The following is a 72,089-nucleotide window of genomic DNA, read 5'->3' as shown; positions in this document are numbered from 1 at the left end:
GTGTGCCCTGCGATTGGCTGGCAACCAGTTCAGGGTGTCCCCTGCCCACTGCCCGATGATTGCTGGGATGGGCTCCAGCACCCCCGCGACCCTACTGAGGATAAGCGGTGCAGCTAATGAGATTTCTTTCTTTAGCGTGTTGCACGGATCAGTCTGTGCTGTCATGTGAAAAAAGAAACCGAACGCCGAACTGCTTTCGTTTGTCATGCGCTAAATCGCCCTTCGAATGGTTATTAAAGAGTTATTTGAACAGATTATTTTGTAATCTGTTAAAACCATAGTGACGTGTATAAAATCTACCACTAGAGGTCCCTGTTGCATAGAACAGAGCTGAGTGTTTGTATTAGAGTAAATCGCTCTACTTGTGCACTGGGTAACATGAAGTTATCCGTTTTTTGTTTTGGGCTTAAATCAAGTCATAAAACCATGTAAAACACTTACAAACCATTTAAAAATATACAATTGGAATTGAATGTAAAAGTTAATTAACCCTCATGTTGTCTTTGGGTCAAAATCCAGAAAAAACTTTTATTTAAAGGTGAGGTGCGCTATTTGAGGTGTATTTAAGGGTTGAAAGTATAATATTTTCTCTATTAAGTATGTGTTAGAGGTAAGATCTTAAACCCGAACCCTAACCCGATCCGGTTGAGCCTGAAATGTCAATCACTTGTTCCGGCCGATGCTTTTTTGTTGTCGTTTTTTTAATTCACCGCTGCTCTCTTTTTGCTTCTTTTAAATCCAGGCAGGAGAATAAACTCCACATTATACCCCAAATTTGCCAAGTTAGTACGATCCGTGCAATACATACCCGCAATCACTTGTTGCGATTCTAGGGTTGCCGGTGGTATGCCGAGAAATGCATCCCTGCCGAGGTTTGCATCCCCTAGCTACTATAACCACTTTTACCTCGTTTTATCTCACTTTTGTATCACTTTTCGGGAATGTAATGGCGAACATATAACCAAAACCACTTCGTCTTGCATTTGTTGGGAATGTTATACAACTTTAACCATTCCGTCTTTGTATTTGTTGTGAATGTAATCGAATGGTAATGCACACCGTATACAAATCACTTTTGAGCAGGTAACATGTTTTTTTTGCCTTTTTCTATTAAAATCGCTCGTGTTGAAACTGTTATGCACTCTACCATAAAGCTTACGTTAGAGTTCTCAAAAGTGATTCAGCATTTGCTCCTCATCCATCCTCTCCGTTTGTCCAAACCAACCTAGTACTCCACTATCCACGCGCTTGCTCAGTTCCTCTACTAGTCCCGTTCTGTCTCTCACAATTTCATTTCTTATTCTATCCAATCTTGTCACTCCTAACATACTCCTCAAACACTTCATCTCAAAAAAATTTACTTTCCTTCTCAATTCTGCATTCAGGCTCCAAGTCTCTGCACCTTACAACACAGTGGGCACAATCACTCTCTCACAGTCCCCTCTTAACATCTATACTCATACTCTTGTTGCTCATCACTTTCCTCAGAGCACCCAAAACCTTGCTTAAGTGTTCAATATCAAAAATGATACAAAATGAGACAGGCAGGCACGGGAGTCGGATGGGATCGTCCGCTGAGTTCATTTCTTGGCTGGCTCATTCTGTCACGGGGAGACCGGACCAAAACGGAGGCAGGAGGCAGGAAGGGAGAACTCAACTGGGTTGACGATCAAAACTTTTATTTAGCAAAACAAAAGTCGTCCAAAACTCCGGGACAAAACAGAACAAAAACAGGCTTTTACTCAAAACGTGAAAACACAAGTTTCCTCCGAATCAAACAAAACAGGACAGAGCAGAACGGAAAATGCAGACAGATAATGCAAAACAGAAAATGCAATGAGCCAGGACCCACAAAACCCAAAACCCCCCTTAAGAAGCAAACGCGCAAATTAGCCGATCTGCTTCAGCTGTTGCCAAGGGGGCGGGGCCAGCCGGTTGCCACGGCGACCATGCTGAACACGACACTTAAGATTCAAAGACTTTCGCAACCTGTACTCAATAGAGATGAGTGCAAGACCATAAAGTCGGTCTCGGGACATGGTTGACCGGAGCTATGTTTTAATCAACTTTAGCGATGAGAAGCTTTCTCCCAAGAAGCTACCGGTAGGGTTAATAGTAGGCAGAGTGCAATTCTCAGGTTGTTATACAAATCCAGCAGGTCTTCCTTGTAGATGAAATCAAGCATTTCTCTTGGAGAGGATACGTCATCTGGGAATGCCTGTTATGCAGCGCGACCTCCAGATATAACTCGTCAGCATCCAGGTCATTTGTATTTCTCTCCAATGCCCTACATTTCTGCCTAAGTGTGCCTTTTGTATTGCTTGATGAATATCGTCTTTTGAAAAAATAAAACCGTAAAGGTCATAAACTTTCTCCAGTTTCAACGATCATTGAGGCTGGTGAGGGTGGTGTCAACGATGGTCAGAAAGAATTGTCTCTTGAAGTTTTCTTCAGGAGAAGATTGAGTTTCTTCCTGGCCCTCATATGTGAATTGCCTCGTAGTTTTTCTTGTTCTTTTAGTTGGAAAGATCATCTCAATTTCAAGTGCCTTAGTTATTTCCCTGCAATCCGTCTTAGATGCAAGTAGCCCCTTTTCTCTGAAGTTTTCCAAAAACTCTCGGACAGGGGTGGTTTCTCCTTTTAGCGTTTCCAGAGAAACACTAGGGGGCTCTGTACCAGCTTGTTTTTTCGGCTTATTTGGTACAGTATGCTGTACCAAAGTACACAGCACAAAGCGCCATGTCATTAGCTCAGCTCTGATACTCACTGCTGTGGATAGTGTGATGGAATCTCTTTTTGTAACCACATGGGCTTTAAGGGCAGACTGTGCTTTTACAACTTCAGGCAAGTAATCCCCGACAACTTTAATGCTGTCGTCACCTCCCATCTTGTTGTGGACATCGATTTTATTGTCAACTGTGTCAAGTGTTGCTCCAAGACTGCCCAGTCTTGTACAGATGAGCTGAACGGATTATATTGCTGTTGCAGTACCCCATGAAATGGAGGTGACTGAAGACTGAGCAGAATCTGTGTACAGAAGTGTGTTGCTATTGCATGGCAGACACAATGCCCTCTCATTGATTTGTAGGATTCGGATTATGAATAGTAAAATAGGCTATATTAGTTTCATCCATTACATGGGTTTAATATTTCCACATTTTGTAACAATTCTTGAAAAAGACAGTTCAATATTTATTGTAGACTAAACCATTTATAAAGTTTACACAAACGATTTGATGCTACAAAATCTGCACAGCTTGACAATTTATGAACAGATGCACAGATCAAAATGTAATTGCAGCTGTAAAAAAATAAAAACAGACTAGTGGCCTCACTGTCACAGATCAGATTTGCTGATGACAGCTTTCACCTTTCCAAACAACTAACAACGTGCCTTGTTTGAAAACGATAATTACATTTTCTGTTTTGACTATACAGTATTTTAGGTTCTCAATGGCAATCATAAAGCCACAACATTCTGTGTAATCTTGTATTACCCTTAATGGTCTTTTAGTTAAATAAAAGTACTATTGTATTGCAACCTACTTAATAATACAGCAATAGCTTTTCACGTTAGAAAAACCAACCTGAGGAAAGTGTGGTCATGCTATTGCTAGCCTTAGTGAAACTAACTAGCACCATTTCAGAAATGTCTGGCCGTGAAGTAGACGCTGTTGGGCGCTGTTGGACGCTTTGAGACCGCCATATAGACGAGATACAGCAGTGCTTTACTCGCGGTCGGAAATTCACACGCGGTTGGCCGTGCGAAAAAGTTTTGAGCTGCTCAAAACTTTGAGCACGTGTTAACCGCGGTCGGCACACGAGGTAATGACGCGGAAATGACGCGGAACGACGTGCTCTGGCCGCGGCCAGGGCGTGGTTACACATGGGTAGGACGGGAAATTTCAGCGGGTAATCGTGGGTGGAGCATGGTAATAGCATGTTCTGCGCCTGTATCGCGGTGTTATTACGTGAAATTAGCATGTTACGCGTGTGACGGTCAAACGCCTTTCTCCGCGTATATACAGCGCGATTTGCCGAGCACACGTCAGTTGTGCTCGAGACGTCAAGGGGTGGACATGGATCCCCGTCACCGTAGTGACCTCGTCTTAATCCATTTGTATTTCTTGACATTTCTTTTCATTTCATAACAAGATAATAAAATAAAAATGAAAAACTATTACAATAATAACATATTGGCTTCTTCGGTGCCATAGCTTGAAATCTTGATCTTCACGGGACTGTGTCTTGAGCGGTTATGATTTCTACAGCCCGGTGTTATGCCGAGAAATGCATCCCTGCCGAGATTTGCATCCCCTCGCTACTACAACCACTTTTACCTCGTTTTATCTCATTTTTATATCACTTTTAGGGAATGTAATGGCGAACATATAACCAAAACCACTTCGTCTTGCATTTGTTGGGAATGTAATACAACTTAAACCATTCCGTCTTTGGTTTTGTTGTGAACGTAATCGAACGGTAATGCACACCGTATATAAAATAAAGAGCTAATTATAACAATTGGGAGATCCTAGTCTATATAACGCGTTTATTTAAACAATAAAGTGCAATCGTATTCTACAAAATGCGTTTGTTAACGCGGATGAAAAAGTCACCAACGCCAATGCACGCTTCCAACAAAAGCGATCGAAGCAGAATGCGCGTTCACGCGAGGGGGGAGGGGGGATTTTGCGTAGGAGTCGGATTTGGGCACAACACCGGCTCGGGAGCTTTTATACCCGTGGTCCACACGAGAAAATGACGCGGAAATGACGCGAGGAGGAAGCGGAACAGTCGCCGGCGTCTGTTTTGCGGGCATACCACCGATGAACAGCGGGTTGGCCAATTTTGCGCATTTTCCATCGCCGGCAACCACGGGCAAAAAAAAACGCAAAATTTTACCCGCGATACAGACGCAAACGGCTGTGTGACCGGGCCCTAAGAAAAGGCCTGTTTCAAATGTATTAGTACTTGAGGAATAAGCTGACTTTAAGCCATCAGATGGCGGCAAAGAGTAGCAAAGTTTCATGTTGCGGACACCATTTTTAACTTTAAAGGGACAGTGTGTAATATTTAGTGCCCGTTAGTGGTACAAAATATTTCAGCAAAAAAATGGTTTGAACACGAGGAAAAAATACATGAACTATCGTATAAATGTTTTTAAAAAAAAATAATTGGTCAAGAAATTTGTATTTCTTTTCCATAGTGGAATACCTACCGTAAATTCCGGACTATAAGCCGCTACTTTTTTTCCCAAATGTTCAGCCCTGCGGCTTATTCAGTGAAGCGGCCAATTTATGGAATTTTTCTAACGGCCACCAGCAGCGCTGGAGTATAAAAGGTAAAATTAAGACCAGTAGATTATGTGCGCCAAGAAAGACTGCAACCTCTAAATTTAAGCATACATTGCCTGTAGAGTTAAAGTGCGTTCCGATAATGAGGAAAACGCCCTCAATGGCAATAGTTATGGGGAGGAAGTTGAGGACGATCTTCCGTGGTCCTATTTTCTTTATTAATTATCCATTATCCGTAATTGGTAAGTTCATAATATGCTACAAAGCCAAGGAGCCGGGACTCTTACTCTCGGCCAAAAGGCCAAGCTAAGGTCCTAGCCTAAAAGCCTTGCTGCGATCACTGCAAACGCACCGTTCCCGGAGGTACTGCAATACCGGGCCGATGCGTGGAGTGGACAGAGCAAGATTTTACAATTATGGGATGCTTCTTTTTACAGGCAAGTTTGATACATTGTGAGCGTGATCCTACTAGCGTGTTGGTACCTTTCAAAGGCACGGTTTGGGATGAAAGTTATACTATTATTATTAAAGCTTTGAAAACTCTCTCGGTGTACCGTCTTTCTTTGTAAATATGTGTAACCAAGTATAATATGTATTTGCAACTGTATATTTTTGTAATGTATTCATTTTAGAGATTTATTCTGTTATGTGTTCTAGGGACGAATCAAAAAGAAGGAGAAGAGCAAACGCGGGCTGATGGGAATTGAGGTAAAGCTGAGTTACCGGTAGATCTGTCTGTTGTCACAGCAGACAATAGTGTTTATATATTTTTCCCACCCTTAACTTTGGAAATATACATTTTGTTTCCTTGGATTACTTTCAACGGGACCCGGACTTTACAAGTCTGCATCATACGTTAATTACGGGTATTATTTTCCATTTATGACGTCAACTGCGGTTAGGACCTTGACTCGGCCGGGATTTGGAGTGTTTGGGATTGGTCAGTATAGCCTGCTATCGTGTGTGCGTGTCCAGCATTGGGCAGTATCTGTGTATTATTGCGGTTGATGGTGGACGCATCAGGTTAGCACTGCTCGTTCTATGCGTTTATACTGTCATTGGCGTCGGTTTTAAGAGTATTGTTAATTATTAATTTTACAATTCTAACCATTTTAACATAGTTAGAAGTAAAGCAGCCGAGTCCTGCCATGGCCGGGCATTATACCGGCGGGCGGAGACGTAACTGCGTGAGATTCTTGCTCAAAGATGTTGTGGCAATTTCGGAGGGAATGTCAAGGACGGATTTTATTAACAAGTTTGTTGAAAAGATTCTGAAGTTTAAAAAGGAGGAGGTACATGCTGTCATAAAAATGACTTCTGGCAAAGGCTTTGATGTGAGTTTTGAAACGGCAGCTCTTTATCAAGAGTTTTGGAATCGCTTTGAGGGAGTGAGGTCCCAGTTTTCAGGATTTACAGTGGAGAAGCTGACTGATAATACTAACAAGATTGTCGTCGTTAGAATGTTTAGTGAGATGATCAGTGCTGATGACGTCTGTTATTGGTTGAGTAGATACTGCTCAGTAAAAGGCCAGGCTATGAAGGTGAGGTGTGAGAAAGGCTATTGGAATGGTGCCTGGAGGGTACCAGTCCAACTACGGCAAGATCCTCAGGGCTTTCAGGGAATGAAACAAATTCCGTCGACTATATTCCTGGGGGAAAACCGTGGCTTTATCCACTATCAAGGGCAACCGAAACTCTGTCGCAAATGTGGTGAGCATGGGCATCTGGCTGAGGTATGTGATCGAATTTTTTGTGGAAAGTGCAGAACAATTGGACATTCCTTTGAGGAATGTAGCAATAGCAGAAAATGCAATCTCTGTGGAGAAACGAATCACCTCTTTAGAAACTGCCCGAATTCGTTTGCTAACAAATTGAAAGCTAGGAAGGCAGTTAACAAAGACAACAAAGACAATGAAATGATGTCAGACAACATAGATAATGAAATGAATAAATGTCACAAAGACAATGAAGTGAATAAAGATAACAAAGACAATGAAATTAATAAAGTCATGGAAATACAAAATGAAAATGAACAAGAAATTAATGAAGTTATAGAAATACCCAATGAAGATGAACAGGAAATGAATAAAGTTATGGAAATACCCAATGAAATTGATCAAGAAATGCACAAAGAAATTGGACAAGACAAACAAATTGAAAAAACAGATGTACCTACCAAAACCCCTGGAGCAGAGACCAGAGAATCAAAATTGAAACAGGAAGAACCTGGAAATTCTGATTCGATTTCTCATAAAATACCTGAATTTGGACATGACAAACGAATAGAAAAAGCAACTGCCACTCCGAAAACACATATTAATCAGGAAGGGCCTGGAAGAGAGTTCAAATTAGCAAATTTGTTTGCTACGCCATTGGCGGGATTTGGAGAAGTCAAACAAATCGAAAAGGCGAATGACGCTCCAAAAACCCATACGGGCACTGGAAAGAGGAGTAAAAGTAAGACAAAATTGGGAGTGGTGAAAAAACCAGAAACAAAGATAAGAGATTTAGAAGAAAGCCGATTGCCGGTGAATAAGCCCACAAGGGAACTGTATGAAGTTGAGACGGAGGAAGTCGGGGAGGGAAAAAATCTGACCCTTAGTGGGCAAGGAAGTAAGAGACCCTTTGATAGGTCCTCTGGCTCACCCCCTAACCCAGAAAAAAGGGGAAGACCTGGAACCACAGACAGAGAGTCAGAGGGTCCCAGAGTTTTCCCCGGTGAGTCTCAAAATGAGGTACTACTCTTAAGTGATGTGTCTGACACAGGTGACACTCTCGATGATCTCGATGATCACCAAAGAATGGACTCAGATCCCCCGGTTTTGTCTAACTAGTTTAAATACTTTAACAACAATTATGAACATTACATTCTCTACTATCAATGTGAGAAGTGTGAGATCAAAGGTTAAGGCTCACAGTGTTTTATCGTTCTTAAAAACTATCAGAACGGATGTGTTTTTACTACAGGAATGCTGCATCCCCTTTCTAAAAAATTATAAACAGTGGGAAGAGATTTGGCCATATCCGTCATTATGGAGTGGCTCGAATGAAAACCGTAACGAAGGGGTAGCCATTTTAATAAACAACCCTCAACTCATCATAAAGGGGAGTACTGTGATAAGAGACGGACGCGCAATCTTAGCAAGACTTTCTTATATAGGGAATGATTTTAACCTCATTAACATATACGGCCATGCCGACAGACAACTCAGGTACGAACTTTTAGAGGACATCCAGTCGCATATGCTAGGCCATCAACCACTAATCGTGGGAGGAGATTTTAATTGCATCCTAAGTAGGAAGGATAGAAAGAGGAATGATGAGGAGTTTAAAGTAGATAAAACATCAACTTTATTACAAGACATGTGCCGGACATTTAAACTGGTGGACTGTTTCAAATCCATACATCCAGGAGAGGAGGGCTTCACCTGGTTCAGTAGTGACAATGCCAGAGCCTCTCGAATAGACTACATCTTTACGAGGGGTTTAGCACAGAGTGATGCAAGATTAATTCCAGTTTTTTTTTCGGATCACTTGCTACTGTCCTGCTCTTTCTCATTTCCTTCAGGTATGACTGTTGGGAAGGGTTTGTGGAAGTTAAACTGCTCCCTGCTGGAGGATGAGGCTCTAGCCGCACAATACAGGGAGCTGTACAAAGACTGGCAGACCCTTCAAGACTCGTATGATTCACGAGCACAATGGTGGGAAATGACAAAGAAACGAACACAGACCTTTTTTAAAAATGCAGGGAAAAACAAGAAACTCAAAGAGATGAAACGCATGTCGGGACTACAAAGAAGACTCCAACGCTATTTCATCCTAACAGAAAAGGGGATGGACTTTAATGATGAAATCAAAGAGATCAAACAAGAACTAAACGCTTTGGCGGAAATAAAGAGCAAAGGCATCATAATAAGAAGCAGAGAAAGAGAAATAGAAGAAGGGGAAAAATGTACACGCTACTTTTTAAAAAAAATTATGGGCAAAAATGAGGGGATTTTTAAACTTCAAAACGAAAACGGGCAAATAACAAAGGAATGTAGTGAAATAACCAGATTGGTCGAAGACTACTACAAAAAATTATTTGAAAAGAAAGAAACATATGAGAATGAAATGGGGCATGTATTAGATCATATTTCAAGATCAGTGCGTCAAGACCCCTTTTTAACATCAGACTTTACCCAAGACCAACTGAATGATTGCATAAAGACTATGAAAAAAGGCAAATCACCCGGGGAGGACGGACTCAACCTCGAATTTTACCGGACTTTTTGGGATATTTTAGCACCAGATCTGTTAACTGTTTTTAACGAATTTTCCAGTCGAGACCATATGCCAGACAGTTTCAGAATCGGGATAGTTACTCTATTGCACAAAAAAGGAGACAAAATTGACTTAAAAAACTGGCGACCCATAACGCTTTTAAACGTGGACTGTAAAATTTTCAGCAAGCTTCTAGCAACACGAATGTCTGTTGTCTTGGGAGACTTGGTTGATCCAGACCAAACCTGTGCCATTGTGGGAAGGAAGATCAGCGACAGTCTCATGCTGATCCGTGACACCATTTGTTATGCAAGAGACAGAAACATGCGACTAGCGGTCCTAAACCTAGACTTTGAAAAAGCCTTTGATCGAGTCTCGCACCAATACCTCTTCAGGGTATTGCAAAAATGTGGTTTTCCCCAAAAATACATCAATTGGGTAGGACTGCTATACCGAGACATCTACAGCAAATTCATGATTAACGGGAATTTATCGGAAGCAATCGAGATCAACTGCGGTGTACGTCAAGGTTGCCCTATGTCTCCCCTTCTCTATGTTCTTTGCATTGAACCTTTGGCACAAATGTTAAGAAAAGATAGATTTGTCGAAGGCATCAATATCCCAGGAAGTGGGGGACAAATTACCAAGTGTGTTTTGTACATGGATGATTTTAATATTTTGTGTACTGACCGCGCATCTGTTGAAAGAGCCCTTGACTTGACTGACCTGTTTGGGAGGGCGTCTGGGTCAAGGCTAAATAGAGAAAAATCACAAGTGAAGTTTTATGGAATGTGGAAAGAGACAGAAAAGGCAGGACTCCCGCTGACGGTGTTAAAGACAGACCAGAAAATCCTAGGGATAAAATTCAATGTGGATGGAGGAGGCGAGACCAACTGGGATGACGTGACAAGGAAAGTTAAGCAAAAACTTGTTTTTTGGTCACTAAGAAAACTGACAATAGAGGGGAAGGTCCTAATCATCAAAGCGATCATCCTCCCAATGCTTTTGTCAATCAGTTTAATTTTTATGCCTAAAAGAAACGTGCTGTTACAAATGGACCGAGCCATCTTTCGCTTTGTCTGGGGCTCAAAGTGGGAAAGGATAAAAAGAGATACAATGAAAAAGAAAAAGGAAAAAGGGGGGAAAGGAGTGCCTGACCTCCAGCTTTTCCTGGGAAGCAAATATGTCTCTCTCCACTTCCAAAACGCTGTGGGCCCACCCAACAACCCGAAAAGTCAAGCAATGACCCGTTTTTGGATGGGCTCATATTTGCGGAAGCTAAAGCTTGTGCCAGACAATCGTTTGATTCCAGTTTCGTTTAACTTGCCACCAACACATCTCTTTATCCGGGATTTTTTGAAGAAGTTTGATTTGGAAACACAAGAATGTCACACTTTACAAAACCACAGGGCCCTTATTGCTATTGTGCAAGAGCGAGCTACAGTAAGCCCTGTGCGGGGGCTTGCGTTTGGCGAATCCACAACGGTTTGGAGCAACGTCAATCATCCTGCCCTCCCAAACAGACTACGAGACTTGTCATGGATGGTGGCTCATGAAGTTCTCCCAGTCAGAGCTGTAATGCACCACAGAGGAATGTCAACGACTTCGACGTGCCCTCGACCTGGCTGTGGCGCCCAGGAGTCGGTGAGGCACCTTTTTTGTGAGTGCAGCGCTGCCAAGGTCTTGTGGACAATGGCCGAACAACTAGGAAAGTTCCCGGACTTGCCAGCAGGAGAGGTCCCTGATGCACAGTACGTGCTTTACGGGGTGAGTCGGTCGAGGAGGCATCGGAACGACTTTGCCAGGGACTGGCTCACTCTCGCCGCCATCAAGGACGCCATCTGGACCTCCAGAAACCTGCTGGTATGGAGGTGCAGGCAGATCCCCCCCGTGGCTGTGCTCCAAATGGCTGCAGATACCATACAATCTGCGAGCGGCGGGCCTAGGACGCAGCCATAAAGAAGACTCGTCTGTACCCACCCGGAGGGGGGAGCCGGAGCTACACTGTGGGAGTCCCGGCAGCAACGGCCTGGGTTGTGGAACCCAGAAGGGAGAGGACCCACGCAGAATGGAAAGGACCCACACAGAGGACTGGAAGAATGCTGCTTGGGAGGGTGGGATGGCAGAGCTATGCCCTTGCACAATAGTATTGCCTTTTACACGCTGGTTAACTACTGTTAAAAGAAAATAACTCTGAAATTGTTTCATTGATGTTGAAAATGTCAGGAAAAAATGTTAAAACGTCATATCGTCACGTCATATTGTCAAATATGAAAAAAATGTGAATATGCTTGATGGCTGTGTTTTGCTGCTGTTGGTGTCAGTGGATTTGTTCAGACCGAGGACAATCGACTTTGGCCTGGACGGATCTATTGACACTAACAAAGATGTTATATAATGAAATTGTGAATATGTTTGATTTTCGAGAAGGTTTGTTCAAACCTCACTTTGTGTTTGCTGTTAAAAGCGTAATATTGGAATATAATATTGTGAATGTGCTTAATTGCTGTTGAGATTGTCATGATTGTTTTCTGTTTTTAGTGTCAATAAATTTGTTCAAACCAAAAAATTTGGAGAAGACAAACAAATCGAAAAGGCGAATGACTCTCCAAAAACCCATACGGGCACTGGAAAGAGGGGTAAAAGTAAGACAAAATTGGGAGTGGTGAAAAAAACAGAAACAAAGATAAGAGATTTAGAAGAAAGCCGATTGCCGGTGAATAAGCCCACAAGGGAACTGTATGAAGTTGAGACGGAGGAAGTCGGGGAGGGAAAAAATCTGACCCTTTGTGGGCAGGGAAGTAAGAGACCCCTTGATAGGTCCTCTGGCTCACCCCCTAACCCAGAAAAAAGGGGAAGACCTGGAACCACAGACAGAGAGTCAGAGGGTCCCAGAGTTTTCCCCGGTGAGTCTCAAAATGAGGTACTACTCTTAAGTGTTGTGTCTGACACAGGTGACACTCTCGATGATCACCAAAGAATGGACTCAGATCCCCCGGAACTAGTTTACATACTTTAACAACAATTATGAACATTACATTCTCTACTATCAATGTGAGAAGTGTGAGATCAAAGGTTAAGGCTCACAGTGTTTTATCGTTCTTAAAAACTATCAGAACAGATGTGTTTTTACTACAGGAATGCTGCATCCCCTTTCTAAAAAATTATAAACAGTGGGAAGAGATTTGGCCATATCCGTCATTATGGAGTGGCTCGAATGAAAACCGTAACGATGGGGTAGCCATTTTAATAAACAACCCTCAACTCATCATAAAGGGGAGTACTGTGATGAGAGACGGACGCGCAATCTTAGCAAGACTTTCTTATATAGGGAATGATTTTAACCTCATTAACATATACGGCCATGCCGACAGACAACTCAGGTACGAACTTTTAGAGGACATCCAGTCGCATATGCTAGGCCATCAACCACTAATCGTGGGAGGAGATTTTAATTGCATCCTAAGTAGGAAGGATAGAAAGAGGAACGATGAGGAGTTTAAAGTAGATAAAACATCAACTTTATTACAAGACATGTGCCGGACATTTAAACTGGTGGACTGTTTCAAATCCATACATCCAGGAGAGGAGGGCTTCACCTGGTTCAGTAGTGACAATGCCAGAGCCTCTCGAATAGACTACATATTTACGAGGGGTTTAGCACAGAGTGATGCAAGATTAATTCCAGTTTTTTTTTCGGATCACTTGCTACTGTCCTGCTCTTTCTCATTTCCTTCAGGTATGACTGTTGGGAAGGGTTTGTGGAAGTTAAACTGCTCCCTGCTGGAGGATGAGGCTCTAGCCGCACAATACAGGGAGCTGTACAAAGACTGGCAGACCCTTCAAGACTCGTATGATTCACGAGCACAATGGTGGGAAATGACAAAGAAACTAACACAGACCTTTTTTAAAAATGCAGGGAAAAAAAAGAAACTTAAAGAGATGAAACGCATGTCGGGACTACAAAGAAGACTCCAACGCTATTTCATCCTAACAGAAAAGGGGATGGACTTTAATGATGAAATCAAAGAGACCAAACAAGAACTAAACGCTTTGGCGGAAATAAAGAGCAAAGGCATCATAATAAGAAGCAGAGAAAGAGAAATAGAAGAAGGGGAAAAATGTACACGCTATTTTTAAAAAAAAATTATGGGCAAAAATGAGGGGCTTTTTAAACTTCAAAACGAAAACGGGCAAATAACAAAGGAAAGTAGTGAAATAACCAGATTGGTCGAAGACTACTACAAAAAATTATTTGAAAAGAAAGAAACATATGAGAATGAAATGGGGCATGTATTAGATCATATTTCAAGATCAGTGCGTCAAGACCCCTTTTTAACATCGGACTTTACCCAAGACCAACTGAATGATTGCATAAAGACTATGAAAAAAGGCAAATCACCCGGGGAGGACGGACTCAACCTCGAATTTTACCGGACTTTTTGGGATATTTTAGCACCAGATCTGTTAACTGTTTTTAACGAATTTTCCAGTCGAGACCATATGCCAGACAGTTTCAGAATAGGGATAGTTACTCTATTGCACAAAAAAGGAGACAAAATTGACTTAAAAAACTGGCGACCCATAACGCTTTTAAACGTGGACTGTAAAATTTTCAGCAAGCTTCTAGCAACACGAATGTCTGTTGTCTTGGGAGACTTGGTTGATCCAGACCAAACCTGTGCCATTGTGGGAAGGAAGATCAGCGACAGTCTCATGCTGATCCGTGACACCATTTGTTATGCAAGAGACAGAAACATGCGACTAGCGGTCCTAAACCTAGACTTTGAAAAAGCCTTTAAACGAGTCTCGCACCAATACCTCTTCAGGGTATTGCAAAAATGTGGTTTTCCCCAAAAATACATCAAGTGGGTAGGACTGCTATACCGAGACATCTACAGCAAATTCATGATTAACGGGAATTTATCGGAAGCAATCGAGATCAACTGCGGTGTACGTCAAGGTTGTCCTATGTCTCCCCTTCTCTATGTTCTTTGCATTGAACCTTTGGCACAAATGTTAAGAAAAGATAGATTTGTCGAAGGCATCAATATCCCAGGAAGTGGGGGACAAATTACCAAGTGTGTTTTGTACATGGATGATTTTAATATTTTATGTACTGACCGCGCATCTGTTGGAAGAGCCCTTGACTTGACTGACCTGTTTGGGAGGGCGTCTGGGTCAAGGCTAAATAGAGAAAAATCACAAGTGAAGTTTTATGGAATGTGGAAAGAGACAGAAAAGGCAGGACTCCCGCTGACGGTGTTAAAGACAGACCAGAAAATCCTAGGGATAAAATTCAATGCGGATGGAGGAGGCGAGACCAACTGGGATGACGTGACAAGGAAAGTTAAGCAAAAACTTGTTTTTTGGTCACTAAGAAAACTGACAATAGAGGGGAAGGTCCTAATCATCAAAGCGATCATCCTCCCAATGCTTTTGTCAATCAGTTTAATTTTTATGCCTAAAAGAAACGTGCTGTTACAACTGGACCGAGCCATCTTTCGCTTTGTCTTGGGCTCAAAGTGGGAAAGGATAAAAAGAGATACAATGAAAAAGAAAAAGGAAAAAGGGGGGAAAGGAGTGCCTGACCTCCAGCTTTTCCTGGGAAGCAAATATGTCTCTCTCCACTTCCAAAACGCTGTGGGCCCACCCAACAACCCGAAAAGTCAAGCAATGACCCGGTTTTGGATGGGCTCATATTTACGGAAGCTAAAACTTGTACCAAACAATCGTTTGATTCCAGTTTCATTTAACTTGCCACCAACACATCTCTTTATTCGGGATTTTTTGAAGAAGTTTGATTTGGAAACACAAGAATGTCACACTTTACAAAACCACAGGGCCCTTATTGCTATTGTGCAAGAGCGAGCTACAGTAAGCCCTGTGCGGGGGCTTGCGTTTGGCGAATCCACAACGGTTTGGAGCAACGTCAATCATCCTGCCCTCCCAAACAGACTACGAGACTTGTCATGGATGGTGGCTCATGAAGTTCTCCCAGTCAGAGCCGTAATGCACCACCGAGGAATGTCAGCGACTTCGACGTGCCCTTGACCTGGCTGTGGCGCCCAGGAGTCGGTGAGGCACCTTTTTTGTGAGTGCAGCGCTGCCCAGGTCTTGTGGACAATGGCCGAACAACTAGGAAAGTTCCCGGACTTGCCAGCAGGAGAGGTCCCTGATGCACAGTACGTGCTTTACGGGGTGAGTCGGTCGAGGAGGCCTCGGAACGACTTTGCCAGGGACTGGCTCACTCTCGCCGCCATCAAGGACGCCATCTGGACCTCCAGAAACCTGCTGGTATGGAGGTGCAGGCAGATCCCCCCCGTGGCTGTTCTCCAAATGGCTGCAGATACCATACAATCTGCGAGCGGCGGGCCTAGGACGCAGCCATAAAGAAGACTCGTCTGCACCCACCCGGAGGGGGAAGCCGGAGCTACACTGTGGGAGTCCCGGCAGCAACGGCCTGGGTTGTGGAACCCATAAGGGAGAGGACCCACGCAGAAGGGAGAGGACCCACACAGAGGACTGGAAGAATGCTGCTTGGAAGGGTGGGATGGCAGAGCTATGCCCTTGCACAATAGTATTGCCTTTTACACGCTGGTTAACTACTGTTAAAAGAAAATAACTCTGAAATTGTTTCATTGATGTTGAAAATGTCAGGAAAAAATGTTAAAACGTCATATCGTCACGTCATATTGTCAGATATAAAAAAATTGTGAATATGCTTGATGGCTGTGTTTTGCTGCTGTTGGTGTCGGTGGATTTGTTCAGACCGAGGACAATCGACTTTAGCCTGGACGGATCTATTGACACTAACAAAGATGTTATATAATGAAATTGTGAATATGTTTGATTGCTAATAAGATTTTCGAGAAGGTTTGTTCAAACATCACTTTGTGTTTGCTGTTAAAACGTAATATTGGAATATAATATTGTGAATGTGCTTAATTGCTGTTGAGATTGTCATGATTGTTTTCTGTTTTTAGTGTCAATAAATTTGTTCAAACCAAAAAAAAAAGAGAGCAAATGTCTCCGCCCCTTGGCTTTGTAGTGTATTATGATTTGACTGATAACGGATAATGGATAATTGATAAAGAATTTAGAACAATACACCTTACAAAATTTATGTCAACAGCAGAGCATGTGTAAGAGTAGGGAGTGAGACAAGTGAGTGGCTCCCTGTGTTTACTAGTGTGAGATTCTGATGTCACCACGGCTGTTTAATGTGCACATGGATTGTGTGGTGAGAGAAGTGAATGAAAGAGGACGGCATTAACTCAGGAGGTAGAGTGCTCGTCTTAGAGGTAGAGATTCGATTCCCGGCTCCTCCGTGTTATATGTTGAAGTGTCCTTGGCCAAGACACTGTTTGTCGAGAACCGGCTTCTTCGGCTCGGCTCACTAAAAGGAACCTGCTCTTTCGGGTCCTAAACGGCTCTTCAGGTTGTTTTTGCTTCTTTAATCCCAACATGACCAAATATTATGTAAAATTATGCACAAAATGACTTAAAGGAATGGGGTAATAGAACAAAAAAGAAAAAAGTACCAAAATGAAAAAGTAGTGAAAAGCTGAGAAAAAAAGAAAAGAAATGTAGGAAAAAAGTAATTAGAGAACAAAAAGAAAAAAGTAACAGCTCGGAAAAAATAAACACAATGAGATTTTTTTAAAGGAATTTTTTAAAAAGTAGAAAAAAAACAGAAAAAGGAAGAAAAAGTTTGTGTTGCATTCAAATACTTTCCAATTATATCAAGTGAATCTTGTTGCCAACATTGTACTTCCTCTAAAAAATGTGATTAAGTACAGTTCTGTATCTTACAACTGACTAAATAAGCCCCCAAAAATGTTATTATGCGACAAAATATATCAGGAAATAAAAAGAAATGGATATCTTGTGAAAGAATTGTAAGAACAAACGACGTTTGTAGGCCGTACAACCTTTGCAATAGTACATGGGTCAATTCATTCAAAAGAGAAAAATAATTTTGCATTGCCGGAAACTCAGCAAAATGTAACTTGATGTCAATTTTTGGACATGTTTGATAATTATCTTGCCACACTTGGGATTATGGTTGCTCACTGTTGCTTCAAGCGTTGCTCTTCAACTTTGTGTGAACGCTCAGACCCGTGGAAAATTAGAGGGAACATTGGTCCCAACAGAGATTTATGGCTCCGAAAATTTAGTGTTATCGAGGTTGAAATCATAAATCAGCGACAAATATATAATATAAATCTACAGATTCATTCAGTTTTAATCATCAAATTATTGTTGGTAATATACCGATTAAAGGGATAACCACAAACCAGTCTTTTTTTTATTTTCTCCTTTTATACATCCTTTTTTTCTTAACTTCTTTATACAATATAATTCGTAATATCTATCATCAAAGCAAGTGAGCCAGCTCTTTTTAATGAGTTGAGCCAAAAAAGCCGGTTCTCTAAAAAAAAGACGGACTTCCTTTTACTACACAACAAGATCTCGTTGGCCGAGATCGGCGTGCAGACGAAAACGCGAACCGCGAGACCAAAACAACAATGGCGGATCTGCCTGACGAAAAGTTTGGAGTGCAGTAAATCTTTGTTAAAAAAAGTCATCGGGCAATAATGACAATTTTGTGGCAAAAAGGTTACGTCTTGGGGACACACGTTGATTTGAGACGATGCGTCCCCAGCAAAAATGATGCATCTAGGACGCAGGGACGCGGGCAAACGAGAACACTGAGGTGCTGGAAGAAGTTGAAAGCTTTAGGTACTTGGGTTGTGATGTGGCTGCAGTTGGTGGAATGGAGTGTGATGTATTGCACACAGTGAATCAAGGAAGCAAGGTTTTGGGTGCTCTGAGGAGAGTGATGAGCAACAAGAGTATGAATATGGATGTTAAGAGGGGACTGTATGAGAGTGATTGTGCCGACTGTGGTGTATGATGCAGACTTGAAGCCTGAACGCAGATTTGAGAAGGAAATTAAATGTTTTTGAGATTAAGTGTTTGAGGAGTATGTTAGGAGTGACAAGATTGGATGGAATGAGAAATGAAATTGTGAGAGACAGAACTGGACTAGTAGTGGAACTGCGCAAGCGTGAGGATAGGAGAGTACTCTGTTGGTCCAGACACATGGAGAAGATGGATGAGGAGCGAATGTTGAAGAGGAATCTACAGAGCAGAAGTAAATGGAAGACCAGAAGAACGGCCGCGATTGACGTGGATTGATGGTGTTATGAGTGCACTGCAGGAAAGAGGTCGAAACGTAGTGGAAGCTAGAGCTCTTGTAGGTGATAGGAATGAGTGGAGAGCTGTCGTAAAAGGATAGTGGGATGATTAGACGTGTTTTAAGGGATGGGCAGCAGTGAAAGCTGTCGGGCCCTGCTGTAGAACAGAAGAGTGTGTTGTGTCACCCTGACCCGTTTGTGTCCCGTTTCATCTGGAGGGACGAAAGCATGACCAACTTGGGTGCCGAGGTGCTTAACTTGATTGGTGTTTGGGCATTTGGGTTGGCAATGGTCCAAAAAAAGAATTGTGTTTTTTGCTACCTTTATCCTTTTTTTTGTTTTTGTGCGTGTGTTGCTGTCGGTCAACCCTCGAGGGATATGATCAGGGTAGATAGATAGATAGAATATCAATAATATAAATGTATAAAAGGAGAGGCTTTAATAAAACATTTTATTGTGTTTGTCACAAGTCTGGTTACCAGACAAACTTACAAAAGATATCATTCAGTTCCTAAACACACACGTATACAATTTTGTGCAATTCTGTTGACAAGACAGTCGGGTCTCCAGTAAAGCAAATAATATACGACATTTATGGACCAGTAACATAATTTAACTGACATAGACCGTTAGGAGACAGAGAAGTAGCTCACTTATATACAACCGTATCAACCGGGGGTAGAAAAAAAAAGAAAACATCAACCACTGAACTACACTATCTGCTGCTTTAACTTTCGGACATAAATCTACTTAACTATTTACAGTTAATCCATGTCAACAATGCACATTTTTGAAGATCCTAAGACCTACATTTTCTGAAAGAAATAAACAGTCAAATTGAAATGTGTTGTGTGTGTATAAGATCAATTTGAGCTGGGTTTGATGACATTTGTACATTGGGGTTCGCAGAAAGGTCCAAAGCGCCCATAGATGTCTTTGGCTCGGACCGCAAAATGATACGTGGACCCAGACTGGAACTGGGTCAGTGTACAGGCCATGGGCAGAGGAAGGGCTTTCACCTCCCCGATCTTTTTCCAGTGCTGTTGACCTGAACTGCTGTTGGAGTTGTCTTGATGGTAGGCGTACAGGTGATAACTTTCGACCGCCGCGCACAACGGATCTGTTTCGGCCACGCACCAGGACAGTACTATTCCGGTTGGACTTGGCACCAACTTGAGCTGTGGTTGTTGGGGAGGCGACGTCCGCTGAGCCTCTGATGACAGGGGAGCAGGGTTTGGCGCTAAGGGGAGTGCTGGAAGGGTTATCGAGTTTCGACCTGGTGTAATGTTCGAAAGCCGGCTTTTCACCGATGAATCCTACAAAAGAGAAAAGTCTTGCTTAAGAACACTTGACCGACAGATTGATATTGAAGTGGGAGATGGGTTCAGATCAAGCTCTGGATTAGAAATAAAGAGTTCCTTGCAAAAAGAATACCCCCCCATCTGACTGATGTTAAAAAAATATGTGACTGTACTGTGTCATGACGTATTTCAGTGACATCCTGCATTCACTTATTTGTTTATCAAAAAGAACATTTAGGGGTTGAGGTACTGTGTCTTATTAAAACTCTTTCTGTTTACCGCCTTTCTTCTTAAATATCTCCTGTTTCAATGTGGGGACATGCGGCTTGTAGTCAGGTCCGGTTTATGTATGTACAAAAGGTTTTATCCTTTAAAATTTTCCTGGGTGCGGCTTATAATCAGGTGTGGCTTATAATCAGGTGCACTCTATAGTCCGAATTTTGCGGTAAAAAGAAGAAATACTTTTAAATCAATAATTTAAATGAGTGTTCGTATGCTATTTTTGTCCCTTTACAGTCTGCATGAGTTTCCCCAAGTTAAATAAACTGCAGTGCAAAATACATGTAATTGTTGATTTGCTTCTGTTTCCTTTTTTTCTTACAAATGTACAGTTGATATACAAGAGAACAACTCTTAGTGAAGGAAAACATAAAAATGAGGAAAAAAACGCCTCAATAATCGTTTAATAATCAAATCTTACATTCCTGAATGATAACTTAATTGTGAGTATCAGGAAAAAAACAACCTCCAGCTACGCCACACTTGTTATGCTATTATCTACTAGTCCGGCTCTCGTAGAATGGTTTATCCAACATGTGGCCCCCATGCAAAAATAAGTTTGACAACTCTGACATAGATGATGTCAGGATTTCTTCATACGTGACAACTTGGTAAACTAAAAGGTTTTTGAAGTTCGTAAACTGAGTATTTTCCATATAAGATTAGTTTTATAGTATCTACGTTTTTAATTATTTTATTAAAAATAACATTAAAAATTAATTTGCATGCCATTCCTCAATCAAATGCACATAACACATTTGAAAGCTATTGAAAGCATGGGAGTAATACTACAGGTTCAAGATATAAGGATATAGATCAAACAAGATTTTTAAATTCTTACCATCTGGGGGCGGTTTTGCGCCGAAGAATTACTGCTGGATGGGTTTTGGGTGCTCTGTGGGGAAGATCTGGCCCCTGAGGCTGCGGACAAAGAAAACATACAGGAATTATAATTTCTTCTTTTAAATTAAAACAGCAGTTCTTGTCTCCCTAATGAACTTTAAATAAAACTGCATGACATGCACAAACCAAACCAGGAGGTGGTACTGTAATAATATAAACTTTACGAATTTGTTGAATTAATTAACTTGAAGATGAAGAAAAGTAATAATCAAATATCTATTAACCCTTTCATAGCCGTGTGACGTCACAGTCAAAACTGGAGACAAAAGAATACTTGCTCAGGTCAGAAGTTAGAGGAAAATAAAGCTGTCGTAACTACTATTTGTCGTCAGGTTATGTGTTTGTGTGTAAAGATCGGAGAAAAAAACATTTGTGATCGTAAATTGAAATCTTACAGGATCCCGGCGGACACTTCTGATCAAAGAAAAAGAAGAGTTGTGCATTAAAGCGAAAAGATTGGACAGAGGCACTCATTACAAATAAATACATGAATGATCAAATGTATCTAATAAATAACTTGGATTGTATGCCCAACGATTGTATGCCATGTGCAGCTGTTTTTATTTTACAAGGCTACCCTTGGCATTCAGGCTACACGGCAACAGTTAGCTGAAACTGAGGAAATAACAAGATACTTTGCCGTTGCAACAAGTAACATGGACTCGACAGCAAAAATCATGAACATTTAATTTCTCTTCGTTGATATGAAGTCTGCGCTGCAAACCCAAGCATTTTTGACGAGCGCCTCGGTCCAATAGTTTCGCTTAAATGTATTTACTACAACTCCATTCCTTTTTTTGATCGGGAGTGTCTTCTGAGATCCTGTTAAATTTCCGTTTACGACCATTAATATTTTTTTCTCCGATTCTGGCACACAAACACACAAAATGATGACAACTAACAGCTACGACAGCTTTCTTTTCATCTGTCTTTTGACCAGCGCAGGGATTCTTTTGCCCACCAGTGAAGTCACAATGTTTAGAATCAAATAAAAGGGTCTTAAACAAGTATGTGCATCTGACCAATACTTATTATTTAAAACACTCAAGTACATGGGAACGGTGGCTGATGTCGATGACATGCTTGATTTTTCATGAGATATTTGTATTACTTGACGAAACAGCAGTATTTATGCTAAAATAAGAAGTTCAGGGGAGTGTAACACTTACTGCTTGGAACGCTGACTGGATGTGGACGTTGCGACAACGAGGGACTTGAAACTGGAGCAGCCTTCACTCCAGTTACTAAAAAGAAAATAAATCCGAAGATACTAAGTTTCAATATGGAAAATATTAACATAAATGGCTGCCAGAGATGCTTACCCTGCACGTCATCATCATCCTCTGTAAGATCAATTACGGCACCCTTGGGACGTGCTACCGGAGTAGAAGTTTTGGCTGGAGTGGTTACGGGTGCCGAGGCCTGGTTGTCTAAAATACAACAAAAACAGAACATTTAAAACAAAATACCAACGTACGGTGAACCGGAATTTACTTAAAAGGGACAGACAGTGCGTATTTTTAGCTTCCCTAAATGGAAAAAATAATCTTGATTAAAAATAAATAATAATCATACTGTTTTAAAGAATATGCAAAAATACACAAACTACTGTAAAAATGTGTATTCTTCTATTTAAAACACAGGCATTGTGATGAGGCACTGGGCAGTTTTTCTATGTGGAACGCTCGGCGCTAAACCTTTTTTTTTCCAGTTGCCGAGAGTTGAAAATGTTCAACTTAGGGAAACAGTGTACTCGTCAATTTCACATATTACCCAGCGGTCTAATCCCAGTGCAGGCAGCTTGGGACACACACCGCAACAACGGAATGCCACCTTTGCAAGTGAGAGTGTGCGCTTTAGCACGGGGTTAGGGGCTGAAGCATTAAGATTTCTTCTGACTGACAGAGATAGGTAGCACAAGTACAAACCGTTGTTATCATTTTTACAACGAGAAATCTTTAAATTATTTCTATAAAGTCTGGGAGGTCTAAATCTAGCGGAAGGTAGAGCTCTTGTTGGTTGATAGGAATGAGTGGAGAGGTGTTGTAAAAGGATAGTGGGATGTTTAGACGCATTCTAAGGGATGGGCAGGGCACCTGTATGATGCAGCAGGGGTAAACCAGTGAAAGCTGTCGGGCACTGCTGTTGAACAAACGAGTGTGTTGTGTCACCCTGACCCGAGTGACATGGCCGCTTTCTTGGGTCCCGTTCCATCTGGAGGGACGAAAGCATGACCGACTTAGGTGCCGAGGGGCCTAACTTGTTTGGGCATTTGGGTTGGCCATGGTCCAAAAATGTGTGTGTGTGTTTTTTTGCTATTTTTTTTCTCCCTTTTTTCTTTGTTATTGTATGTGTTTGTCTTGCTGTCAGTCACCCCTCTTGAGGGATATGACCAAGGTAGATAGATAGATAGAATAAGACAAGTTTATGAGACTATGAGGCGCTTTTCATTAAGCCCAAATCATTGATTTTGGTCTCATCTAATCAGAGCGCCTTGTGCTACATGTTATTTGTGTCTTCCATGTGGTTTCTTGCAAACGCCAAAGACGATTTTTATTGTGTTCATTTAGAAAAGGTTTTCTTATTGCAACTCTTCATAAAGGGCAGATTAATGCAGAATATGACTAATATTTGCCTTATGGACAGATTGTACCACCTCAGCTGTGTATACCTGCAAGTTATCCAATGTGATCATGGGTCTCTTGGTTGCTTCTCTGATTAGTTTTCTCCTGGTTTGGGCTGAAAGATTAGAGAGAAGGCCTGATCTTGGTAGGTTTGCAATGGTTTTATGCTCTCTCATTTTTATATTATTGCTTGCACAATGCTACGAGAGATGTGTTACATGTTGCAAAATCTTTTTGCATTCCCTTTCTGCTCCGAACCTTTGCACAACTTTACCCCAGACATGCCAGGTAAGTTCTTTAGTCTTCATAATGCTGTCTGTTCTCCAGTGTCAGCTTTTACAGCACATCAAAGAGCAGGTGCAAAAAATATCATTTTATCATTGTTAGTCATTCAGGATGATTGGATCATTCAGAAGTCATTAAGGAACTTTTGAAGTGAGTTTTTGCAACAGCTCCTTTTCAGTTTTTTCATGGTAAATATAAAATGTTTAAATAATTTGGCTCTACTTCACGATTGTGTCTTACATATTGTTGAGTCGTCGGCCTTTTTTTTTTTTCAGATTTAGAACTATAAGTTTGAAGCCTTTAATGAGGCAATATACCAAAATGTTCTTGGTGGGTAAAGGAAACAATAAGTACTGCACCTGTTTTTGATGTCAAAGACGTCCCTTGCGGAGGTCCTGGGGCTGCCGAACCTGTTGCTGCCGGACCGGACGTGGAGGATGAGGACGCAGTGGACATGCCTCCGGCGACAGACGCGGACGAAATCAGATTCCTAGCCGGGGTCACAGAAACGCCTGGGCTGAGTGTTGTTATCGCCCCAGTGCCGCCTTGGTACACGGTTCGGGTAAGCGGGAGCTGGCTCGAGGACATCTGGCTAGAAGAAGCCTGGAGCGCAGGCACAGTGATAGGGGTCGGTATAGAAGCAGCAGTGGTCATGACAGGAGCTTGCTTGATAATGAAAGTAGTTGTTGAAGCAGTGGTTTTGGGCTTGCTGAGCGCTCCCGCCGTCGGAAGGGAGGACACGGGGAAGTTGACAAGCGTTCCTGCCTGGCCATTAGTCATGGATACAGGCAGCTGAATGATGAGTGGCTGTCCAGCCATCATACTTCCCGTGGGTGCTGTCTTGAGCAACAGAGTGCCAGGCGAACTTTGAGTGGTGATGCCGGTAGCCAAGGTGGAGACGGCGTTGGACGAAGAGGTAATCAATTTAATTATGGGGGGCTGTGAAACGATGGTTGCGGTAGAAGACGTAGGCGGTGGGACAAGTGTGCTGGATTTTGCTGCAAATTAAAAGACAATCAAACTGTTGAAGCAAGTACCAATTGATTTTTGTTGATAACATCATTTTTTTTGTGAATTCTGTGCGATAACTTTTTTTATTTTAAAATGTTTGATTTGATTGCCAAAATTCATGAGGATTACGTTTTTTTTTGTCAAATGCCCCTATGTATAAGTAAAAATCACATTAATAGGAATGCAGGGCATTTACCCTACCAAAATTGCCACCAATACCACCAATCAGACATGACAGTTATCAGTTATTAAAAAAAAATGGGGAACGATTATTGGTGACTTGGCGCCACATAATAATATCGTTAATAGATGAAAGTATTGGCATTGTGTAATTTTGATCATTAAACTACTGTGTGTATTTATATATATATTAGATAGATAGATAGATAGATAGATACTTTGTTCATCCCCGAAGGGAAATTCACATTTCCAGCAGCATCCCTGAGCTGAGAACAATCGAGAACAATCGAAAATAACACGGGAGCTGCTGGAGTGGCTGCCATTCGTGACGGCGCCGGAAGAAAAGATTCAATTTGAATCATTTACAAACAAACAAACAAAATTAAGACACATATATACATATATAAATATATAAATATACATATATACATATATAAATATATAAATATACATATATACATATATATATATATATATATATATATACACACATATATACATATACGCATATATACATGTACATTTATATAGATATACATTTATGAATGACTACAGCTCGTGTATTTCTGAGGCCATTTAAATAGGGCTCATTAGATGCAAATGCCCACAAACGCTACAATGGAAAAGTCAAAGGAGCTCAGCATGGATCTGACAAAGCGAATTATTGACTTGAACAAGTCAGAAAAGTCACTTGGAGCCAATTCAAAGCAGCTGCAGGTTCCTAGAGCAACAGTGCAAACAATTGTTTGTAAGTATAAATTGCATGGCACTTATTTTCTGCCACGATCAGGATGAAAACGCATGTTTTCACCTGCTGCCGAGAGAAAATTGGCCAGAAGAGGGAAGAGTCAACTGAGAATCACCAAAAAGCAGATCTGGCAAGAATTAGAAGGTGCTGGAACACAGGTCTCAGCGTCCACAGTCAAGCGTGTTTTGCATCTCCATAGACTGAGAGGCTGCCATGCAAGAAGGAAGTGCTTGCTCCAAAAGCGGCACCTTAAGGCTCGAAAGTTTTGTGGTCAGACAGAAATAAGATCGAGCTATTTGGCCACAGTGCCCAGGAATGTGTTTGAAGGAGAAAAGGTGAGGCCTTTAACACCAAGTACACCATGCCATGCAAAAATGGTGGAGGTGTTGCTCTTATATGGCCAGTTGGCGTTGTGTAATTTTTGGTTCAGAGGGCACTTGATGTCGCTCGTGATCCAGGGCTTGTTGTTGGCATAGCAGCGTACAGTTTTTATAGGAACAACATTGTCCATACAGAAGTTAATGTAGTCAGTAGTGCAGTTTGCCACCTCCTCAATGTCCCCACTGCTGGACCCTAGCAGGACATCCCAGTCGTATTGAGTGGCGGGGGTTTTTGTGTTGCTCACGTCGTCGCGACTACGAAATTGATTCAGATTCCTACTGTAGCAGAATTCTGGACTTAGGCTTTTTATCTCGAACAGTTGAAAAGGTAAGTGCCGCGCACAATTGTTTTACAGTCGGAAGCTGCTGCCGATCGCTGTCGAAGGGCGTCCCCTCCCACAGCTGCTAAGACGCTCTTTCGGCATCCGACTGCTCACAAGTGAGTATGGGTTGCTGTAAAGGTTGCTCCCGCTTCCGTAGGCAAGTAACCCATCTAGAGGGACGTGTCCGTGAGCTAGAGCAGTTTAAACGGAAAATGTTATGTGCGTCGGACACCACTGCTAGCGTGGGTTGTAGCGAACCTGCTAGTCCGGTTAGCACTAGCCCTAAACGGCATGCTAATCGCGGTGAGCCAATTCAGACACGTAACAAGTTCAGCCCCCTAGCTAGTCCCACTCCACTACTGGCTCCCGCACCCTAGTTATAGGTGACTCCATCACCCGTAACATAAAGCTTAGCACCCCAGCCGCGGTTATGTGTATCTCTGGGGCCAGAGCACCCGACATTGAGGCTAATTTGAGGGAGCTGACATGCAAATCTAGACACCAGGACAGGGCTAGCTACACCGATATAGTCATTCACGTCGGCTCTAATGATACTAAAATGAGGCAATCTGAGATTACAAAGAAAAAATTTGCTAGGACCTGTAATCTCGCCAGAAAGATGAATCGGCATTGAGTAATTGGCTCTGGCCCCTTGCCTGCGAGAGGCAATGATGAGAGGCTTAGCAGACCAGTCTCGCTAAACCGGTGGCTGGCAAGTTTTTGCAGTCAGCAGGGATTTAGGTTTGTGGACAACTGGCCTGCTTTCTGGGGCCAACCTGACCTACTGAGGAGAGACGGCCTTCACCCTAACTGGGAAGGCGCTCTCACTCTTTCTAAAAATACGGAGTACTGTTTAAGCCTTCCATGACAGGGGACACTAGTGCAGGCCAGGTCACAGGTGATTAATGAACCTGTAACCACGGGTGTGGAGTCTGTCACACTAGAGCTAACTAGATTCATGCAATTCACATAGTTTTTGTAGTTTAGAGCGTTCTATTGACTGCACCATACACCCTGATCTGTACTATTCTAGCATAGCATCTTACCTCCGTTTCTCCCTTGTTAGGTGAGGAGGGAGAAGAAATAACATTACTTTCTACCAATAGTCATCCAGCTACTCCACCTGTCAACAATATTTCTGTGGTATGGAATTCGGGCCGCATCTGCCGTCATGCAAGGCACAAGACCCGGGACCGGCAGTATAATCCTGTGGAAGTTACCACTAAGGTTGCCATTAAGGTTCAAAACTCGCGAAAGGTTTCAGCTCAGTCCACAGTGCTGAAGCTTGGCCTTCTAAATATTAGACCACTAGCCTCCAAAGCTTTACTTGACAATTACCTTATTAATGAACACAATCTTAACCTTATTGGCCTTTGTGAGGCCTGGTTAAAACCAAATGAGTTTGTAGTGTTAAATGAAGCTTCTCCCTCTAACTTTGTGAGTTCGCACTTGGCACGACCATGCAAAAATGGTGGAGGTGTTGCTCTTATATCGGAAGGTAAGTTGAAATTTACTCCTAATACCCCTACTGGTTTTAAAACGTTTGAAGCATTTGTTATGAGGTCCTTAATGTCAACACCAATTTATTAAGTTGTTGTGTATTGCCCACCTGGACCATACTCAAATTTTTTGGATGAATTTTCGGAACTGTTAACAGACTTAGTAACTTATGCGGACAATGTTGTAATTATTGGTGATTTTAATGTTCACATAAACTCCCCATCAAATTCACTTGCAATTGCTTTTAAGTCACTGATTGATACATTTGGTTTCAATCAAATAGTTGATGTGCCCACTCATAAAGATGGGAACACTCTAAATATCGTTCTGACCCGTGGCGTAGTAGCCTCAAATGTTACAGTGTTACCATATCCTAATGCCATCTCTGATCACTATCTTGTTAAGTGTGAGGTGCTGTTTAATGTTTACTGCGATAAGGAAAATTTAGGCTTTAGCAGTCGCAATATCCACCCTACAACGGTATTAGCCTTAAAAGAACTATTAACTACGGTAACTGCAGACTTCCCTCCGTACACGGGGTCTGTTGACTCACAAACAACTTCAATACTGCTTTGGTTAATGTTCTTGATTCTGTGGCGCCCCTAAGGCATAAATTTTGACCTAAGAAGAATACACCTTGGTTTACTGAAGAAACCAGGTTACTCAAACAAGGTTGCAGAAAACTTGAACGAAAATGGCGCACTACTAAGCTGGAGGTCTTGCGACTGGCCTGGTGTGACAGCTTGCTGAAATATAAAGTAGCTCTTGCCTCAGCTAAAGCATCGTTTTTCTCTAAGATTATAGTTAAACATAAGAATAATCCGAAATTTTTGTCTGACACAGTGGTGAAATTTACCAGACAACAACTTAACCCAAATAGTTGTACTTATTCTGCTAACGACATTATGGAATTTTTTAATAAAATGATTCAACTAATCAGGAATGACATTTTAAAAGAACGCTCTGTATCCTCCTCCTATCTCAATGATGTGGAGGTGTTAGGTAAGTACCGTATCGGCGGTTGTTCAGAAACATTCTCCAGTTTCAATGATTTGTCCCTTGACCTCTAACACAGATGGTCAATAGAGCCAAACAAACTACAAGCCTGCTTGATCCGTTTCCAGCTTTACTGGTGAAGGATCTGTTTGGGATCTTAGGACCACCAGTTTTAAATATTATTAATATATCGCTATCCTTCGGTATTGTTCCTGTAGCCTTCCTGTAACCTTCAAGTCTGCCGTCATTAAACCCACGCTTAAGCGACCTAACCTTGACCCCGAAAGCCTAGGTAATTAATTATAGGCCAGTGTCAAATCTGCCATTTTTTGCAAAATTACTTGAAAAGGTCGTTGCACAGCAGCTAAATGACTTCATGCCAGAAAATAACCTCTTTGAAACTGTCCAGTCAGCATTTAGGGCAAATCACTCTACTGAGACAGCCCTCGCTAAAGTAACCAATGATCTCCTTTTAGCAATAGATTCCGGTGCCTCATCAATGTTACTGCTGCTGGATCTCAGCGCTGCTTTTGATACTGTGGACCACAACATATTACTGGTTCGTCTAGAATGCATTGGTATCTCAGGAACTGTACTCTCGTGGTTTAGGTCCTACCTGTCAGACAGGATGCAATGTGTTAACTATGGCAATCTGACCTCTAAACAATCTAATGTCCCCTGTGGTGTTCCTCAAGGCTCTGTACTTGGCCCCATTCTTTTTAGTATTTATATGATCCCGCTTGGTGACATTATCCGCAAGTACAATATTAGTTTCCATTGCTATGCAGATGACACTCAACTGTATGTGCCACTGGAAACAACTGGACATTTAAGTTGTAGAAATCTGGAGGCTTGCCTTACTGAGATTCAAAGATGGATGTCACTTAATTTTTTACGCCTTAACCCAGAAAAAAAATGAAATGTTGATTATTGGTACAGCTCACTGTCGTCAGTTGTTTTCAAACACTACCCTGAACCTAGACAAATGTAATATCACCCATAGTGACTCGGTCAAAAATCTAGGTGTTATATTTGATCCTAATCTGTCGTTTCAGTTACACGTGAAAAATATTACTAGAATAGCTTTCTACCACCTCCGTAATATTGCGAAGATTCGTTCGATTCTGTCCCAATCAGATGCAGAGGTTTTAATTCATGCGTTTATTACTTCTCGGCTTGATTACTGTAATGTATTGCTTTCTGGTCTCCCGATGTCTAGCATTAAAAGTTTGCAGCTGGTTCAGAATGCGGCAGCTAGACTTTTGACCAAAAAGTTTGAGCATATTACTCCTGTATTGGCCAACTTGCACTGGCTCATAGTCCACTTAAGATGTGACTTTAAGGTTTTCTTACTAACATATAAATGTTTGCATGGGCTTGCACCCTCTTATCTCTCTGATTTGATTTCCCCCTATGTTCCTGCACGGAGTCTGCGCTCGGAAAATGCCGGTCTACTTGTGACTCCGAGAGCCAAGAAGTCTGCAGGCTCGAGAGCGTTCTCCATCCGGGCCCTGGTGTTATGGAACGCCCTGCCTCCGGAGATAAGATCTGCAACCTCAACGGAAGTTTTTAAATCGAGGCTTAAGACACGATTCTATTCCAAAGCTTATGATTGATGCCCACCTCATATTCTGTATTGTCCTGTCTTTTTCCGACTGCCTGCCTGGTGGTGATACGAAGGAGAAGGACAATTTGAGACTAGTCAGCGGACCAGCGTCTGACCTGAAGCATGTCAACCCCTGTATTTACCAGCTGGCAGAGATGGGAAGCTGCGTCGTGGCCGTCATAGACTTTCTGGACTATTTTACGGGCTGGGGGTGTCGTTGGTGTCATGCTCTTTCCGGAAATTTTCAACATCTTACCTAGTGTTTACTATTCTGTGTACAGTAATTGTGATTCACCCTGGTCAATCCTGGAAGGGGGATTACCACATGTGAGGTCCTTTCTAAAGGTTTCTCTTTTTTCCTCACACTGAGGTTTTTGAGCTGTTCCTTGCCTGCATGCTGGTTTAAGATCAGGTAATCATGTAATTGTAATCCTGTGCAGTCCTTTGAGACATTTTTGTGATTAAGGGCTATATAAATAAATGTGCCTTGACTTGACTTGACCCATTATAACCAAACCTCATACTCAAGAGAGACATGACATTATGTTCCTATGAAATGTAAAATTTTTGACCACAACTGTGTGTGTATATTATATATATATATATATATATATATATATATATATATATATATATATATATATATTTACTAAATGTATTGTGTTGTTTTTAGACAGGAAAAAAAATCCGGAAAATTACAAAAAGCTTCTAAAAAGACAAATACCAGATGATTTATCTCATTTTAATTTTCAATGTTTAAGAAATCATAAAAACATAATTAAATGATCAGGCTTAAATATGGGGTGTGATGTTTGAGGCGTCCTTAAAAAGTTGATAGTAGAATATTTTCTATATTGATTAAGTCTTTAAAATGCCCAACCGAGTTCAAAGAGACTTAATTTTTTCCTCCATCCGTATCTGCTTTTATCTTTCTTTTAGCAACGCAGTTTCAAGAAACACAACACATAAAAAAGAAAGTTGAGGTAGAGGTGGGGCAGGTTGGGGAGTGACTTTATACTCATTTCACAGTATTGTTAGTGTAGCATGAAAATGGTAAAAGAAAAGGCCTGTCTCAAACACAGTCCAAAAGCCAACTTAAACCCCTAAAAAACATGAAGAGTTTATTCGAGTGCATCTAAGAAATGCACGATGAATTAACAGACTGAGGCTGTGATCATGAATTGAGGCCAGAAGATGGCGGCAGAGAGTAACAGTTTCAAATTGCGAACAGGGCCTTTTACGAGCTTCAGCCTAAGAGGTATTTGCTTGTAAAAAAATGTATCAACTCATCCAATAATGCAGGTAAAAATTTATCTAAACTGATAGGGTTTCAAGATGACGTTTGAGCCAATGCTCAAAAAATGAAAACAGAAATATCACAACATGTTAAAAATGTAGTCCGAATAGAAACAAAATGATATCGTTATTGGTCCAAACGAGCAGGACGGTACCGGCTATCAGCAGGGAAAAAAAAATTGTGCATCCTAGGACTTTGCAAAAAGGTCTGTTTTAAAAAAGTGAATTGTCTGCATTTCATTTGTTCATTTCATTGAGTATCCTGTGTTTCAATTTTTGATTTTACTCCGTTTCTGTCTTTCTATTGTTCTATTGTAACACCCACAGAGGAAGAAGAGTGATAGAGAAACTCACCAGCGGTATGAGGTAAAGAAACAGCTGGTGCTGGGATCTGCTTGACTTCGATCGGTGTCCTCACTGGCCTGTTGAGAAAGAATTTAGGCATAGAGTCGATTGTCCTCAAAAATACTAAACTGCCCCACAACCACAACAACTGACCACTTTAGGGTTCATTTTAAGAGATTGACATTAAATACCTTAATTCTCACAATCAGGCCATGTGTCTGTTTCAGCTTTTAAGTGGAGCAACACTGTAATAAAGATTAAGAAATCTTCCCAAATGTTTTTTTATAAGCACAATGAGTAGATTACTTTGCTGGTCATTATCCGTTTGTAAACGGACTTTTACCAGTATTCCGATAATGTAAAACCCATGTTAATATGCGCCGAATTTCAATGAAGGTCTTAGTACAACTGAGACTATTTCGATTGCAAAGGTTGGGTTAGTCTTTTCATTTTCCGATTACTCAAGCATGTATGGATATTCCAGTAATTCGATTGCTAATCCGCACACATGGTTCCTCCCATTTAGGATATTTGTTTGCCGCAAAGTACCCTGGATTTATAGTACAAAAACAATTGATACAAGCAAACCCCAAATAACTCGCTAAAGAAACGTCATGTGTTTTGAGTTCTAAGGGACATTTCCTTTTCTTTTACTGTATCCATCCATATATAATGGTTTTCAGTTGTATCTATCCATACATAGAGAAAGTCTGTGCTTTCGGCAAACCACGATCTTGTAAACACACGGATGGCAGCAATGTAGAATTTTTATTTTATTTTTTCAATTACTGCAAGTGCCATGAACCAAATGATCCTTTACTCAATGCACAAAAGTGGAAATTGTGTCCATCTGTGTAATGACGTTACACTTGCTTCCAAGCAGCATGTATACATGGTTATTGGTTTCAGTTCAGGGATGTGAACAATACATGGCACATGATGATTGTCCCAGTACGCTTCTGTTCTTTGAACACAGCTCTTAAGATAAAAATCAATTTCTTATATCAAATTTTGGAAGGATTGCAGGCTCCTCCTCACTCACAGTATTTCATCGATAGAATCCAAGATGGATCTCCAGCAGAGACCCTGCAGGCCCGGGAATCTACGCTCTATGTCCGGGGTATCCAAAAGGCAGCCCGTGGGCCGGATTAGGCCCGCTAAAGGGTTGAATCCGGTCCGCGAGACAACGCTGAGAGAAGCGAGCTGCAGGTTGAAATATGTCCACTTGATGTTGCCAAAGCCTCTCACAAATGTTATACTTGTATCTCTCTCTCTCTCTAACTCTCTCTCTCTCTCTCTCTAACTCTCTCTAACTCTCTGTCTCTCTTTTTCCCACCCTCTCTATTTCTCTCTATAATCTACTAGTCCGACCCCCAAGAATGTTTGTTCTATCGTGTGGCCACTGGGTTAAAATGAGTTTGACACCCTTCCTCTACATGTGCATCCTCATCTTCCATCTCAAATTGTTAGGCAGTTTCCCCACGTAGTTCACATTCTTTACCGAGCTGCAATAAATCTCATAGGGGACTAAATATGGGAAGATACAGGAGGCATAACGGTCAAACCAGTGACCATTGGCGCTTCTTTCGGAGTGCTGGTACATAACTTTATCCAAGTGGGCAGGAAGTGAGCAGAAGTTAATGTCTGCAACACATTTTCCTTCAGTGTAATCAGTCAGATATTTTGCCATGAGAATTTTGCGCAGATATTTCCCCCCCTTTGCATCCCGAAAGCGAGCTCTGTTGTAGGCAAAGAGCTGGACAGCCTATCAACAGTAGCTGAGAGACGAGCACTGAAAAAGCTGAGGTCAATCATGGACAATCCATCGCATCCACTACACAGCATTATCTCCAGACAGAAGAGCAGTTTCAGCGACAGACTGCTGTCACTGTCTTGTACTACGGACAGACTGAAGAGATCTTTTCTTCCTCATGCCATGAGGCTCTTTAACTCCACCCGGCAGAGTAAAGGCCCACATTAAACCACACCACCTACATTGCATATTACCGAATCTTACTGCAATATGTATTCTGTGTAGCACTATTTAGTTACTCTATATAACACGCTACAGTGGGCATTTGCACGTCACACTGGGTATTTGTATATTGTATTTTTTGGGCTTTATTATTGTACTGTTCTCAGCTCAGGGATGCTGCTGGAAATGTGAATTTCCCTTCGGGGATGAATAAAGTATCTATCTATCTATCTATCTATGCCCATTTTCATCATTCGCCTTCTCCTTCTGTCCATTGTGTGCAGGTGTCTTCCAGTGGCTGAGCGCCACTTGCTGTCTAGCCATCTCGGGTGTGGATTCTACTGCCTGCCGGAGGAACACGATGTTGGGAGGAGAGGTGCAAATGTGACTACACTCCGCACGGCCGGGCAAAAGACTCGGGAGTGATATCGTAGAACGTCGCAAAACTCAGGACCAGGACCCAAGCAGGTAAAATAAATTGAAAGCGTAGGACATGGAATGGTAGAGACTTGGTGGATGGAGGGTTCTCTGGTGTGTCCTTTTCTTTACAAATAGGTATTTTAAAGACGAGAGCCCAGGACAATGTCAAACGTTCGCACAGTGAACAGCTCAGTCTGGTATTGTCATCTACATAGAAGGGTCTCACTCAAGCAAACACTGCAACACTGTTTAAAGTGTGACAAAATGAATCCATGATTATTCATGTGAATTAGTAGTCCCCAACTACGGCCCGCGGGCCGAATACGGCCCGCCTCCACATTTGGTCCGGCCCCCTGTAAAATAACAGAAAGCATTTTGATTTTTTTTTTTCATATACGTGTATTTGTATTTGATAATAAAGTTGGACTTTTGCAATAAAATGTTCCTTAGTTATGAACTATTTTCATTATTAACTATAAGTTAGTAACTATTTCATACGGCGCAACAAGGGTTTACATTGATAAACTAATTCCCTAAATCTCCAAACGGATACAATAAGTATTTTTAGTTTGAGCACTCTACCGTGTGACTTGTGGGGCAGTTGAAACAGCTGTTGTCTGCTTAGAGGTGGCAGTAGTGGTAACGGTGGCACTAGCAGGAGCAGCAGATGCAGCAGCAAGTGCAGCAGCAGAGGCAGCAGCAGCCAGAGCGGTAGAAGCAGCCATTGCCTACAGAAATTGGGAAATCATACATTGTGAATACTGCTACAACTAATAACTAGATCATATGATGAGCATTTTCAACTTGTATCAAAGCCATTCCTTACCTCCTGTTTCCTTTTGTTCTCGGAGGCCTGATTAGCTTCACCAAACTTTTTGGACAGTCGGGTTATCTTGGCCTGAAAAGTAGGATGTGGATCGTCAAATCCAGAAAAGTAGGTTTGCATACTAATTCTTTTTAATGTACCACTTTAAATTCAACCCAAATTGTTGATAGAGGAGTAAGGTGTGTGTGTGTATATATATTTTTTGTATATTATTTATATTTGGATAAACACAGGCAATGCAAGACTATCTTGATCTGAAAAGTAGAATGTGGATGTGCAAAATATCTTTTATACTAAATCTTTTCAGTGGATCTAGTTAAATGAAACCCAAATCTAGCAATTAGCTGGTGCTGTTAGAGGTGTGTGTGTATATCATTTTAAATCATTTTATTTATTTTCTTAATATTTTGATAAACACAGACAATGCAAGCCTTAGAGTGAAGTCTTTTATCAACATGCGACTGTACCTGGAAAGCCTTTACGTGTACACTGTAACTTTCTAAAAATGTTTACTAATCGAGAATGAAAATATTTGTATTTTGTCATCTGCTGAATTTTGTGCTAAAGTCAAGCAGCATTGAAACTGCTCTTTAAATGCCTCAAGTACCAAAAGCAAGTACAAAATGCAATTAGAGTTTGAAAAATATATAAACCGAACATTCACAACCAGATTGTGACGGGAGATTATTTGTTGAGCGGAGCTATATTGCGTCATGATTTCAAAATAAAATCCTTCACTGCCAGCCTAATTAAACAAATTTAGATTGAATGTCCTTAGCACTCAAGGAAGCGGAATGTTTTAACTGTTCACAATAGTTATTTATTTGCAATAAATAATGTACAATAGTTAACAGCATTAATGTTCAATTTTACGTAAGAATTACGACTAAGAAATTAATGAGAATGAAATCCACAACTCTAACATTTGCTGAAACCAAAGGTAGGAATTTAAGAGTTGAATATGAAATACTCAATGCTCATGCCGGTTATTGAACAATAGTTTGTTACTAATGAATTGTGGGATTCAGGCAAGTACGGGCAAAAAAAATTGCATAATAAGCGGTGTTAAATTAGCTTATAACAGATTTAAAATTAGTTATTTTTGTCTGAAAATTTTGCAAGACATCTATTTTTTAAATCAATAGAATATGTTTGAATGGTGTTTTATGGGTTTAAACCCACTATATTTGTTAACGTCCAGACTGAATGTTAATGTTTATTTGGGGCCTTATCGCCCAGCTCTATCACAAATGCACCTTTTTAAAGTTCTCCGAGTTGCACTTACAACATCTAAAATATTGTATAATTTGGACCGTAACTTATGTTTAGATTTTGGGGTAGTGAAAAACTGGAGGTCCCAGAGTGACAGTTGAAAACAGCCTGTTTTGTATTAATTTGGTATCTTGAACTTACTTGAAGAGATTGAATGGCCACTTGGTGCTTTGTGGCACATTCAATGTTGTCAACTCTGCCTTTCAACTCCTGGAATTCTTTCTCAAAAATTGTCATTTCAAATTTCTTCAACCGTTCAATCACCAGCTGCTGGACGATCTAAGAAAAACGTAGGTAAGACACGTTAATTAGTTTTAAAAAGCATTTTAAACTTTATTGAGGACAAAACAATTGAGATGCAACAGAAAGCAAACATTTGACAAATAATGTAGAGTTGTACACTTACTTTCTCAAGCTTGTGATGACTGCCAGCTTTTGCAGTCAATTTGAGTTCCAGCTGAGCTTCCAACTCTCCTGGTTCCGTCTTTGGTCTCTTATTTTCCTGTTTTATTGTCAGCCCCTCTTTGTCAAAGCCTTCAGATAAAGTGCGTTTGATTCCCGAAGTAAAACACTTCTCTTGTGACCCTGAAACAATATCAAATTAAATCAAATGACTTTGTGAGATTCTGAAGATAAACTTTGGGTTTGAATTCATCATGTTTACTCAGATCACGTTTTGTTAAAATAATATCAATACAAATTTAAATGCGTCAGACCAAAAACAAAGTATCCAATTATTTAATTCACAACAATAAAACATGTTTACAGATTCCAAATAGATTTGTATTCGAATTGTATAATAAATAATGTATGGTTGCACAAGTGTATTTTTTAATACTGGTACAAAAATGTTCACGTCATATTACAATTAAATTATTATAGAGTCTTTAATACAATCCACAAATAAATACCGTAGTTATTTTTCAGATATTAGACATAGCCTGTTGTTGATTTTTAATCCTGTGAAATGCATCATAGCAACTACCGTAAAATTTGGACTATAAACCATGAATTTATTTTTTATTTCAACCCTGCAAATTACCCAATGATGCAGCTAATTAAAGGTAAGTGTGTCGAGGAAGACGCAAGTTTAATGTAACTTTGCGCTTTGAGCATAAATAAAACTAGCACGAAGAAACCCTCATCATGGAAAAGGTGTTCATCAAAAGGGGACCGCCGACTACCATATTGATTGACATTTACAGGTCTGTTTATTCGTAAACGGAAATAATGTCGGCGAAACACAGATAACAAGAAGCAACATCCAACAAAGCAGAAATGTTCAAGGCGGATTCCTAGTTCTCTCATCTCATCTCACTATCTGTACCGCTTATCATTATTAGGGTCGCGGGGGGGCTGGAGCCCATCCCAGCCATCTCCGGGCAGTGGGCAGGGGACACCCTAAACTGGTTGCCAGCCAATCGCAGGATTCCTAGTTATCTGTGGGCATTATCAGGTGTTTTGTAGTAAATATTTGACACAGTTGGATTCTATGGATTGTCCTTGATGTACCAAAGCCATTTTCGCGAACATTTAAAAAAGGTTGAAGACGGCCAGGGGACGTACTTGAGAGTTACACCAGCTTTAGTGTTTTTGGGTATCTTATTTCATACTGATCGTGATGTTTCTCTGATGAGTATACTTTATATCTTGAATCCCAAGAGTTTAAGCTTTCCAATGATATGTGGCATGACATATTTCAGTGACTAGTGACATTGAACAGTAACATATTTGTTTATCACAAGTCCAGCGACTAACCGTCGGGCCGTCTGAACGTTAAAAGGGTTAAGGTACCTTATATTAATAAAACTCTTTGATAAAACTCTTTCTACCGTCTTTCTTTGTAACTATCTCATGTTTCAATGTGGATATATGCGGATTATGTATGTAGGGAATAGTTTTTCCTTTGAAAATTTACTGGGTGCGGCTTATAATCAAGTGGGGCTTGTAGTCCGAATTTTACAGTATATAACAGAGATAGGGAAAATTAAGCAGGATAAAATTGTTTTGACAAGAGAACAGTTCAACATCATATCATACGTTGCAGTGGATGTAAAACCACATGACTATGCGAAGAAAGACAAACCTGATGTAACACAATAATAATAATAATAATAATTTCCTTTGTATTGTCATTCTTTGTAACAATGTACACAGAACGAAATGTCGATACACCTGACCCGTTGTAGCGAGCCGATGCAGCCGCAGCCAACAGAGGGCGCCGCCATTTTACCAATGTTATAAGTCTTAGGTATGTCAAGGGTGTAAGGATGAAAGATGGGTGTAAGGATAAAAGATGACTAAAATCACTAGCCTTGGTTATTTTAGCTACTAGTTTTCTATATTATTATGAAGACTGACTTCCCGCTGCCTGAATTCAATATTTTTTGGACAGCATAATTTTTTGGGCTGACAAAGTGCAGTTTGAGACAGAAAATGAATAATTGCGATTTAAATACACAATTTAACAGCGGAAGTGAATCAGTGCCTCTTACCTGTGTTCGATGGAGGAGTTGATGATGGACGTGATGGCTTTGAACTGTCAGTCACAATGTCGTTTTTTTCGTTTTCTGCCTCCACTTTGAGAATGGTGCCCTCCAACTTGTCTGGTTTGAGCAAGTCTTTATTCATCTGCTCTTTGTCATCACCTTTATCAATGTCCATTTCCAATTTGTTTTCCACAGAAGAAGAGGGCGAAGGAATGGAAGAATTTAAAGTACAAGAATTTGTTTGTGCCATGTCCTTGGCCTCTGTACTGTCTGTTTCCATTGGGATTGTGTCTTCAGACACTGGGACCAAAGAAGAAACTGATTCGTTTGCAGCGTCCTTAATGGGCTCTTCAACATTGTTGTCTGCTGTGGTTTGGTGCGCCTAAAAAAGAGAATTTAGGTTATTCTCATGTTAAGGTTACTTGCTTCAACTAGCTGAACATTGCCTCTGGTCATTACCTCAGGCTTTGCCAACACATTGGTGCTCTCCGGCGGGTCTTTGGATTCCTTTGCTACTTCTTGAGAGGTCTCGTTTAACGACAATGAGGGAAAGCTAGTCTTTTCCTCCTCCTTTTTCTGGTCAAAGTTTGTATCGTGGAATGGTGACGAGGGGGCTGAAAGAGATCCTTCTTTTTCTTTCGGACTTTGCGAAGGTACAGGTGAAGGGGACAGATTGAGTGAGAGAAATGGCGCAGGAGAGCTTGGCGAGGTCATAGACGCAGGGGAAGTAGCGATGGGGGAGTTTGAGTCCTGGTGGCTGTTTTGCTCCGCGTCCTTTTCCCCGTCCTCTCTATGCGAGCCGTTCATTAGAGGTGCCATCAAAGACGGCTCAGACAAATTTGACGCTGCTGTCAGCGTGCCGTGAAGACTTTCGAGTTGCTGGCGATCGCTAATCTTCATGGTTTTCCGGGCACGGAAAATTTTCTTCTTTTCCTCCGTCACAACGACTTCCATTGCTGCCTGTGGAGTGACAAGTAGATATTAGAGGCCATAGGGAGTATATGATGGTTTATTATAGGGTACATAAAAGGGTTAGTGCATAATCTTTCGCCTTTAACAGCTGTGGTCACCATTCCTCGGTGTTTGAATTTGTTAATTGTAGTTTCTGAAAAGAAACACTAGAGGGAACTATATATCCTGCCGATGCCATGGTTCTCTTTTTCCAGAAAGTTCTGTCTGCATTATGACAACCCACTGAAAGCAGACCAAACAAACCCGCTACAATTTGCTCAAAAACATTCTGAAATTAATAAATGTTTTATCTCATAAGTGCCACATACACACAAAACTACATATACATTTACGGTGTTATATCGCCACAGTTAATGCGAGCTCAATGAACCAGAAATATCCTTTTTTATCAAATCACCCCTACTTAAAACCAGAATTTAGGCTTGCTCTACTATGTCTATGTTTACCTTTGGCCTACCAACCGACAAAAACAGGCAATGAAGCTAACAACAAGCTGCAGCAACCTAACCGTCCACCCATCCCCCTCACTTTACTATTGGTTCAATGCTTACCCAATCGGAGGCTATGAATTGAGGTGGGCAGCAGCAGTACAGGGGTTTATCAAAATATAGAATATTTTTTGTAGTTTGAATAGTTGTGTGCAGTTTATCTTTGAAGGATTGTCGAAAACTTAAACAGCATTCAATTATATGTGCCTTAATATACACACAATGGCTCTCTTTGCCTTTTTCAGGTCACATTTGTGTATTTGGTATGTATAATTAACTAAAATTCAGAGTAGTAAGGAATTACAGTATACGCATAATAAAACCATAAAAAACAAAACACAAAGGCAAAAGTACAGCAAGCTAGTCAAACGCTCTACCAACTTCATGCTAAAGAGAGAGAGTAAAACAGCTTATGACATTGACAATCAGATATGTAACTATATAATCATACCAGTCGTTTAATGAAGACTGCAAGGAAATTACAGTTATCATTAAAATGATTTTTCGATTGATCAGATTTTTCACAATTTAACATGTTAGTGCAGACGCATAATTTCTCTGAAAGAAGAAGATCTTAACTAATACAAGGTAAACCTCAGTTAAGTATTAAATATAGAAAAACGAGAAAGGCGTGGTGTGAACTACAAACATGATTACCGTCACATTCCAACGTCGGTGCACACTGCGCAGAGCTCAATATCCGTCCCTCCCCCACGCGAACAGCTTCATTTTATGAGCCAGGATTCAGTGCAGTTACTCAAAATGGCCGTTGGCTCTGCTGTTTGCTGCCAGGCACAACTCTCACTAGCTAGCCGAAAAAAGGTTGCATGTCTGCATCAGGTTACAGCAAGTCCTTAAGTTAACAAAATTGTTTACGTCAATGAACATAAAAATCATGTATACTTATTTCAAAGTCTATTGCAAGGTGACAAAAAAGATGGTCATTTAAATGCAGCTTGTACCACTGAGAGGGTTTAATCGAGCAACAGCAGCTAGCTACGTACCCAAATGTATGTAAGAGATTTATATAAGCCTTTTCCAGACAAAATAATGCAATATTCAGGAACTGACAAATTCAGTAATGTAGTGGTAGTGTTAAACTACATAGAAAGCCACAGCTACCCTGGGGCAGTCAGATGGAAGTGAGGATGCCAGTACATGCCTTGTGCCCTTCTGACCACCAAAAAGCATCCATACTCCATTGTGTGTGATATTTAAGGCAGAGGAGGTTAATTCTCATAATTCTCTCCAAAGATACAAAACACAACTTGCAGGGAAAAAGATTCGAACAGGCGACCAGTCGGTTACTGTATGACCCACTTTTCCTCCTGATCCACAGGCACCACTTACTTATTACAAATCTTAATTAACATGAGACAGATGACTCAAATAATAGCATGCGGAAAGCAAAACCACTATCTGTGTTATATGGCAAAGACTGCTGATAGCCTGACAACAAAATCATACGTATGTTGTGTTTATGTCATCAATCTGATTAGCTAAAATGCTACACAAAGGCGAGAACATGTGATTTCAATGCTAATTTTTGAACAGGCTAAGAAACAAAGAATAACATTGACTAATTGTAAAGCTTTAATAAAGAGTGGCTAACATATGTGTAAAATATATTTACAATCAAAAGCTGTATGAGGAAAAGTAACCCAAATTTTTTTTAACCTTGAGCAGGATGTTTGACATTGAGGCAGGCTTATGTTGGTTAGAAATAATGGGGGAAGGGAAAAGCTAGTCAGGCCAGCTGCAGTACATAAAAGGATAGGAGAAGGAGGAGCTCTTTTCAGACTAGTCCATTAAATTTTCACAGGTAGGGGGTGACTCATGAGATAGGCACATAATGCAGCATGGCACACACCCTTCCGTTTATTTGTAGTGATTCAAAACAAAACATAAAAAGGACGTGAAAATCAATTAAGCTGAAATAACCACTAATTCCATTTTCTGAAAAACAGAGTGCAGTGCTCTCCAACTCTCTAAACACCTCCGCTACCCACAAGAATGTATCATGTGTCAGTCACACAGAGTTGGCAATTTTAAAAAATATAATAGATCTGTGTGGAAGAGCTTCCGTTGTTGATTGCAGGTCTTAGAAAATATAATAGCATAAAAGAATACCTTGAGCCGAAACAAAAAGGGAAGATAACACAGTAGACTTCGAACTTATTAAAAGATCACAAGCATTTTAAGTTAAAAATGTGTGTACAGTATACTGAATTTTTTTTAAAAAGTGCAAAATGATCGGACGGTCCTTATAAGGAAACATGATTGAGGCCTTTCTGGGCAAATGGGGGAAGGGCATTTCTGTAAAGAACTGCAGGAAAACAGAAGGAAGAAGGAGGAGCTCTTTAGGACTAGTCCACTTTGTTGTAAATCGGGGCTGTATCCTGCATTACACCTCCTGCTTTGGGTTAAGTATCTGATTCACCCTGTAACCTGTGCTAAAATTGAAACAAGTTTTAAGTTTATATGTTGAATTCTTATTTCTAAATCGATTAAATGTTTAAACATCATTATTTCTGAAAACACAAAATATACTTTGTATATAAGTGTACAGATATGTTGATAGCGTACTAGGGCATCACATGCTAATTGTCAAAATCTATAGTTATTTGTGCAGACATACATAATGAGCAGGGTTGGGTAGGGTTACTTTAACTTGATTACTTTCAATTACTTTTGGATTACTCTAATACCAAGTATGCTAATAAAAGACAAAAGAAACTAAATATGAATACAATTATGACTCACAACACATGGTAAGCTTTCTCTCCTGGCTTTGATCTCTTTGATCTCCGGCAAAACTAACATAAAATGCGACAGAAACAAAATGAAAATAAATCCAAAAAGCTTGCCAACATAATTTTTGCCGTTCCATGTATTCCGTTACTCCCCAAGCCTGCACAAAATGTTGTAATTTTATTCATATTTAGTTTATGTTGTCGTTTTTTAGCATATTTGGTATTGGAGTAATCCGAAAGTAATTGAAAGTAATCAAGTTAAAGTAACCCTACCTAACCCTGATAATGAGAGTAAATGGCACAAGCAGTTGCCAAGCAACACCCCTCCCCCAACTCTAGCACGACTAGGACCGGATGGAAAACTACAGCAAGTTCAGACCAAACCAATTGAAAAGAGGGCAGGGGGGCGAAAAAGAAAGGGCTCTTGTCAAACGGGAGACATAATCAAAGTCAAATATTGTAGTAGATCAAACAAAGTTTATAGTTGGATTAAGTTTCTAACTCACTAGCACTTGAAGAGGTGTTCTGTCATGCAGACTGGTAACCGAGACTATTTATGTGGTTTGGATTAGTTTTGGGTTGGGTTTTACAGTGGAATCACCTGTATTTCTTAAACATATCGATATATTGAGATGCACATTGATTATATGAATAGATTCCCCCTGTTTACTCAGAGGACACAGCGAAGGAAAGGTAAAAAGGAAAGGGGAGGAGCTTATTTCAAAATTGTTTATCAAAGCCAGAAAGACACTGTTTTATATCCACAAAAGCAAATTAAAAAATGGTGCACAAAATTTACTTTTAAAAATGGCACAGAGGCACAGCGCAGACTGCTCTAAATTGCACTCAAAACCATGTGCAGCAGCAACCCTGCTCCTCCGGCCAACACAATTGCACTCCCCTCCCCCATACGAGCCTACCTTAATTTTCTCACATGGACTGAACCATTGATGTCATGGTGGGGGGATTATAAGCTTGTTGAAAAATACAAAGGGAAATAAAATACTTAATTACAAATTGACTGAAAAAGGCGCCGAAATAAGGTTATAGTAAATGAAATTTCATTTTTGCTCACGGCGCGTATAAAATGAGGCCGAATAAGTATTTCACAGGTAAGCATCTCAGTATATGCCATTAGGGTAACCCGAAAAAGTCTACTATTAAATGTTAATGTGAAATTGCAGAAGGACAAATGCAGTTTGCTTGGTAGCCTTGCAGCACAAGAAAGCAGAGCGCAGTTGGAGACTCTACAACAGGGGTCGGGAACCTTTTTGACTCAAAGAGCCATAAAAGCAAAATATATCAATTTTATTTTGGGAAAGAGCCACACTATATATTATGAGACAAATTTACTAAATTGCTAAACCCGCGCCCCAGAAAAAAGCTTAGTCTTCAGCACATTTATTTTTGATGATTTGATAAAAATTATGAAAAGAGAATAATGCCAGAGCCCGTGTCCCAAAATCAACAATCATAACACTTTCAACTTGTCTCTTTCTTGCAATTACTCAAGATCGGTAAAACTCATTTTGACCCTCTTTTTCATACATATTGGTTTCAAAACCAGATGTAAGCAGTTATTTTGTAAAAACGTCACAACATTCTGCAAACAGGGAGCCTGATGTGCTTATCAATGGCGCAGTCGGGGTAGGGCGAGAGATGGGAGGGAGTGCTTGCACTTTTTGCATAGCTCCACCTATCCCTCCCACTCACCCAATCAAAAAACTTTAAGTTCTCTTCCGGTGTTTTGGCGTATTTACAGTTTGTTCTGTGGATTCATCATAAGGTATCTGAACACTGAAGACAGATAATATAGTGATGTTTTATATAACGGATTATTTAGCGTTGTACAGCCAGAACGAGGTTTTTTTTTTTTTTTGTGACACCTTGACTGTAAATTGTAGTGAAAAACGTGCCCTATATATACTGCGAAGTACTGCTATTTTGTTACCTTTGGTTTGGCTCTGCGTGTATCTGAACAGGATTAGAAGCTTATGTTTTGGACGAGATGGAGAAAATTTGCATGCAATCAAATTTGTCTCTGAGCCACAGGTACTCAAAGAAAGAGCCATATATGGCTCGCGAGCCATAGGTTCCCGACCCCTGCTCTACAAGCTCCGTCTGCCCTCTCTACCGACACAGACAGGATAATTGTTGAATGGGCGGACCCATTACGTGACAAGGGTAGCACCTTAAAATAGGCAGAACCAATACTTATATTTCACCTGGAGCACACAAAATAATAATCACCTCAGGAAAGTTGAAGTTATCCCCAAAAAAAGAGTTAAAGACAGATTTATTCCTTTAGCTAAAAAAATGAATGAATTGCATTTTGAACAATGAAAAAGTTAAGGAAGAGTGATATGTGATACAAATCACCTTTCTTTGGCAACGAAAGTCAGTGTTCTTTAAAACAGCATGTCGGTTCTTTGCCCATCCCCCACCCTGTGGTAGTGCAGAAGCACAAAATGGCCACCAGTTCTCCTGCGAGCAGCATGCTCTGCTGAGACACGTGCGGAGTCCCAAACAGGCTCCGCCTACCAGCCAGGAAGGAAAAAAACATCAAGGGAAATCTATCCATAGAAAACTGAATTGTCGGGAGAAAACAAGTATAACTGTCATAAACAAAATTAAAGTTGCATGGTATTTGCCTTGCTAATGTTGTTACTAAAATACCATGTTATGAGATCACTGCTAACTATACAAATGAAGCGGACAAAAAACATCAAAATTTAATGTTGTGGTTTTCAATTTCACCATTTATCATATCTAAATTGAAAGGCAAGTCTGTGAGAGCTCAGAGTCTGCATTCCAATAATACTGCGCACGGTGAATACGAGTACCCTCCCCCACCCTCGCTGTGCTCATCTGGATTCAGTGAAACTCAAAATGGCCACCAGGTCTGCTAGTGCACTGATCCTGCAACCTCCAGCTCGTCTTCTGCTACAGCACTAATTTGTTTCCGGGGTTCTCGCAATGATATCCAATGAATATTCTAAGACGTTGTGATGATAGGTCTTTAGTATACTGTATTTCGCACAATACTCAAATTATGCTTCTCCTTCGCATAAGCATTTTAAAAAATCCGATAGAGTTGACACCTCTTCATATGGGCTGAATTCGTTCGAGGATTGTGCTCATCGGCAGAATTGTTCGTATAACGGGCAAATTTTCCCGAAAGGAAATAACTCAGAACTAATTGGTCTGTTCCCGCTCTCCAAAAGGCATCCAAGTGAAACCTAAATAGCTATAAAACGCATCTTACGGCTCACTAAAAACACATTTAAGAGGTAATTTAAACCTAAAAATGCAATAACAAGATAGATGAGATGAAATTAACAAAATAAAATGCGAGATTATTATGAATTTTTATCATGAATGCAGGCAAAGGCGTACGGGGCTCATTTCAAATTGTGTGCGGCTTATTATAATTTATATAAGGTACTTTTTAAAAGGACAAAATCTCATCTTGCCTATTTCTCCTTATCCGGATCGTCTCGGTCACTGGTCAACTTCATCGTTGTCGCAATATTCTACATAGTCTGATTTGCTGTGAGAAAATTGCCATGTTGATTTTGTAAGGTTTATTAGGGCTTAGTTAATGTTGTAGCCAAAATCGATAATAGAAATTGAATTCGATTGTCGACTTTTTTCCCCAAAATCGTTTTTGCCAACAGTAAGGCATTTCTACATGAATATAATCTCTGTTGAGAGTCACATTTGCAATCATGTCTGTCTTAAGTGGTAACATACAGAAATGATGGCATCAACATCAAGGATGTGTACAAAAGCCTTTCGGACCGCAGATACGGCGAATAAAAACCTGCATATCACGGCAGTACCTCGGTGATGGACGAACATCTAAAGAGAACTGTTGGACAGTTAAACGAAGCGGAGTCTGACTCGCAACAAAGGAATTGAAGTGACATTTAAGCCACTATGGTTATATTATGAATTTTAGATTTTGTACGTGTATAATATGCTATGAAACAGAGCTTGAGAGTTATGCCAGATTTTAAATTCATAATAAGTAGAAAAACTGTCATGTGTGCCTGTGATTTGTCTCCATTTCATACCTGATCACATGAAAATTGAAGTACTAATCTACAAATAAGAATGTTGATGTATTAAAAACGATAGTTGTGCAAATTGACAAATAAAAGAACACCTGGTCAAACATTGCTCAGGTGGACATTAAAACAGAAGTATAATTTAAAAGCAAAAAAACTTAAATTTGCAATCACTTGCATGGCAAAAAGGAGTTGGCATAATTTGCTCCCCTTTTTATACAGGCTAGCACAGGCCAAGTAGAAGGAAAAAGGGAAGAAAAAGTGGGGGAGGGTAAAAGCGCCAGTTTTCACTCACTCATTTTGAGTATCCTTTAGCATAATGCTATTGCACAACGTACTCATTTGTGCAAATTAAAAGGAAAACAACTGAAAATACACTTTGGTCTACAACGCAAGAAAATAAACAAAACTAATAACAAGCAGAACAACCGTCTCCAATCTCCTCAAAAATGTTTATTTTTTTCTTTACAGTTATAACATGTTGCGCTGTTATTGAATATTTTATAATGTATGACAACCTTTTAAAGTTTTACGATTGGACTATAGCTAGCACAAAACACAGGGGGCAGAAAGTGCGGCAACACCCATCCCCCACACCAGCAGTTTGCCTGCTCCAGTGCTAGGTTTTTACAGCCCAACCCGGACTAAACCACTGCAGCAGAAAAGGGGGTTTCAACACACATTCCGAGGACAAGTTCAGCTAGAGCAAGTCTGTTTGAGCTTTATGTATGTTCACAATACTGCGTTCCATGTCCTTTAAGGTTATCTATAAGAGACCAAGAAAGTGTTTTTGGAAAAGTTTACGTGCTCGTGCCTGCAGCTAGAAATGTGGCACAGCTAATTTTTTTTGCATCAAAGGCAAATATAACATTTTCCATTTATTGTCACGAGTGGAGAGCGCGATCTGTGCTACGAAAATAGCACTACAAATCGCACACATTCCACGATCTTTAAGACTTAGACCAATATAATCACCGGTACACATGGGAGCAACATGGCACTTCCCCTCCCCCACTCTCTGCCTTCCCTTGATTGCAGTCAACACATTCTAAAATGGCTCCTACAGTTGTATGTTGTCACTGCAAAAGAGCTCCTACACCTACTTCGGTACATTTTTGGTGTAATCGTAAAATTTTAGTAAGAAACAAATAAGAAACGACAACTTTTCATTATACTCTTACACAACAGTGTATAACAAAGAGAATTTTGAAAGTAAGGATTTTCTTTTGAATGTTTGTACTAGGTTATTCAGCAAAAACAATAGTTTTTACCAGAAACACATGTTTTTAAGTAATACTTTGAAGTGATACTGCATTTTAGTAAGACATTTTAACAATCGCGATAAATCATATTTTGCTCTTTTAATCAAAGATTATAAAGGAAATTTAATACACATAAACACATTAACAAAGAATATTGAAGTAACTTTCTTTGACCTTTGAAGATGAAGCAAATAACCAAAAAGGCCATCTTGGCATTTGTTGTAGTCTCACAGAACCAATCCCCAAGATTTTTCACTTTTTGAGGGTTAGTACTTCCAACTAGCATCACACTCGCGGGGACCTTTAAAACCCTGCCCTAAAGGAGCGGAGAAGGTATTGCGTACCCGGCAGCTAGATTTGGTTTGTAAAGGTGGCCGGACTACAATGGCACCGAGGAGGGACACCCAAGCTTGGACAAAGGGTGGGAATGATGAGGCTGTGAACAAGACCTTGCAGGGTTCGGAGTCGGGAACAGACATGGACAGACTAGGGTGCCGAGTCTGTCAAGAGGACGGGACCCCGGCCACCCTGGTCCTCTTAGGCCCAAGGGACGCGCAGCAGCAAAAGCGGGTAACTTGTGAGTTGGGCAACTGGTACCGTCTGGGTGGGTGCATCTGTGACGGAGGTCCGCACCCCCTTGCTTTCGTCACGCCCGCGACCTCACCCCGGCTGCATTCTTCGAAACCCTAGAGTCCCCTAAGAGGACGATTCTGAACCGTCCGGAGAAGGAGTGGGATGCCGCTGTGACACGTCCCAGAGGTCAGATGGGCGACCCAGCGTTGGATGTTCAGACCCATCTGCTTCCGTTACCCTGCCGCAGCCGTAGTACCCCTTACAGCCCTGAAGCCCCTTAAGACCCCATTCCGCTACGTGAAGGCAGGTGACTACACAGAACAGCCCGGTGTGGCGGAGCGGGACGCCACTCTGATGGGTTCTGGACGTCACCTGGGTGATACGGACGTCCGCGCCCAACTGCAGAAGTTACCCTGCCACGCCTGACGCCGCAGCGACGTTCTGGACGTCAGCTGGGCAAGCGTGCGACGTGCGACCTGCGTGGATGTACATCCTATAAGGGCTTTAAATTTGTCAACTTTTTGTAATACAGTGTGCTGCAGATTTTTGTATACAGAGACCCCTCGCTATTTTGCACTTCGGTTATAGCTGGTTCACTCCTCCCAGATTTCTAAAATGAACTAATTTTGTCTTTGTTTTCATGAATATCATTGTATCATAAATTGTGCTCAGTGGAAACAAGATTAAGGAGGGCGCTCTGTGTTGGAGGGTGTGACTGAGTGCACTGCCGTGATAGGCTGATTTGACTCTGAAAGGCTAGTGTTAGCTGTCAGTCAAACAGGGGAGGGCATGCGCAGTCTACGTCTCCAAATCAAAACAAACTCGCCACAGGGCTACACCTACAGCTAGCTTTTAAAGACTTGTTACATTTTAACTAAATTCATCAATTAAATCAAGAGTATGGGAAAGTCAGAAGAGCGCAGCAAAATTGTGATCACCAGCGGGTGCTTTGTGGGATTATAGAGTTCCAGAAACGACTCGGGCGGTGTCTGCGAGAAGGCAAGTGTAGTGCAGCTGGTCCTACTGTTAACGGCTAGGCTAACAATTGTTCGAAGCCACCACTGCAGCCCCTGTGTCTTGCCTATGCCAGGTCTATTAGCCATGAAATGGATGCCATAAATCCACAACTTGTATAAAACCGCTTTGTATGGGACTGTTTTATTTCAATCATTGCAGAGATGCGTGTCTATTCGAAGACACCCGATGCTAGAGCGCTAGCCGCATGGCTACAGCTACAGCTTGCTTTTAGAGGCTCGTTACAAATACAGTCTTGCACTTAAGGAAACCCTTTAATTTTGTCTTACTTTTGTACAATGACATTTCATTTTCATTTCAAAACCGTTCACTCAACATCAATTAGGTGTTGTGTGTGATCTTTATACATTGTGGAATTTTAGCGTGACTTTAGGAGCACCGGTACACTCAAACCAATCGGACAACTGACTTCTGTTTCTTAGCAGCTTATTTTCACGTCTGGTGAAACATGGCTCACATCTAGCATCCCGGATGCTAACGTGTAGCTACCCTGAGCTACCAGAGCTATCCGGAGCTACCCGGCTTTAGCGCTGTTAGACAAAGACACGAAAGCCTGTGGGAAGCGGAGAGGAGGTGGACTCGCTAACACGAGGTGGTGTATCCCTGGGCCCTCCATCTGCTGCAGGGACGTTGAACTTTTGGACTATCGTGTGACGTCATACACTCCGCTGTGGCTAAACTACAACAAAGCAGCCCGAGGGCATCCTGTTAATCTGTTAATAAACAACAAAGGAGACTGTTGGAAGTGTGAATTTCCCTGCGGGGATGAATAAAGTATCTATCTAAAAGAAATAACAACAAATGCATGTCGCTCGGAAGTAATTAGAACATGGTCAAGTGGTCGTCCTTACACTAATTGATGTTGTTTCCAAATGTACTGTGAAGTACTTTATTACCTTCAGTGTTCATCTGATCATAAGCTGCATGTTCATATTTAAGAAAGAAATTAGATGTTGTGTGTGTGTGTGTGTGTGTGTGTATGAACCGCATCAGATTTTAAGACGCCTGCTTAAGCCCCGCCATACATGGCGCCAACCGTGTGGCGAATTTGGTGTTGACAGCTTTGGTTGCGGAACTCCAAGAGTCCGTGCTCCCACACACTTGATGCCATTTTCAGATCTCCTGCAAGTTGTTTACATCAAGGGTTTTTGAATCATCTGACCATTCAAGATGGAAACTACCAGAGCAATTGCAAAGATGAGCACAGAGTTACTACTATGCCAAAAGAAAACGCGAATGAGGGCTGCGTCACGTAACATGTGAGCCCCAGAGTTCTAGACATCAGCACCAGGGCAGCAACACAGTGAAGAATAGTGCCAAATTGCAAAACAGACGTACAGTAGCTTGCGAAACTATTTGGCACCCTTGAACTTTGTGACCTTTTGGCACATTTCATACTACATAAAATATAAGATAAAGCTATAAATCTGTAATTTCTTGTGAAAAATTAACAATTAGTGGGACAAAATCATAAAATGGAACAAACTTTTTTAACAAATAAAAAACAAAAAAGTGGGTGTGCAAAATTATTCAGCCCCATTGAGTTGATACTTTGTAGCGTCACCTTTTGCTGCGATTACAGCGGCAAGTCGCTCGGGGTGTGTCCCAAACAGTTTTGCACATCGAGAAACTGATATTTTTGCCCATTCCTCCTTGCATAACAGCTCGAGCTTAGTGAGGTTGGATGGAAAGAGTCTGAACAGCAGTTTGCAGTTCTTTCCACAAATTTTCAATTGCATTGAGGTCTGGACTTTTACTTGGCCATTCTAACACCTTGATATGTTTTTTTGGTGAACCATTCCATTGTAACCTTTGCTATATGTTTTGGATCATTGTCTTGTTGGAAGAAAAATCTCTGTCCCAGTCTCAGGGCTTTTGCGGTCCTGTATTCGGCTCCATCCATCTTCCCATCAATTTTAACCATCTTCACTGTTCCTGCTGAAGAAAATCAGGCCCAAACCATGATGCTGCCACCACCATATTTGACTGTGGGGAATGTGTGTTGAGGGTGATGAGCTGTGCTGCTTTTCGCCAAACATAACGTCTCGCATTGTTGCCAAAAAGTTCGATTTTGGTCTCATCTGCTGACCGGAGCACCTTCCACATGTTTTGTGTGTCCCTCTGGTGGCCAGCGGCAAACTTTAAACAACACTTTTTATGGATATGTTTAAGAAATGGCTTCCTTCTTGCCACTCTTCCAAATAGGCCAGTTTTGTGCAGTATACGACTGATTGTTGTCCTACGGACAGATTCTCCCACCTCAGCTGTAGACCTCTGGAGGGGGGAGCGCTGTGCCATCGACACTGTGTATAGTGGCGATGGGGCGCTGCTGACCTCGACCCGGGACGTTGTGAATCGGTGGGCGGAGTACTTCGAAGACCTCCTCTATCCCACCGACACGTCTTCCTCTGGGGAAGCAGAGCCGGAGGACTCTAGGCTGGGCTCTCGTATCTCTGGGGTTGAAGTCACAGAGGTGGTCAAAAAGCTCCGCGGTGGCAGGGCCCTGGGGGTCAAGAGATCTGCCCGGAGTTCATTAAGGCTATGAATGTTGTGGGCGTAACATGGTTGACACGGCTCTGCAACATCGCGTGGACATCGGGGACAGTGCCTCTGGACTGGCAGACTGGGGTGGTAGTTCCCCTCTTTAAGAAGGGGGACCGGAAAGTGTGTTCCAACTACAGGGGAATCACACTTCTCAGCCTCCCTGGTAAGGTCTATTTAAGGGTCCTGGAGAGGAGGGTCCGCCAGGAGGTCGAATCTCGGATTCAGGGGGAACAGTGTGGTTTTAGTCCTGGCCGTGGAACACTGGACCAGCTCTACACACTCTGCAGGGTCCTTGAGGGTGCATGGCGACTTTGCCTGTCTGGTCTACATGTGTTTTGTGGACTTGGAGAAGGCATTTGACCGTGTTCCTCGGGAGGCCCTGTGGGGGGTGCTTCGGGAGTATGGGGTACCGCACAGTCTTATCTGGAATGTGCGGTCCCTGTATGCCCAGTGCCAGAGTCTGGTCCGCATTGCCGGCAGTAAGTCATATTTGTTCCCGGTGAGGGTTGGACTCCGCCAGGGCTGCCCTTTGTCACCGATTCTGGACAGAATTTCTAGGCGCAGCCTTGGTGGACATAAGAGTCCGGTTTGGGGGCCTCAGCATTGCGTCACCTCTTTTTCCAGATGACGTGGTGCTGTTGGCTTCCTCAGGCCGTGATCTTCAGCTCTTGCTGGAGCGATTCGCAGCCGAGTGTGAAGCGGCCGGGATGAGGATCAGCACCTCTAAGTCCGAGACCATGGTACTCAGCCGGAAAAAGGTGGCATGCTCCCTCCGGGTTGGGGATGAGATCTTGCCCCAAGTGGAGGAGTTCAAGTATCTTGGGGTCTTGTTCACAAGTGAGGGTAGGATGGAACGGGAGATAAACAGACGGGTCGGTGCAGCGTCAGCCGTCATTCGGGCCCTGTACCGGTCCGTCGTGGTGAAGAGGGAGCTGAGCTGAAAGGCAAAGCTCTCGATCTACCCGTCGATCTACGTTCCTACCCTCACCTATGGTCATGAACTTTGGGTTATGACCGAAAGAACACGATCCTGGATACAAGTGGCCGAAATGAGTTTCCTCCGCACTGTGTCTGGGTTTTCCCTTAGAGATAAGGTGAGAAGCTCAGTCATCCGTGGAGGGACTCTGTGTAGAGCCACTGCTCCTCCGCATTGAGAAGAGCCAGTTGAGGTGGCTCGGGCATCCGATAAGGATGCCTCCTGGACGACTCCCTCGGGAGGTGTTCCGGGCATGTCCCACCGGCAGGATGCCCTGAGGGCGACCCAGGACACGCTGGAGAGACTATGTCTCTAGGCTGGCTGTGGAACGACTCGGGATCCCGTCGGATGAGCTGGAGGAGGTGCCTGGGGATAGGGACGTCTGGGCTTCCCTTTTAAGGCTGCTGCCCCCGCACCCAACCCCGAGTAAGCGGAAGATAATGGAGGGATGGAAAGAACATCTCAACCTTAAACCCGCTTCATTTTGCAAAAAATTACCATAAACATTTGTACATACAATGTTTCTCTGGACTGAGGATCATGATTTTGTCTTTCTTCTTGCAGATAAAAAAAAAGCATCACCATTGAAAGGATTGTCGTCAGACTGTTAATAAGCAAATATGTGTCTGTACAATGTCACCAGTTACTGAAATAGGTGGTGCTACATATCATTGGAAGACTTCAACTCTTGAGATTCAAGATGTGATGACCATTTCAAAATGTACTAATCACAGAAACATTACAATCAGTCTGAAACAAGATACCCAAAAACTATAAAGCAGGCTCACCAATCATCCCCTGGTAGTCAGCTCATGAGTTGATTGTCTGCAAATATAGACTTGTTACATCCAGGACCATCCAGTGAATCAAACCATGTAAAATATTGACTCCAAGACAAACAATAATGCCAACAGCTAAAATATATCCGACATAAAGCATTTCTGCATGGTTGGACATTTCTTGATGTAATAAGTTCGTTTCGCCACACAATTCCCGTTTACTAATAAACAGATTTTTTTTTCCAAAACTGCCCAATAGCCTACAACTTTATGATTGACCCCACTCTTGGGCCAAGAGCTGGCATTTTTTCATGTTACACAGCACGCATTAGCCTAAGAGGCCCTGAATTGATAAACATCGCCTCCTTTGGCTTTGAATATTGTTAGCCAATAGAGACCACATCAAATGATATTTGAGACATTGGTTAGCCATTGAAATTATGAAAAGATCAATATGCAGTTCTACAAAGTGTATTCAAATTAGTCCCCAAACTAAACGTGCGTAAGTAACGCCCCTCATAATCCATCTTTATGCAGCATTACTATGCGCAAGTGTGCGCAATAGTCATAGACTTGGAAAGAGAGGTCAAACATTTTCAACTCTATTAAAATGTCTAAAAACATCGGCCAAAGTACTATACACAGTTGCAAAGGTTTTGGTCCTGTAAAGTGGTCGTCTACAATTCGCCAACTTTGGAAACGCCTAGACCTACCCATATAAAAATGTGTACATTACAATGTTTAGGTTTTGAGATTGTGATAAAATTTGTCAAGGTACTTGGTAAGGCTTCAAGCTATTGTCTCACCCCTTTTCCAGCTAAGATCCCCATGCTACACTCAACTGCAGGGAGACTCTTCGTGATTTAGGGCTATACAAATAAAGATGACTTGACTTGACTTGACATTTGATTGCAATTTTTTTCAAATTAACGATTTCTGTGTGTTCCAACTCAAGATTCCTCAATATTAGTAGCACTTCCAATGGTTATTTCAGTTTGAAAAAAAAACTGCAGTATTTGTTACCTTTCAAAAGAGAACAAAACTATCCATACTGTTCAAGAGCAGCATTCAATTTACTTTGGATATGTCTTGGGATTTTAGACAATTTCTTCAGTAACGTTAAGGGATTCACCTCATAAGACCTTAGCTTCTTATTTGATTTGCATTAATGTCTACGCCATTTCTTAGGTTAAGTGATGTACCTGTAGAATATTTTTACAACAAGTTACGGAAATATGGTATGAAACAGATTTCGCAATCTTGAATGGTCACGTGATTCCAAACACCTGATCAACAAAACTTAAAGCTTCCCTGAAAATGGATTTTAGTCCCGGGCCAGCGCCACCTGTCAACGCCGCTGTTCATAAACAGTATTACGTAAAAGGCGGCTGGTGTATGCAAGGTTTTACCCGAGGTATCCCAACACCTTCAGCTGCTGCGGAGCGTTTCTAGGAGATTTGGCCTTTCAGACTCCAAGCCACAAAAGGAACAAAAAATAAGAATAAAAAATCTGATCTATAGCAGATAGTAAAGCTATGTGAGTGTATATTTATTGGGATTTTTGAATTCCTACCTGAATTGCGTTAAACTGGATTGTTTAAGGTAATTGGAGGTCAGCAGTTAATATCATTGTTTAACGGATTCAAACATTTTTACTTGCATTCCAACATACCGTCATTTGCTGCGAGACAACACTGCACTGTTTTTGTTTGCCGTGGTTACCACTAAGTCAAAATGGCTGCCGCAGCCCAGAATCCAACACAGCACCATGAGTATATACACAGTGTTCGTCGTGTGCAAACATACAAAGTAACTACACAATAATGTGCAAGCAAGCATTATCAATTTGTCATAAAAATTGTTTTTCCTTACTTATAATTGGAGTACTTATTTGGAGTTACAAAATTATATTCAAAAAACATATTGGATTAATTGTACCTCCATTATCATTGATGAGAAAAAAACTTTGGAACATTGAGTCATGATAATAGTTCAATTGATGAACCGATCTTAAACTGTGTTGTATATATATATTTGTATCACATCATCAAAGCGGCGCTGCCACGAGCGGTTGCCTTTTCCAGCAGCTGCCCTGTTGTTTTATTGTCTGCTCCTATCTTCGGTGTTTTTTCTTCTCGTTTTGACAACTACACTATGGATTACTTCTATCCTATGGACATGGGTTTTAACGCACAAGAAATACGTTTATTCAAGGAATTTCAACTCCTTGCCCTGAAGATTTCTCGTGCCGGCGTGATGAAGGGGCCTATGGTGGAGGAAAAGCCGGAGCTAGCGAAGCGGCTAGCGGCGTTATAAGTCTTCGGTACCATCCGTAATCATGGTAAATGCGAACTCACGACCAAATAAGATCATCGAGTGCTGGTGGAAAACATCGAAGCGCACAGGGAGCGCAGTTGCTGTGTTTTGCGGAAACGTGGCTCACGTTTAGCATTCCGGACGCTAACGTGTAGCCACCCGGAGCTACCCGGAGCAATCCGGCTTCAACGCCGCTAAACAGAGACACGAAAACCGGGGAGAATCGGAGAGGAGGCGGACTTGCTAACACGAGGTGGTGTATCCCTGGATTTTCACAAAGAAAAGTTTTCCATCTGCCGCAGGGATGTCGAAATTTTGGACTGGCGTGACGTCATCCACTTCGCTACAAGCACCCCTAGGGCATCATGTTCATCTGTTAATAAACAACATGGTAGACTGCTGGAAGTGTGAATTTCCCTACGGGGATGAATAAAGTATCTATCTATCTATCTATCTATCTATCTAAACAGCGTACATTGCTGTATATGTTTATAGCATACATTGTGGTATGACATAACAGTGGCAACACTTGTGGGGGGGGGGGGTTAACATTGTTGACTTGTGTAGTTTTTGAAACTGAAATCGGTTTTGATTTCCAACAACCACATGACAATAGTCCAGGAAAAAACTTTCACATCCAGAGATATAGATATACAGAAGATCTCTGTGTACGACATTAGTACATTCTTAAGTAACATCACAAAGAGAAATTTCTGTATAGTGGGAATAGAAACCCATCGCAATGCGTAGCTAATGCGTTACAAACCCCTAGTAACACAGATAAAAAAATATTAAAATGGTAACTCTTTGTGTATCATGTGCGAGCTTATTTTAAATAACGTTAAAGTATAGATAAATATTCAAGTAAAAGAAATCATGTTGTGGGCAGCACGGGGGCGCAGTGGTTAGAACGTGTGCGGCACAGTTCTGAGGTCATGAGATCAAACCTCCTGTGCTTGCGTGGGTTTCCACCCACATTCCAAAAACATGCATAACAGGTTAATTGGCCGGTTCAAATTGTCCCTAGGTGTGAATGAGCAAGCTGGCTGGCAACCGGTTCAAGGTGTCCCCTGCCCACTGCTCAAAGATAGCTGGGATGGGATCCAGCACCCCCGCAACCCTACTGAGGATAAGAGGTGCAATGAAATGATCTGCATATAGCGCTTTTCAAGTCAAGACTTCCCAAAGCGCTTTACAGTGTGCTTCACATTTCCCAATAGCGGCTGTGCAGCCATGTAAGGCGCTAACCTGCTCATTGGGGGCATTAGGGATTCAGTGTCTTATCCACGGACACTTCAACATGTAACACGGAGGAGCCGGGATTCGAACTGCGATCTCTTGATCCCAAGGCGAGCGCTCTACCTCCTGAGCCACTGCCGCCCCAGATAATGGATGGATGGAAATCATGTTTACCATTGGTAAACGTAGAAAGTCGGGAACGCTGTATCCTGGAGATCTACTGTAATCACAACACATCTTGAATTGATAAGTTTGAGTTTAAGAAAAGTCAACATGCAATTTTATTTCTATATCATGTGTTGGCCTAGAGATGGATGGGTGCCACCAGGCTGTACTTGCCTAAGACACACCACAGGAAGTGGTGCTCCTACAACCCTAGTGGTTAAGGGAACCAACCAACCCCCCAACTGATCACTTGCTTGAATTGATATTCCAGCCATCAGTTGGGTCTTCAAAACAACTTACTAGCAGAACATGCTTGATCATCTTTGTCATTAGTTGCCAACATACTATAGCATTGACATTACAGTGGGTTTTCATATAAGCCATTTGCTACAGTTCCGCAACCCTTAAACAAAGTTATGTGCCAAACTATGATTACTAATCGCCATTGCACCATCTCAAATACAGGGTACGAGCCAGGTAACAGATGTGCTTCAAAAATTATAATTCTGTACTTTTTAAACGGCAGACACTTTGCTAAATTTGTAGCCATTCTTTTAGGAATAATACATTCTTCCCTTATGCAAGAATACATAACATTTGACCAATATGTCAGTTTGGTATGTGTTTTTGAGTTGACAAAATAATGTTGATTTTGAAAATATGCTCCTGTAAAATACTGTACGCTTACAATGCGTCACACAAATTATTCTTTTATTAGAAATGCGAGTCAATGGACATACTTTCCCTGATTAGTGCAAAATGCATTGGCTTGCCTTACTTTTTCTCTGTGATTTAAATGGCAGAAATAACGCTTTGATTCTCATGTATGAATTCCTGCATCTTTGTCAACTATCAAGTATATTTGATACATTTTTAAAGAACTGTTCCTAACTGCTCAAATCAGCCCAGCTACTGAAGTTAAGCCACGCCCACATGCAAGGCCAGGGTGGTGTATGGAAAATTACTGGCCTGTACCATTTTAAACCTAAAGGGGGGGTTTCAAGTAGCACAATTACCAGGAATGCAGCAGCTTGATACTCACCTGTAACAAAATGTAATTGCCAGAAGCCTTGGGATGATGATAAATCCTATTCCATTGAAATCCAAAACTATGCAAATTGCTTATCATTATTGCAAACTAAAATGTCACACTTAGTGTGAAGTGAGTTAATATGTTTTTTTTTTTTTTGCTTAAACGCTCTTTAAAACTCAAAAGATTGGCAACTTCTACAAAAACCTGCTCCCCTCAAACGGCCGTCTCTGCTGTCTGCTGGGCATGAAGCCCACTGTAGCACTAACCCATTTTGTTTAATCGAATGGTCTAATATGAAAGAAATCTAGTACACATTTATTGACGCAAACATCTGATGTCGGATTAAAAAAAAAACTTGTAAAATCAAAACAAAATGTGTCTGTCCTGATTTAACACAAAAGTCCGCATTGAAAAGCAGTGCCGGGCATAACAATTACAAAACCAATGAAATATCAGAACACGAACAATGGTGTGATGCAACCCATTTTAATTCCTCAGCCTGTAGAGGGTGTAATTGCAATACACCATTTTCATTTCTAATTGAATTATTTTGGAATTCCTCTGTTTCTATCAGTTCTGTTTGTCAATGAAGAAGATTTGAGCCAAAATGAAGCAAAATTGATTCAAATGTAGGACATGGAAAACGTATGAACATGCTCATTTCATAGAAATAAACTGACAAGTGATGACATGCTAACAGTTATATGATAAAATTGCTTTGTTTAGTGTTTTCACAAAAAACAAAAAAACATTTGCAGCACCGGCAGCCTGCAGCCAATAGAAACCCAACCCGTGTGCGGTAAAGATTCCCCTCCCCCATTTTCAAACACTTCATGTAACAGACCATAAGGTACTTCATTGTATGTTAGCATTTTCTTCGATGTTAACACTTGCAGCCCGTGACTGGATAAATATGTGGCGGTATGATCAGGATTGGTTGGCCTCGCTCTTTGAAGATTGGTACTTAACGCATAAAACTATTTTTGGAATTGCCATGCAAAATGAATTATGAATTAGCATTATTAGGCGTTGAAAGATTTCAGTTGCGAAAAAAGTCGAGATACTTTTTTTTTCCCACGTGACTGCTATAATTTATATAAGTCGTACACGAACAAGGGAAGATTATAAAAATGTGTGCCCTAAGTAGAAAATTTGTAAACTGGAATGATTAATAAAGGCCCAAGTAATTGTATATTTTAACAACGTAATGATCAAATTTAGTTGAGAACCGTTGTACAACGTCTAATTTGCTTTAAAAGGATACGGTATATGATTTAGCACCTCCTAGTGGTGAGAATGCTTTTGTCATGCAAAGAGCAACATTGCTTTGAATAATAAGCAGAAATACATATGTATGTTATAAACATGCTTTTTATTTTAAACACTCGTGTGTCAAGAAACTTTCGGTTGTTTTGCAATACATGATTTTCCGCCATCTTGTGGCTAACGGTACATACCCTTTGTGAAAAGCTAGGCAAAAAATATTAAGGAACATTGAGTATCTGTAGTTTGTAATCTCCGTTGAGCTATGTAGCACTCATTGTTGTGGTTCTAATTACGAAAAGCTATCAGTGACCAAACGTATACATGCCAACTTTTTGAATATTAAATGGCTGTAGGCATTATAACGCAGTCTAGTTTTAAACGCGAAACACACTGTGTGTCCAGAATATTCACATAAAAAAGAACAACAACAAAAGAAAACAATGTGTTTTTGTTTAAAACCACAATCGGCAAACCTTTACCAGTTCAGAAATCGAATGCGATCACTGGAGCGGTTAATATAAAATTTAGTTTAGTTAAAAAAAAAAAAAAAACAGTAATTTGTATTTTATTTTTAACAGCAGGCGTTTTTAAGGGCCGAAAAGCAATAGTTTAACGCGTGCAACTTTATTGTTGCCAGACTATTTGAAAAGAAAAAGTCAACTTTTACCAAAACGGAAATCTAACGCTATTGGTTGGCCGGCTTATTCACGCACAAAGACTTTATCTTGCTTCAAAATAAAGCAGCTTTAAACTTTAAGACTGGTCTCGAGTCAAGATTTTATTGATGTTGACATTTAAAAAAGCGGTAGGTGTTTCAAAGAAGCGTAACGAGGTAGTGTTGGCAGGTTTGCAGACGCTTGTTTTAAGTTTTAACTTTAAAAAAATAACACATCCAAAATATGTAACAGGTAAATAAGGGTTTGAATTGAGTCAACCGTGTAAAAGTGTCAATAATTTGTGATCAAACGCCCATAAACGAGATATAAATGCTAGCTTTAGCTGCAGTTCCATCACTCACCGACAGAGGCGCCGTCAAGCGATGTTGCCGTGAATTTTCCGCGTTTCGCGAGAAGTAACACAAGTGCGTCCGCTTCTTTTTCACGCCACCGGATGCTTAAAAGTCCGCTGGCCCTGGACACGGAGGTCGGGGGAAAGCCGGTGAACTCTTCTCCAAAGCTAGCAGTGCTGTTGTGCTTTGGTTTGCTTTAACGCCCGCGAACCGAGTCCGGTTCTCTTTTCTGAGTCGCTCCTCCTCTTTTCCAACGCGCACAAAAACCGTCTGTGGCGCGGAGGCGGGAAGAGAGGACGACTCGCGGAGGAGGAGAAGTGGGAGGGGAAGATGGTGGACTCTACCAACTCCCGAGTTCCTCACTTGGCTCCAGTCTATACGTGTGTAAGAGCTCAACGGCAACAGCAACCCAGCTACGGGAAAAGGTAAGGGACCTAAGTCCACGCTCTAAAAGCTCCCGGTGAAATTGGAGCAGAAGCTGGGCTAAAAAAAGGAAAAAACGGAAGAGAATGTCAAGGTCCGGACTGTATCGACACAGATTGCTAACATGGCGGATTGGCAGTAGGGGGCTGGGCTAGTTTGAACCTGGGGGAGGGATTTAAACGTAGGGGGAGGAGTTAACTCGAAAAACAACTCCAAGCTATGATGAACTATCGAAAAACAGTGTCATGTGATTGCAGAATGGGCTAATCCAGAATATCCAACGTCCGGCCCGGGGGCCAATTACAGCCCATGATCAAATGTTTACTAGCTTGTGGCCTCTGTCATAAAAATTCTCATTTGTGGCCCTGCAGTAAAGTTGACCACAGTATAAAATGAACTTGTACCAAAATCACATTTTTAAAAACCACATGCATTATCACCAGAACCCCGCTCTCGCCTCCCACATAACCCCTGACCTTTAGCAACTACACTGGCTCCCTGTCAACCAAAGAATCACACAGAAAATATTTCTGAACATTTGCTCGGCCATTCATAACCTACTTCTCTGACCTCCTTCACATTTCCACGCCATCCCAGAAATTTCTGGCCGTGATTAGCCATGATCATTGATTTTTGCAATCCGGAGATGGAATGGGAGCTTGCTCTGTCCACTCCACGCATCGGCCCGGTATTGCAGTACCTCCGGGACCGCTGCATTCGCAATGATCGCAGCAAGGCTTTAAGGCTAGGACCTTAGCTTGGCCTTTTGGCTGGGAGTGAGAGTCCCGGCTCCTAGGCTTTGTAGCGTATTATGAACTGACCGATGACGGATAATGAATAAAGAAGATAGATCAATAACCCTTAAAAAAATGTATTGGGATTTTGTCAACTTGGTTAGATTCCCGGGTCCTCCGAGATAATTGTCAAAGTGTCATTGGGCAAGACACTGAACTAATGTCTAATTTTAAAAATTATTGTTTGCAGCGATGCAGCTCATTTTTCTCTTGTGCTCCTTTTAGCATTATCTCGTGGGCCACTCAAAATGATCTGGTGCGCCACCTTTGGCCCGTAGGCCATGAGTTTGACACTTGTGCCCTAGAAAATAAAGGACATTGGGTATTTTGGGGTGTTTTAGACATTTTACATTTTAGGGGATAGGTTTTGAGGTCTGATTTACTAATCTCAGAAGAAGAACCAGCTAAAATATGTGAAACAATAGTGACTACGGAACTCTGTTTGGCCAGGTCTAAGAATGGAATGAGTAGTATGAGGCCTGGAGGCAGTATTTTGTAATGGACACTGTTTGGTCAAAAATGGACTTAACTTTGCGGTGCTGGATTTCAGTGGATGTCGCTGATTATTTAAGTAGACCTTCCACAAGATACATATCTGACAATTTGTTAACATACCTCGAACACATGATAATGCCAGCTATTAAAATGTATATAATCAATTATACAAGTTCAAAATGAAAAGCTCCTGATGGAATCACTTTTAAACGCACGTAAAAAAGGTATAACAATATTAAATATGTGTATGTGTATTCTGTTGACCTCATCATGGAGGAGTTAGCCATTTCATGGACGAACCGGAAAGGTGCAATACCGCAACCAGCCACAACAGGAAAAGTTCCACTTTTAAATAACAAAACACAAAGATTATTTGTCATTCTAACATTTCAGGAGTAGGTTACTCTTGCTAAATGTGTTCCAGTTTTGAATAAAAAACACTGTGAAAAGCAAGAATTGAATTCTGTGACGATATTGTGTGTTTTCCTAAACACACATTGTACACCACTTCACAAAACACGACCAGTCGAGTAAAAAATTGTATATACATCACTCGATAATCCTGACACTCTTTTTGTCAAACAGGTAGTTTCCTTTTCTGGACTTTCCTAACACTCAAATTCTTTAAAAACAAACGTACATATGGACAATAGAAAAAAAACAGAGGGCCTTGGTTTAGTGACATCTACTGGATTTGGAGGGAAAATCCATTAAAACTTTGCCAAACTAAAAATAATAAGAAATCTTTATATTTTATGAAAAGTAAGGGAATTTATGTATGGCATTGATGGCACCGTCCATCTGCGTGGAATTATAATGGTACGGACAACCTCCCTGAACTAGGAAGTAGCGTGCTAACTAAGCCATAGTTTGTTAACTGCCCTCAAAACGTACATGCATTTTTTATAGAATTGGAAAATAATAAATATTTATCTTGGATAAAAGCGCTAAACCATATAGAGTTACAATACATTTGTCAGATATATTTACAGTATATTGTAGCCATGAATCGGAACAATTACATATATTTTCAATCCCTGTATTCCAAAACAAAATATTAGTTTAAATTTTCTCTTTTTTTTAAACAAACACAATGTGCTGCCGCTCATGAACAGTACACAATCTTTCCTAAACAGGCTTTGAAAAATGGCTGACAACTGTTTTCAGAGGAAAGATATGTCGATTGACAAAGAATTAACCTTAACCAAGATGGGATGTTCAAGTCCAACTAAGGGACATCTTCACAAAGAAACTTATGTTAACCTATGGTATGTGATGGTAAAACTGAACACGCCAAAAACCCACATCATAGTCAAAAAGGGTGTAGGGCCTAAAATGGCAGTATCCTGAACCATCCCCCCCACCCATCCAATTCCCAAGGCCTCGGTATAACCCAGAGGCATGCCAATAGGTTTTGGAATGTGAGAGGAAACCGGAGTGCCCGGGGAGACCCATGCAAACTCTACACGGGGAGGCTTCAGTAGCTGGACACGAGCCCTGAACCTCTGCACAGTAGAGACGCGCGTTACAATCATAACTATTTACATTTTCTTTTCGTGCTGACCTCATCATGGAGAAGTCGGCCATTTTGTGGATACTCAGGATAAGTGCAGTACTCTAGCCAGCCACAAGGAAAAAGGCCATACCGTGTTTAACAAGGTTTCAAAGGGTGCACTCTCCTTGGTTCGGACTATTATTTTGTCGGCTGATATGGCGCACTGGCCTATTAGATGCAAGTCTCTTGCGACCGGCTTTTATACCACAACAAGTGCATCGGGAACAAAACTGGGTTTGATTGCAGTTTATTAAGTATCTGTCACAAAGTAAAACACCAGAATACAACAAAATTGTAAAAAAAAAAGACCAAGCATTTTGGTACTCACGTTTTCCGCCGGGAGTTGATGTACCACCGTAGTCCTGGCCCAAATGGAAAACTGGCAACCATTCATGAAGCAAAAGCACCAAGACGGTCCCCCTTCAAAATCTTCAATCTTCATCCCCTCCGCTAGCATCGTTGCTTTAAGTCGAATGGAGACAGTGGAAACACTTCTGCCACTTGATCGTTGCTCGAAGATCCAGTGTTGGAGTTTCTCTTCCATTTCAGACCACCTAGCCTTATTTCCACGAAAGGTAAGTTGCGTTTTCTTTACCTGTTGGAGCTCGTTTTTCAAATTCCTCCATTTTCCAACCATCGATTCGTTAAGTTTGAGTTCCCTCGCGGCTGCCCGATTTCCATGTTCCTCAGCGTAGTCAATAGCCGCCATTTTAAACTGGGCTTTATAAGCGTGCCTCTTGGCCATTTTTTAGCGTACTGGGAATCTAAACAACACTAGCACAATTTGCAAACAGTACACACGTTTGTTAGCATACGATAGCGGCAATGCCCACGATTCAAACGATTGCGGCGAAACCCACAATTCAAATATTCTCGGAGATTCCCACACTACTGTCCTCTGTCACGTCCGTGAAAAAGGCGCGCTGTGTTATAGGGCGCAGCTCACATTTTGAATGAAATCTGACACTTTGTTGCGCCTTGTGGGTGTGGAAATACTTTTTGTAGCGAAGCACAAAAATGGTTTGTCCTTTTAGTATTTGTGCAATAGGCTACACTTGCTAAATTAGCTTTAAACATGAACATGGTTAAAAAAACTATAATTTAATTCCATGAAGTGATCGTGTGTTTTCTAAAGACAACGTGTAAACTGCTAGGCACGACCAGTCGGCATGTTAAAAGTTGTTTTTTTTAGCCCGAATTAGTGCTGTTGTTCCACCGAAGCAGTTAAATGCCAAATGCCGAATTATGTCACGTTAGAAAGATAAATAGAAACTTAAAGTTAGCTCCAATATCTAACAAAATCTTTTTAAATACTGTATGTTTTCAAGAATGAATTTCACATCTCACGATATTCCTCACACTCTTTCAAATACTAGACTAGGAATTACCTAACCTTTTAGTTATTTTTCCCAAGTTTTGAGTCTGTTTGGACGATAGAAAGAAACAGATGGCTTTGGCTTAGTGACATCTACTAGATTTTGTTCTTTCGTGACCTAATTCCCCTTTTTCCTGGAGTGATGAATACAGTAGTCACATTAGAACTTGCTTCTTCCAATCAAAAATAATAGGAAATCTTTATGTTTAATGAAAATTGAGGGAACTCATTTAAGGTATTGATGGTATTATCCGTTTGCGTGGAGTGATAATGGTACTGCTCACCTCGGAAACCAGGAAGTAACTTGCTGACACAGAAACCCAAATTCAACAAGCCCTATTTTGTGAAGAGCAGTGGTTCCCAAAGTGGGTGATACCGCCCCCATGGGGCGGTGGAAAGATCTGGGGGAGTGGTGAGGGAGAAGTAGACCTAAGATTTATGGCCCGAACCCGAACCCGAGGCAATTTCGGGCCGGGTCGGGCCTGAAATGTCAGTCATACGGTCGGGTCGGGTTCGGTCCTGCTTTTTTTTTTTTTTTTTTTTTTTTTTTTTTTTTTTTTTTTTAAATTAATTAATAATTATAAATATATGTTCATTAAAAATATATACTTAAACTATGTATGGATACTAGACCAAGGAATACTTGTTATAAAATAAATAATTTGGATAAAACGGAGAAGGAGCTGTAATTGCTTTTAACGGAGCCAGAGCATGCTCTGCTCTGTGCACGTGACGTGACGTGAATGCTGTCCTCTTAATAATCTTCCCCTCCGCAAATTCGCGTGATTTTGGCCTGGTATCCCCGATATGGAGTCGGACCAACAAGAAGTTAAGGATAAACTCAAGAGAGGAGAACTGACGAGGAAAACGCACTCTGGTAAGAGTGAAGTGTTATAATTAGCTCGCTTTATTGTTTTAATAAGCGTTTTATATAGAATACGATCGCTTTTGTCGGAAGCGTACATTGACGTTGGTGACATTTTCATCCGCGTTAAAAAACGCAATTTGCAGAATAAAATCACGCTTTATTGTTTAAATAAACGCGTTATATAGACTAGGATCTCCCAATTATTATAATTAGCTCGCTTTATTGTTTTAATAAGCGTTTTATATAGAATACGATCAGGGGGGGGGGGGAATTTGCATAGGAGTCGGAAAAGGGCACAACACGTCAACACCCCCTCAATGAAAGTGCTGCGCTAAAATCTTAAGGACGTACTACTACTGCTGCTGTGGATTATGGCCCAATGATCAAGTCGTCAAAATGACGGACGCCCTTAAATGTTTTCGCTACCTCAAAAAAAAAAACGTCAATGACAGATTGTCGCTTAATGTAACATCTGCAGTGCAGACACAGAAATATAAAAGATGTAAATGTTTATACAGTTTTATTTAACTTAGGCCTAGATGTTGTAACAAAAGGCAGAGTTTAATTTGTTATCATAAATCACCCCTCCTTATAAATAAAATATGTAATTTCGGGCCCCTTTCGGGCCGGGCCAGCAAATCCAGTTAATTAGTCGGGCTCGGTCCGGGTCGGGTTTAATACCCCTCGGGCCTGCGTCTGGCTCGGGTGCTTTTTTTTGGCCCGATCTTACCTCTAGGGAGAAGAGGGCGGTAGGGTGGCGGCAGTCCGAAGTCAGAAGTTTGAACGTTTGTTTGACGATTTGTACACAACACGTTAGCGCTGCACGATTAACCTAAATTGAATCGACATCGCGATGTGACGTAGTGCGGTTGTAAAACTGCAAAGCACTTTTTTTCAAGGTTTTGTAGTGAGTGATGGAGTTTGGGCCAACCACAATTGTTACTGTTCGAGTTTTAAGAGCGCGAGTAATCAGAGGCAAGTTATAATAGTAGCATAAGCCAATAAACGCGATTCAAAGTTTGCAAGCACCACACAATGCCACACCCACCGTGTGTGCTCATTGAGTGTTATGGCGGACTCCGTAAACATAGTCCCAGAGTCAAGAAATGTGAAGGAAACGAAGCTCGCTCTGAAAAAGGCCGGTACATTACTTGTTTGGACCTATTTTGGTTTTGACGAAGCCAACGTGGAACAGATGAAAACACCCGTTGCAGAATTTGCTTTCGGATAGTCGCTAGGTCCAGAGGAAACACAAGTCATTTGTACCAGCACCTTAAAAATGATCATATATTAAAATACATGGCATGTCAAAAAGGATTATAAGTAGAGGCTGAACGGGCAGGCAGGCATCGCAGGTTGGAAGACTGGCGTCGTGTCAGGCGGGCCGACGAGCAGGCAGTCGGGCGATTCAGGCAGGTGGGCAGGCAGACGGGCGAGATGGGCAGGCGGACGGGCGAGTCAGGCAGGCGGATGGACGAGTCAGGCAGACAGGCAGGCATATCAGGCGGACGGGCAGGTGAATCAGGCAGGCGGACGGACGAGTCAGGCAAGACAGGCAGGCATATCAGGTGTACGGGCAGGTGAATCAGACAGACGGACGAGTCGGGCAGGTAGACGGACGAGTCAGGCAGGCGGAACAGGCAGGCAAATTAGGCAGGCGGACGGACGTGGCAGATAGGCTGACGGGTGTGGCAGACAGGCCGACGGGTGCGGCAGACAGGCTGACGGGAACCTTGGACAGATCGGTGCAAAGTTTTTACGGAAAACCCATTCGAGGCACAGCAATTCCCATGGAGGTCGAGTCCGTGGGCCGAATGGGCAAGGAACGCGACAGCACGGCAGGAGGAGAGGGGCCGATGAGTTATGCTAATTGCTCCTGCTAACGCTGCATGAGTTGTTGTTGCTGGAACAGCAGCAGAGCAGGACAAAGACTAGGAGCCTTCCCGTGGTGTCCTGCGAAGGGCTCTGTCCCGGGGGAGCCTTACGAATCCAACTCAATCCACTCAGACTCGCTCTCTCTTTCTTTCTTGGTCCTCTCTCCTTTTTTGTCTCTCCTTTTCTCTCTTCCTCCTTTACACTCTTGTCGCTCATTTTCTCTATCCCTCTTTCCTACTCTCTCCCCACCTCTCTCACTCTCTTTTCCCCTTTTTGCGTTTTACTCTGTCTGTCTTTCTCTTTCTATCTGTCCCTCTCTTTCCCTCTCTTCTACTCTCCTCTCTCTGTTCTTCTTAGGGCGGGCGACATCGAGAGAAACCCTGGCCCCCAGTCCAAATGCCAGGGGTGCTTTCGAACCATTCGCTGCGACCACACCCCAATCACCTGTACTACCTGCCCACGGGGCTTCCGTAAATCATGCACCAGCCTGTCCGAACGTACTAAGGACTTCAGAGGCTTAGTATGCTTGGTTTGCACCCCGTCAGGCCTGGCGGCACAGGACAGTCGCAGCCCCCTCTCCTTCGGAGAATACGGAGCCTCCCACAAGCGAGTCTAGCGCTACTAAGGATTACCTTAGGTGCCTTGAGTGACTCAACAACAACAACAACAACAACAGCAGCAGGACAAGGAACGCAACCTCCATGTGGTGTCCTGTGGACGGCCACATGGCCGACAAATGCGTCTCCCACCCGCTACACGAACGCTTCGGTAAAATTACCCAAAGCTGAACGCACAGACCTCATCCGCTTTCGGAGCGGCCACCATCAGCTGCTTCGACGCTGGCAATTCCTCCTCCGCAAGTCGGCCACCGACATCTGTCGACTTTGTGGGGAGAGCGAGGAATCGGCCGAACACCTATGGGTCGATTGCCCCGCCTTCATCGCGGACCGTCAACGATGGGCAGTTGGATCCGAATTTGCGGAACTCGTAACACAACCGAAGCGTTCCATGTCGTTCCTAAAGATCATCTTTAGACGACTTGAAGCGATCTAACAACAACAACAACAACAGCAGCAGAAGGGCGGTGACGTCACTTGACAGTTGCCGGACCTCACATTCAGTCCAGTGCAACTGCTGCAGGCCGGAGGGAGTTTCCAGCTCTCCCCAATCCTCGTGTGAACGTTCGCTGGTTCCATTTATGGTCAGTCCGTACTGTCAGGACCCAGATTTGTAACGTTTTCACACAAGCTTTATTTCATGGGAATGGAGCAGTCATGCGCATGAAAACAATCGCCAGTGATTCGGCGATCGCTGGGCGGAAGTAGTGAGGCAGAGAAGTCAGGCGCAGGAAAACAGAAAGCCAGAGGCAGACGAGATCGAAACCGGACAGGACAGACGGGATTGACACCATATACTGGAGCAAGATAACGGACAGGACTGGACAGAAGGGATCAATACCGGATACTGGATACAACAACAAGATACCGGAAAGGACAGGAAAGACTGGATCGTTACCGGAAACTGGATACATGAGCAGGATACCGGACAGAGTCAAAATACAAGTCTTGCAAGTGCAGAGTTTCATTGACTGACTGAGAAGGAGTGAATGAGAGCACGGAGTTAAGATAGGAAGGAAGCCAATCAGGCAACGAACAGCAGCTGGCGCCAAATGGGCGGGCCCAAGTGAGGGCAATGGGCAACTGTGACAAGATGATTAGTGAAAGAAAAGTCTATAAATCCAAGAGTGTGTGTGTCTTGATTAAAATATATTAAACTATCAAAACGGTGAAAATAATTCGCCTCAATTGTGTGTAGCCATCTTTCAGAATAACTTTCATCTGTTTTCCTGACATAATGATCTAAAAACGTATGTGGTGCTCCAAAAAGGCTAAACGAATTTGAAAAGAATAAACTCGGCTCTGTAATTCAATTGGTCAATGAATTGTTTCTTAGAATAATTTTTTACCACCCGTATTCGCTACATCTGTTAACTGCCCTCAAAACCATAATTATTTTCACAGATCTTTGAGATAAGCGCTAAGCTATATGGAGTTGCAAAAAAGTATTGAGTCAAGTCAAGTTTATCTGCATGGCCCTTATTACAGTATAGAAATATTTGTTTACTCTGTCAAATATTTGAAATAATTCTAAAACGGACCAACTTAAAATGTTATCATTTCAATCCATGTATTTCATTTAAAAACAAAGTATTAGTTTAAATTAACATGACAAAATATCCCTTAAAACAAGGACCTTCCTTAAAAGGGCTACATAAAAGGGTCAAGGGCCATCACCACCCTAAACAAGCACACAAGAATATGGAAAGAATAATTTGCCTTTTGTAAGATTATAAAAATTTGTCACTGAACATGTAGTCATGTTTTTATGAGTTTTCTAGTTATGCATCATCACATCACTCCTTTTAAAATAACAAAATTTAGTTGTTGTAAAGGCACTTTATGCCTTCCCACATATTTGAATGAAGTACAGTAAGCCCTCGGTTATCGCGGTTAATGGGGACCAAAACCACCCGCGAAAAGTGAAAATCCGCGAAGTAGCGACGCCCCTTCAAACATGCTTAAAAAATAATAATTAAAATATATATATATATATATATATATATATATATATATATATATATTTTCTTTTTTTTTTAAATTATTTTATTTTATTACTTTTTAGACCTGCGAAGCTCTGAACCC

The 72,089-nt window shown here is 41.5% G+C and overlaps 1 protein-coding gene and 1 pseudogene across 4 annotated transcripts; one reads left to right on the top strand and one right to left on the bottom strand.

Moving 5' to 3' along the window:
- Window positions 1–19,195: 19,195 nt before the first annotated feature.
- Window positions 19,196–62,549, bottom strand: atf7ip (activating transcription factor 7 interacting protein). 4 transcript variants are annotated; one of them, XM_088342639.1, is made up of 13 exons: window positions 62,012–62,549; window positions 39,982–40,482; window positions 39,529–39,904; window positions 37,440–37,618; window positions 37,175–37,312; window positions 35,762–35,833; window positions 35,518–35,663; window positions 32,550–32,617; window positions 24,515–25,153; window positions 22,569–22,676; window positions 22,416–22,490; window positions 21,185–21,264; window positions 19,196–20,079 (listed from the first exon to the last, which is right to left on the bottom strand). In XM_088342639.1, exons 2-13 carry the CDS (start codon window positions 40,474–40,476, stop codon window positions 19,627–19,629), a joined length of 2,829 nt encoding a protein of 942 aa, XP_088198765.1. In that variant the 5' UTR covers window positions 40,477–40,482; window positions 62,012–62,549; the 3' UTR covers window positions 19,196–19,626. The 4 variants fall into 4 exon arrangements, with proteins under 4 accessions (XP_088198765.1, XP_088198764.1, XP_088198767.1 ...); XM_088342638.1 differs by lacking the exon at window positions 62,012–62,549 and adding an exon at window positions 56,647–56,677; XM_088342641.1 differs by lacking the exon at window positions 62,012–62,549 and adding an exon at window positions 56,384–56,420.
- A 475-nt stretch (window positions 62,550–63,024) lies between these two features.
- On the top strand, window positions 63,025–63,147 carry LOC148361837 (U2 spliceosomal RNA; annotated as a pseudogene).
- The last annotated feature ends 8,942 nt before the right edge of the window (window positions 63,148–72,089 follow it).

Source organism: Urocampus carinirostris, chromosome 8 (assembly GCF_059441175.1).
Source record: "Urocampus carinirostris isolate Australia breed hairy pipefish chromosome 8, RoL_Ucar_1.0, whole genome shotgun sequence".
In the NCBI taxonomy this organism is placed as follows: domain Eukaryota; kingdom Metazoa; phylum Chordata; class Actinopteri; order Syngnathiformes; family Syngnathidae; genus Urocampus; species Urocampus carinirostris.
This window is presented reverse-complemented; position numbering and strand designations above follow the sequence as displayed.

Coding starts and splice junctions, on each gene's coding strand:
- atf7ip (XM_088342638.1), bottom strand. Junction 37,313..37,439: donor GTCATCACAAGCTTGAGAAA/GTAAGTGTACAA, acceptor CGTTTTTCTTAG/ATCGTCCAGCAGCTGGTGAT. Junction 20,080..21,184: donor CGCAAAACCGCCCCCAGATG/GTAAGAATTTAA, acceptor TCTCTTTTGTAG/GATTCATCGGTGAAAAGCCG.